Below are 72,089 nucleotides of genomic sequence, written 5' to 3'. Positions count from 1 at the left end.
TTTTATCAGTACGAATCCCCAAACTTCTGACTTTGAATGAAAGGCAGTGGGTAGTATGAGGATTCAGGCATTCTACTAGCCTGTCCCTGTCACCTGGCAGAATGCACTCAGGCAGTACCCTGGTCAGCCCACGGTTCCATGACTGCTAGTCTGCATGCAGGTGCAAAGGACCCCTTTAAAAGACTGACCCAGCCACTTAGGCTCTTTCCCGCTTGCTTTCCTGCTGTTCCCTTGGGGCAGACAGGACTTTTCCTGTCTCCCTCTTCTCTTCTGTCCTCTCTCTGTCTCTGTGTCTCTTTACCTTATTTTCTTAGCTTCCCCATCAATAAAACTTACAATATGAGTCATATCTAAGGTCTCTGTTTTCCCATCTGCCCTCTGTCCATCATTCACCCGCCCTCCCCAGAGAGGGATGGGGACCTTGCTACCTGTGGTCCCAAGCCATTATTCTTTATTCCTAACAGGTAGGAATGAGTTACATTACAGTGTGACCTATGATGGACAGAGACAGAGAAACTGGCTTTGCCCCTAACAGGATCATATGAAATCAATTTGTACCTGCCTCCAAAGTGGTGCCTGCCTCCTCCCCCCCACCCCCACCCCCGCAATAAAACTCAGGTTGACCCCAAAGCTACTGAGTAAGTCACCATCATAATAAAATACAAATAAACATCTTTCAAGTTCTATCTTGAATGGTCCATGGCTACTTTTAAGCTCATTTTCATGGAGGATCAAAATCGGAAACCCAACTCTAAAAATCTCCCTGTCAGGGTCTTCCAGCAAAACACAAACCCAAGGGCGGTTAGAAACCAACATGCAGGAAGATCTGGACAGTATTTAAAAACACACGGAAGATGATCCTATCAGTCTGAGGGGCTGCTTCCATGGTCACAGAATAAACATTTATTTCTAGGGAGCAAATTCAGAGTTTTCATCAACCAAATTTTGCCCAGTATCCACAAAAGCTGGCCCAACTTTCCCAGGCTCACAGGTCACACAAATGAGAAAATATGTGAGCTGAGCCTTCACAGGAAGACACAGCCTTGGGAGGACCAGGTAACTAGAGGTTTGTACAAAGCAGTTACACACACACACACACACACACACACACACACACACACACACACACACACACACACACGAGATTCACATACTGAAATGATGGCTGGGCATATTGGTGCATGTCTATTATTCTAGGCAAGAGGATTATTTATTTTCACCCAAGAGCTCAAAACCAGATTCAGCAACACAAGATACACCCCTTTTCAGAAGGAAAAGTTCAGAGTACCCATGTGTTATTTCTGACACAAGCTTCCATCTTTCTACAACCCAGAGGAAGTTTTTCTCCATCTTAATAGTTCCTGAAATTTAAAATTGTCATAACATTATAGTTAGAGTACTGGCCTTTCATCTTCCTGGATCTCCATTCCAGAATAAAAGCGCAATTAACAATAGCAATAAAGTATTTCCCTGCCTCCCAGGAGAGGGCTCCCCAATCCGGAAAGACACAAACTTCTATTTGCTCTACAAATGTACTAGAAATACTGCGGAGAGAGTGGCATGAAAGCCTTCATTAATAACAGTGACAAAGGGCCGGATATGCAAGCCAATGTGATTGTATAATTTATAAAGGACTCTACGGTAATTTTCATGTATGAATAAGATGTGACCCTTCCCAGCTATTCCCCAGAGCCAGCCCCTGCAAGCACAGCCTACCCCTGGCCTCCTCCAGTATCCAAGAAGGAGACATCGAAGCTTTTTATGTGTCAGGCAGAACCGTCCTGGTTTTCTGTGTCTCTTTACTTCCTGCCTATCCTTGGTACACAAACCTTCCTGCCTGCTTCTTCTTGCCCTCAAAAGAAGGAACAGATGAAGGTAACTAGAGGTTTGTCAGTCCTTGCCAGGCCATGTTAACTGAATTCCCATTGCCCTTTAAAAAGCTGTCTTTAGCTCTGATACCTTATCAGATTTTCATCTGTGACCCAAGAAAGTGAAAACTTGGTGATCATTAACTAAGCTCTTTTGAAAAAAAAAAAAAGGCAGCAATAAACATACGTTTTCTGAAAAAACACTGCAACAAAACAGGGCCATTATTGTGCCGTTCCTTGAAAATATAAAACCAGGCTTTCCTGTAATTGCATGTTTTTAAGGCAAATTTGGAACACGAAGCAGAGAAAACATATGTCCCTTTTGGGTGCTCATGTGGTTGGCAGGGCTTGAAACTTCCTAACTGCCACCACTAGCGAGTCACATTCTACCACTAAGACACTTGAATGACGTGTTTTCCTACAAATAAAAAACAGAGGGAAATGTCTGACTATTTTATATCTAAACTATCGAGGCTATAAGTGATCATCATAAATAAGTCAGTCTGCAACCAAGGATTGGACTTTTAAAGACACCAGCCACTGCCAAGCAATGCATTTGCTGCATTCAAATGCAATTTCGTAGAAAACTACCTGACTCCTTCCCTGGCAGACCCTATTAGAGGGATTTCTAGGAGCCCTGACTCTGCTTGTCCATAGCTGCAGTCTCCCCAAGGCAAGCAGGTTTATGATTAGAGTGGTTTTCCCAGAAGGGCTCATTTGCCTGCTGGTTGCTCATTTGCATTGCAAATGAGTTCTTCTATTGTTAACAGCCCAGCGTCATTTTGCTTCTTGCAGTAAGAGTCTCCTCTGCCAGTGTGGTTTACAGATAATTTCTCTTCTACAACTGGGGAATTGACTAATTAATCGAATAAAGTATCCCTTTGAAAATCTATTTCTTCCTCCTGGGCCTTCCTGCTCCCTGCCTCTGTCTCAGGATAGCTTCCCTTTGGAAAATATAGGATTATGGGGGAGGGGATGGATGGATGGTTGGATGGATGGATGGATGGATGGATGGATGGATGGGATGCATGGATGGATGGATGGAAAGAAGAAAGGCAGGCAGGCCAGTCTGTATCATGAATGGCTGTCCCTACAGTTTCATAAAATAGACATGACCTGTTAGTCCTAAGAGTCATAGAGAGGAAGGATATTCCAGAAAGGCAGGGGGATGGGTCTTGAAGGGAATGAGATTCATGCAATTATGATTATTCCTATAAACTGGATCTGAAGTATATCCCAAAGGCCCAGGTATTAGAGTCTCGGTCCCCAAGCCTATGGCACTCTTGGGAGGTGGTGGGTCATCTAAAGGATAGGGCTTAGTGGGAGGAAGTAAAGACATCAGCTGTCATGAGGTGACTGGGACTCCTCTGCCACATACCCCCTCTACTGTGTACTGTGAAGCCACAGACCCAAAGCAACAGGCAGGGCCAATTTGCTATGGACTGGAACTTCTGGCCACGTGAGCCACAATAAACCTGTCTTCCTTTTAATTTGTTTACCCTGGGCACTTTGTCACAGCAATGGAAAGCTAGTACAATTATGAAAATAATGTTTTTTAAAAAAGAAACCATCATATGAGTGAGTGAAGAAGACAACATATGGTCTGGGAGATTGTGTCAAGGCCTCTCAAAATCACAGGGATATGAGGCCTTTAAAGAAGACTGCCTTGGGGGTTGGAGAGGTGGCTCTGTGGTAAAGAGTATTTGTTGTTCTTACAGAGGACCTGGGTTTGATTCCCAGAACCCACATGGTAGTTCACAAACCTAATACTGGTTCTAGGAGATCCAGCAGGCACATGCATGGTACACAGACATGCATGCCTACAAAGCATTCACACGCAAAATTTAAAAATTAAAAATTTAAAAAAGAGAAAAGACTGTCTTGCTTTAGGAAGGCTGAGATTGGAGGGTCAGGTGTTCAAGACCAGCCTGAGCTATACAGAAACAAGCAAAAACAATTAAAGAAATTAAGCCAAAATCATCATTTTTTTTTAGATCTATTAGGTGTCAGAAGATCAGCAAAGTGACTTCAATGTTAAAATGATTCCTGTAGGCATCCCTTCTGCTACTGTCTAACCGTCTCTGAGTTTCTTGTGTGTCCCATGCTAAGGATTTTAAGTGATTGTGTCAATTGCCAGCATGTCTAGCCTCCAGCTCATGTCACCACTGCAAAGCACACCCAAGATAGTCTACCAGAAGAAGAGACACACACCCAGAAGGCCAAATCGCCCAGTGAGCCCTGTCACACTCATCTTAGATCAGCCAATAGTTTTGCTGTTTCCCAAATACATGAGGCAGCCAATCACAGAGAACAGAGCTCTCTTCCCAACTCAGGTAAACCAGTGTTTCTTGTACCCTTGAGATTTTGTGGTTGTCACACACATACAAACACATACACACGACATTACACATGGAGTGACATTTATGAAATATATTTATCTTAAATATGTGTAAGGCACTGTGCGATTTTGCTTCCATTCAATTCTGTTTTTCCTTTACTTAAATTGGGCTCATTACCTACTAAACTGATGTCATAATCCAGTGGTGGGCCGGGACCTGCAGCTTGGAAGTCACAGAATGCTCTATAAGAAGACCTCATTATGTTAGCAGGTGCGGGACTCAGTTATCATGAAGCTCTCAGCTGTAAATAATGGACACACTGGGCACTTAACAAGTGTGTGAGAAAAACTTACAGCTACAAGCTTCCTGGGTTTGCCTCCATACCCCCTCCCCCACCTCCATGGTCTGATCTTCCCCTTTCAGGAATTGTAAATGCGTCCTTCAGGGAACATTTTATGAGACATTATTCCTAGCTGCAACTAATGGATGAATCTGGCCATGATGGTGGCTGCCCATACCCTGACAGATATGTCCCCAGAAACAAGAATGGCCAGAGTCTGCAAGACTGTCTGAGTGAGGCTCAGAGGAGGCAGGAACCTCACTTATCAGGGGCTAAGGTCTACTCCGCATAGCCTCTCAAAAACCACCTGAGTGAACTGAAGAGAGCTCACGATTCTGGCTTTTACTTTATCTCCAAGGGAAGGACGTTTTTGGATTGTTTCTACCTTTAAAAATCTAGCCCCGTGTGTCACCAATCAAACTGATATCATGCTCTAGATAGGATCCTTACACTGGAGGCCCCAGTGTGGCAGTGTTAGGCTGTGGGACCTTAAAGAGGCGGGGCCTGGTAGAAAGTAAGGCAGTAGAAGCGTGCTCACTGTGATATCAGTTAAAGCATGCTGCCTGCTGCTTCCTCTCTGCCATGGTAGGATGCAACCCACTTGGTCCTCTCCAGACACAGGGAGGGCTCTGGTGCCACAGCAATCATGAGCCTTTATACATTGCACAGTGTCAGGTACTTTGCTATAGCATCATGAGCAGCCTGGGACAGTGGAATACCGTGCTGTGTGTGCTTCAATTGTGTCAAGAATGGTCCCCACCCTAGCAGATCTCTCCACTGACTGTGACAGATATTCCAGTTGCCACCACACTTCTTCCTATTTAGATACTCAGCCTTGCTGAAGAATGACAGTGTCTTCAAAGGACTGAGAGTGAACCATCTAGAAATTTCTTGGGAGCAAGATGGGTGAAGTCCAATATGAAGAAGCCAGCGTAGGGTGGTGGGAACAAGTTTGGGCTCCTTAGAGATGAAAGGAATCTGGTGTTCCTAGTCATAAACCAGGGCCCATTCACACATGGGCAGGTCCTAGCCACAAAACCAGGGCAGGTCCTAGCCACAAAACCAAGCCAGGTCCTCCTGCCTACTTTCTTCCTGGGCTCTTTGCTGCCATCTGTCAATGAAGGCAGGAGTCTGACAATGTCTTCATTTCCTACATCCAAAGCCAATATTCCACCCTATGAACAACTCCGGCTCTTGTCTGTTCTAACATAAAATTAAAATAGCTCCTGCATGCTTGTTTTCCCACAGTGAATTTAAATCCATGCCATTTTTAGGCTGTCTCTCTTGTTTTGCAATGGCATCATCTCACAGCCCCCTGCACTCTCGACTATATGCTCGCTTCCACAAACCCACACTGGGAGTTTCTGGTCCTATCATATTTCTGACATGGAAAAAAGAAAAAAACCCAGTGTGGTCATAAACAATACTTCACAGGGAAGCACAGACAAAATCCAGGCTATTTCATCTTCATCTCTCAGTAATGCTCAGTAATGCTCAAATGATTCTATATTCATGGGGATTCATCTTTCTCTTTAGAAGCCCCCTCTAATTCTTTTGGTGCGAACCCAGGGATCTTATGGAGTTTCTCTTCTTAGCTTTTTAAAGGGCCATCCATGTAGCTTCCATCCTGGAAGATGAGTTGGTTCTAGCCGTCTGCTGTGTGGCATGGTATAGTGGCCAGAACCATATTAAACTGTGCCCTAAAAATTTATCAAATAGGGTAGGCCTCTAGGGGGGATAGCCCCTAACATGCATGGGGCCCTGGGTTTGATCCCCAGCATCTCATAAACTAGGTGTGGTAGTGTGTGCCTATAATGTCAGCACAAAGGATGTGGGGACAGAAGAATCAGAAATTCAAGGTCATCCTGGGCTACACAGGGATTTAGGGGGCAGCCAGAGCTACATGAGACCTTTTCTCAACAACAAACAAATAAAAAACCACAATGGGACTCATGGTAAGTGAATGTTCCTAATCCATACACAGAAGGTTCATGGGGGACTTTTGGGGTTAATGGATGTCTGTTACCCTGACTGTGGGGACAGTTTCACAGACCTGAGCTTATGTTCAAATTCAACAAATTGTGTATGCTAGATGTGTACAGTTAACTATACACAAATCACACCACAATAAAGCTGTTTGGAAGTGGTGGGGGCGGGGGCATGAATGACAGCTGTGTGAGCCAACTGGAGAGATGATCACGGATCTCCAGGAGGCTCACTAAGGCTGGGGGGAGTCTCAGCATGACCCAATAGATACCAGGGGTTTCCCACCAGGTCCAGTTCACACTCCGACTCATCACTCGTGTACAGAGCCAAAGTCCCGTGATGCACTGCCCATGCTGGAAGACACACTCAGTCAGGTATTGCCCACCATGTGGGATTATTTTTGATGGCTGCCATGATGCAGTCAATCAATTTCCTGACCCACTGATCTTCCCCACAGTTTGATGATGCCTGCCCACAAGAAAGCCCCTCTTGATAATATCCGCTATGAAGATGGCAGAAAGAACTAACTCCAGTGCTAACCTCCTTCCCTCTCCCAACTTACCACTCAACACAGGCCCCATTCCTCCTCCTCCTGTGCTGTGGGCTTCAGTCACTTGTGTTGCTTTCTCTGCTTCACACAGTCATAGGAAACTCCTAGACATCCCCCAAGGCCCTTCTCCAATATCACCTTTCCTATGAAGCTTTCTCTAGACATTGTGGCTATTTTCTCCTCATTGGGAACATGTACATGGCTTTTGGATACATGACTTCCTGCCTCCTAAAAACTGACTGGAGAGGCCATCATCTGCGCAGATCTTGCTATTTCTGGGCTGTTTGTTAATTTGCGTTCTGTTGCTGTGATAAGTACCAAAACCAAAAGTAGCTTGGGGAGGAAAGGGTTTCTTTGGCTTATATGTCCCAGTTGCATCCTTTGAAGGGAGTCACGTTAGGAACTTGAAACAGGAATATAGGGGCAGAAACGGAAGCAAAAGTCATGGAGGAGCACTGTTTACTGGCTTGCTCTCCATGGCTTCCTCAGCCTGTTTTCTTATGTAACCCAGGACCACCTGCTTAAGTGTGGCACCACCCTCAGTGGGATGGGCCTTTCCATGTCTATCATAAATTAAGAAAATGTTCCATAGGCTTGCTTACAGGCCAATCTAATGGGGTCATTTTCTCAACTGAAGTTCCTTCTTCCCAGATGGCTCTAATTTATATCAAGTAACAACAAAACAAAACAAAACAAAACAAAAAACAAAAACAAAAACAAAACAAAACAAAAAACCAGAACCAGGCCATGTAACAAAAACACTCTACTTCTCTTTCTTTCCTTCTGTCTTTGCCCAGGGCCAAACCCAAGACATTGTGTTTGCTAGGCAAGTGCTATACCAATGAACCAAAACCCCTCTTTATTTATTAAAACCTCACCATGCTGCCACCTAAGGTTAAAGATGTGCTGGCCAGGTCAAGTCCTGGGACAGAGACAGTTGAATGTGGTTTTCTCCAAGGCAAAGCTCACCTGTCTTCTGCATAAGTGTTTGGTACTTGGGCCAGTGGAATTTATTTAGACTCATACATTATCAGTAGGGCTGTAATTTATCGCAGGAGCTAAGAAAGAAAGGAATGGAGCTGGGCCTTGGAAAGCTGTGGATGGGTGTGGTGGCTTGAAGTATGGCCTCCATAGACTCATGTTTGAATGCTTGGCCCATAAGGAGTATCACTATTAGGAGGTGTGGTTCTTGTTGGATGAAGTGTATTGCTGTGGAGATGGGCTTTGAGGTCTTGTATGCTCAAGCTACACCCAGTGTGACACATAGTTGCTTCTGCTGTCTGTGGATCAAAATATAGAACTCTCAGCTCCCTCTCCAGCACCATGTCTGCCTGCACATTGCTTTGTCTCACCGTGATGATAATGAACTAAACCTCTGAAAATGTAAACCAGACCAAATTAAATGTTTTCCTTGATGAGTTGCCACGGTTATGGTGTCTCTTCACAGCAATAGAAACCCTAAGACAGTGGGCATCTGAAGAAGAGAGAAGAGAGGTATAGAGGAGCCAGCAGGGCCCTGGGTTACCTGGGGATGTTCTAACAGCAAAGGAGTGGGCACCAAGCAGATGCAGAGGGATCTGACTATGGTCCCCAGTTTTCACTGAGTTGCTGGCAGCAGGTGAACTCCTGATATACCTTGGGGATCCAGTCCCAAGCTCGGCTTGAGATTTCCCTGGGGATGAGTGTGCAGTCTGCTCACTGCCTTCTTACCTTTTCAGCCCTCAGACTGTGGGCCAGGTCTGCATGGTGCAGAGGTGTCTTCCTGAGTGTGCTGACTGAGTGGCTGCGCATCCTTTCTCTAGTGAGGCAGGCCCGCAGCAGCCAGTCGGGGGGCTCCACACTCTGAAGTCTGGGTTTCCCTGAAGTTTGGGGCCTTGTGGGAGATGTCTGAGCTTGAAGCATCACAGGCTCCCCCAGGATAGCTGCTGGTTTCAGGATGCTGCATGGATACCAGACAGACATAGTTGCTTTAGGGGACTCCAAAGGACTCAGATTCACCCTACCTGACGTGTGCAACACTCTGAATAGCCTGGACAGCTAGGACTCTCAAATTCAGAAAAGGGTTTTAGGGGTGTGGAAGCAGAGTCCCTACCTTACTTGACCAAGAAGGGAAGCATAAGTTGAACCCCTCTCACCGTGAGAAGAAAGGGAGGAAGGATGGGAGGGAGGGTTGATCCTAATACTAATGTCCTCATAAGTAGTTTCCATTCTGAACAGAAAATATCAAGGAAGCAAGGATGCGTCCAGGCAAAATCTGTGCAAGTGAAGGATTGTAATTAAATAAAGTCAACAAAAAAGCAAATCTGACATTTATATTTCCTGATAATTTTTATTGTAGTACATGGTAATTAGATATAAATGATGGGATGTTTAATAATTCTAATTACAGTCCATTTTGCCACAGTGTCACAGAATCCCCAGTGGTGCCTGGGATAGCTGGTTCACCCTGAGAGGGTTTGCATCTTAAGCAAACAGAGGCAGTGTTGGTTTCTTCAGAAGCAAGGAGCCCTTTAGGTATTTGTCTCTAGAGTGGCACCTGCTAGCTCAGTGCTATAACTACAGTGCAAGGATCTTGCTTGATGGATCTTTTAATAAAAGTGTACTAGAGAGAAAGTTTTCTCTGTGGCAGCCCAACAAGTCAAAAGGAGTTTGCAATTCCATTTCTCCTTGTCTGAAGAGTCAAAAGACTGATCAATTGGTCTATGGACAGGCTTTGCTGAGGACTGTCAGCCATGCTACGGTCTCCACTGGCCCTGCCTTCCAGGTAGCAAGCAGCCTACTGAGCTGAGCTCTGTGTCTACACTGAGTACCTGTGCCATTCATTCTCTACCTGTTCTCATCACCTGCTAACCCCCACAACTCCTTCATCTACCCTGTGCATGCCTAGCCGGAAGAGAGACACAAAGTATATATATATATATATATATATATATATATATATATGTATATATATATATATACTGGTGCAAGAAGGAGCTTAAAGAGCGCTAAGCAATTCAGACAAGGGCTAATCCAAGCCATCACAGGGGTGCATTTGTGAGGCAGCCAGATCAGAGCCAACACAGGCGCCCTGGGCTCGCTAGAATTCTGTCTGCCAAATGTGCTTGCAAGGCTGGGAGACAGCAGCCTGCTTCAGATCATGAGCTGGCATGCCCTGGTTGCCCATGGCAACCCAGCTGCACTGGAGTGCTAGCGTTTGTAAACGTGTGTGGGCTTAAAATTGTATTATTGATTCTGTCTGAAAGACGATAGTCTGATTTGTATATAGCTCAGAATAAATTAATCACTATCCTTTACAGCCAGTGAGTATAAATTTCTTTTTTCTCTATCTCGCCTTTTTAAGTTGAGAGACAGCAAATTGTATCAGCAGATGTGAAATGAAATGTTTCCCATAACAACCACACTAGAGGAGTCAACATCCAGATCACCCGCCTGGAGAGCCGTCCGGCATCACTGAATAAATAACAAATGGACCGGAGTGGGATGGAGCCAGCATCGGGGGCATGCTATTCTAAACAGACTGCAGGGTGTAGTTCGAACTGCAATGAGATGCAGCTGTGGAAAGCGAGAGCTACAGGTCTGCCCTGGACACGCTGGCTTCACACTTGCTGGGGATTTCCCTTTTGTTGCCTTTTACGTGATGTATATCCTTGGGCAGATTGAGGTATCATTGCTCCAGTTCCTCACCTTCTCTCTGCCCACGCCCCTTGCCAGAAATTGTGCGTCCTCCCTGGCTTCCATCTTGCATTGCCCTTGACTTTGGTTCTGTAGCTTGCTCTGACTAATTTGACAAAGTGGCAGAGAGCCGGTTCTGAGACAAGACTTTAAGAGGCTTTGACGGTTGTCCTGCTATGTTTCTGTTATCCTCAGGAGAGGAGCTGCCTAGGGAATCTCTGCACCTTCAAGGGGAATGTGAAGGAGCACACGGTGGACAGCCACCCTCCCCACCAAGTCCAGCCACCAGACCTCGGCTTAGAGAGTTCCCCAGTCTAGACCAGTTTGTTACTCCAGCCAAGCTGCAGATACATGCCCATTGCTGAATGAATACCTGCCGTTGCTGAATGGACACATGCCGTTGCTGAATGGATACATGTCCGTTGTTGAATGGATATGTGTCTATTGCTGAACTGATACATGCCAGTTGCTGAATGCAACCAAGGTTTTATGAATGCTTCTTAAGATGTATCTGACTAAAATTGTCTTCCAACTCTCTAATATCATTGTAATCAGTGATATAGTTAGAATATAGTTTGTCCCCAAAGGCCCACTGTGACCAAAGGTCCCATCTGTAGGGTGGTGGTGATGGGAAGTGTTGTGGAACCTTTGGTCATCAAAAATGTGAGGTAGTTGACAGGTGACCACTTGAGTTCTTCTGACAGCCCTGTGAAAAGGAGCAAGTCTGGCCCTTGCTTGCTTCTCTTGGTTTGAGGTGTAAGGATTGGCTTGGCCCTGTGCACAATCCTAGTATTATCTTCTCGACCATGAAGTGATGAGGCCAAGAAGTGATCTTGGTTGAGCCTGCACCATTGTTGAGCCTAACACTGCTGTGAACTTTTTATGCATTATTAGAATTTCAATTCACATTGAGAGTTCCCTGGATACCATGCCCTGAGACATGGTATCACTGTGGAGCACCGTGAAGGTGAGTCACTGAAAGAGTCTCCAAGAAACTTGCAAGATTCGTAATCCACTTCTTCTATACTTAGGGAAGTCCACCTAAAGATGTGGGGGATATGTGTGAGTTGGGAGAATGGATGGTTTTATCCCCCTCAGAAGGTCCTGCAAACACTGTCTTCTATCCATCTCGGGATGAACATTTGCATAGAATGCCACCACCTTACCCGTTTTCTATCTTTCCCCTTTCCACTTCTCAAAGTGTCTCAAATTAGACATGACTGTATGACTCAACTTTGGCCAATCATATTTGAGTGGACACCTACCAAGTGGCTTTTGGGCAAGATTGCTGTATCTGAGACAAAAGGGAGAAAATATCTCCTCACTAAATTCAGGTGGAGATGCCCCTGCTTCCATCATGCCGCCAGGAAAGCTGCACACACACACCCCAGGCTGACGTTTCTAAATATTTAGGCGTGGTGAGTCAGAAGCTAGTTCTTGTAGCTCCACAAGATTAGGTGATATTTAGGCCATACTCCAATGGTTCATGTCATCTTATTTTGAGAAGTAACATTTGCCTGCTGCTTCAGGTACATCATTGGTGGCCTTATCACTAACTTATTACTATGGTTCCAATAGTCAGAACAAATATTTTTCTTCCACCATGAGAGCATGTACCTCAGAAGACATGGATCGGGTTTTTATTTTATTTTGAAAACAGGAGCTTGTATAAGTCAAACTGGTCACTGACTCAGGATCCTCTTGCCTCTGCCTCTGGACTGTTAGAATTATGGGCATGCACTCCAGGTGCTTAAACACTTTTTTAGAAGCATTTCATCAACACATGGTAAGTGAGGAGGGTGGGCTGGAAGACCGGCTGGTGAATATTCTAGAATTTATTTTTCTGTGAATGTAGGAAAGACTCATGGCAGGGCATGAGACAAGAAAAAAACAACCGAATTTTTGTGGTCAAGAGAAGATTAGAAACTGACAAAGTGCACAGAAGTAAAAGCATCCATGATGGTAATTTGCACCTTGAGCAAGCAGCTTCTGAGGGCCTGGCCCTTGCATCTGTAAAGGGTGCAGGGTAGCCTGCACTTCTTCAGACGGTCTTCTCTTTATCCAATTAATGCTTCTGAAATCACTTTAATTTTGTATTAATCAAAGGCTCTCTTATTTTCAGGACTGACTCCAATTCGTGTGTGTGTGTGTGTGTGTGTGTGTGTGTGTGTGTGTGTGTGTGTGTGTGTGCAATTAAGTTCTCATGGCAGAGGGTCTAATTATGAGGAAGAATTCCATAGCAACAGCCAGCTACACAGAGAGATCTGGAAGCATCTCTGTGCCTGTTGTTCTTGCCAGACTCGGGGGGGGGGGGGGGCGGGGAGGGGCTGGTCACGGTGAATGAGACAAATGTCTCTCCATCTTCCTTGACAACACAAACAGTTGCCTTCCTTGGATAGTCTATTTTTACAGTAAACAGATCCAGTCCTATATCCCAAGCTAAGAGAATCCTAGACAATTTTATCAGAGATTTCCTAAGAAAAACAAAGCAACGTTTCCTTTACCTGTTATCCTGACATGTTTCTAATCTTCCCAAAGCAGAGCATGATCTTCGTCTCCAGCTCATGGTAGCAGGTGGCAAGAATTCCCAGGGACCCCCTTCACTGATTGGACTCGTGCCCACTCAGCCCCTTTTGTAGATGACCAGAGGGATCCTGCCTGAAAAAAAACTGTGTGTTCTCTTGCTGGGAGCAGCCTGTGTCGATCAAGTCTATCCAGGACGGACACTCCGCTGCTCACTGTCTGTGCCAGGGTTTGTAACTGAAGTACTTACAGTCTGTAGGTGCCTCCTTTTTCCACCCCCCCCCCCGCCCCCGTAATCCCTTCACAGGTGTCAGTAATTTATAACCATGTGACATTGTGGGAAGGGAGAAATGTGAGGGAGTGAACCACTCTGGAAATAAACACACTTTGTCACCTTGTTCAAAGTGATCTCAATATGACCATAACACACAAAGTACTATCTTGCCACCAAATCTGAACCTTGGTTATCAACCCCACCCTCCCCCACTTCCCCATCTCATGTAGTGAACTTTGTTCTTGAGGTGGCATTGGATAGAAACTCTAGGATCACCTGAACCCCTTCTTCCTCTCACTAATATATACCAAGTCCACCATTAAGTACTGCTGGCTTTGCCTCTACTGTAAACCCATCCACACCCCACCCCCAGTCCTCTCAGGCTCTCAACACCTCCTCTTATGTGAACTTGGGCATAGCCTCCAATGACTCTCCCTGTTGTATGTCTACTTCCCTTCTACATAGAGAAGACATGATTTTTTGAGTCAGATGTTAGGTGATGTCAATCCTCTAAAACCCTGCCACAATTCTCATGTCTTTGGAAGAAAAATCCAAAGACGTTACTATGGCTTCAGTGGCCCCTTCCTCCTGTCTGGCCCCATCCCCTCCCCTTCTCTCTTCACTTCCAGTAGGGCATACAGGACTTTGCAGTCATTCCTTTTGCCAGGAGTCTCTTTCCCAGACAGTAAGATTGTTCCCTCCTCAGTCACAGCCACCAGTGGCAAACTCAGCCCACCCCAAACACCCTTCCAAGGGAACAGTTGTCCCTTTAGCCCTCTTGACTTTTTTTCCTACTCCAGGGTTCCTCGCTGCAATGCATAGTTACATGGCACGTTATGAATATCCTAGACATATGTATGTTTTTCTATATCTACTTTGATATAACATACAGTTGTTATTTAGTCATCAAGTTTCCCCCTTTAACATAAGTGCTACAAACGTGCATTTATCTCTTTTCATAATGAGTCCCCAGAACCTAGAATTATATATGTATGGCATAGATGAATAAATGAGCGAGCAAGCAAGCGAGCGAGTGAGTGAGCGAGCCTGAGTGAGCAAGTGATGTTTTCTAGTTTGCCAACAGCTTCCAAAGACTTCATCTATGAAACCTTTATAGTAATCCTGAAGTGTTGCAATTCTCACTACAGAGAAAGAAAGAAGCCAGGAAGGGCATGGCTAACTTCAGCTTCAGGAGTCTATATGGTAGGATTATTTCTATCTGGGGATGGGCTGGCTGAGCTCTGCCCTAAATGTGGGCTCCTTTGAACTGTTCCACAGCTGCCCCACCTATGGCCTCCCATAAACTTCTATAGAAAGAGTAGGGATGTGTTAAACTTTTCAATTTAATTTTTAAATATTTTTGAGTTTCATGTATGAGTACTGTATTATTTATATCATTTCCATCCCTCTATCCACTCCCCCCTCAAATTCATGACCTTATTGTTACACACACACACACACACACACACACACACACACACACACACACACACACACACACGCCTGTTTAGTGTTACTCCATTTGGGATTGGATGACCTATCAGGGAGCTCATGGCTGGAGGACACAAATTTCCCTCAGCAGCCACTGGATGCCTATAGCTGTTCACATAGAGACGGGGACATTGTGAAACTCTCCCCACTCTGTCCACATTGCCATGTCAGCTGGTGTTGTCATTATGCAGGTCCTGTTCAGGCAACCATATTGTTGAAATTTCATGGGTATAGCTTTCCCGTCCTTTCTGGAAGACAACATAGCTGCAGCTATCCTAGCCCCCTGGCTCTTACAATCTTTGTGCCCCCTCCTCTGCTCTTTTCCCCCAGACATTTTAATCTTAAGTCTATACACGTGTTCTTACCCAGGATAGAACTCTGATATTAAGGTCAAGTTTGCTGTGGTGAGCTTCTGTAGAAATTTAGCCTGGCTTGTCACAAAAGCTATTTCCCCTGTTTCTCAGAAGAATGGTCTCCTGTCCAAAATCTGTTCTATTCCAGGTAGGAAGATGACCATGGTCTTTACTGACAGTGTGTGTGTGTGTGTGTGTGTGTGTGTGTGTGTGTGTGTGTGTGTGTGTGTGTGTTAGTGCTTTGATTAGCAATACCAATAAACTAGTTTTATATCTCTCCCATTTGTTTAAAGAGCTCCTTAGGGTGAGTTTATAAAAGTGTTATCTTGAACAGACTGCCAGACTGCCGAGCAAAAAGAAAGTAGGTTACAAAGTGGTGAGATCCCATTTATAAGCAACGTTTGACAAATTAGCTAACAGGGGTGGTGACTCTGCTTTCTCCATCCCCATAGAAACCAGTACCACTTTGAAGTTGTCAACTAGAATTTTGTGCTAGTGATATTTTCTAGCTTACTTTTTCACTTAGCAAGATAGAGGGACTGTTTCTGTACCAACATTAACCAAAATGTGCCTATGACTTGCCATTCTGACGTTACTGACTGTATTGGTTACTTTACTGTTGCTGTGACTAAAACACCACAACCAAGGCAACTTACAGAACGGAATAATTTATTCTGACTAATAGTTCCAGAGGGCTAGGGTCCATGATGACTGAGTAAAGGCAGCAGGCAGGCATAGCAGCTAAAGGCTGTCAGCCATACACACAAAGCACAGAGGAAAGAGGACAGAGGAATGGGTCTGGAAATAGCCAGATTTAAATTCTCTAAGTCCACTCCCAAGTGTAGCACTACTTCTAACAGGTCTTAATAATAAAAGTCCAGGTCAGATATAGGTTTAAATGCTGAAAGATCAGAGAGATAAAGGAGCAAACCACAGCCACACCTTACCTCAATTTCCCAGCCTAAAAGAGAATGAGCTCCTGTCTCCTTCCACCTATATTCCTCTCTCCACCCAGCCTTTTAACTTCCTGTCTGTCTGTACAGACCTCCAGATCTCTATGGTTAACTAGTGTCTAGCTCTGCCCTTTGATCTTCAGGCAAGCTTCATTTGTTAGAGTACAAACAAGATACCACCATACCCAAGTGACGTACTTCCTCCAACAAGGCCACATCTCCTACACTTCCCCCAAACAATGCCACTAACTGGGGACCAAGCCCTCAAATATCTTAGTCTATGGGGGACCATTCTTATTTAAACTGCCACGCTAACAGTCCTTGCTTGATGAATGGAAAGCTTTTTGACACTTTTCTTTCTGGTGATTTGATGAATGCAAATGATAAACTTTAGATGTAAAATTTCCATCTATATGAGGAACTCATTAGGAAAATTAATGAAAGTACCATCTGGAACATACTTCCAGATGGTGTCTTAGAAGGATTATCTTCAATAGCCCAGTGTGGAGGAAAATGATACAGATGGAGACAAAGAAAGATGGCTGTGGGGAGGCACAGACACATAGGTGGGGCACGTATAACGGTGGGGTACAGACTGGAGTGATGAATCATGGATCATCAGAAGCTGGAAGAAGCAGGATCTTGAGTGACAAGCTCTAGAAGGACATCCCCATGTGTGGTGGTTTGAATAGGAATGCCCCCCATAGACTCATGTGTTTGAATCCCTGGCCCATAGGGAGCGGCACTGTTAGATGGTGTGCCCTTGTTGGGATAGGTGTGGCCTTGTTGAGGAAGTGTGTCACTGTGGGGGTGGGCTTTGAGGTCTTCTATGTCCAAGCTATGCCCAGTGTGACAAACAGGGGCTTCTGCTGCCTGTGGATCAAGATGTAGAACTCTCAGCTCCTTCTCCAGCACGGTATCTGCCTTCGCACAACCATGATGATAATGGGATAAACCTCTGAAACTGTAAGCCAACCCAAATTCAAACTAAATGTTTTCCTTTATAAGAGTTGCCATGGTCGTGTTGTTTCTCCACAGCAATAGAAACCCTAACTAAGACACCCAGCTAACACCTTCATTTTTACTTCTAGTACCCAGTACTACAAAACTACATTTTTCATTTTGATTTAAACCATTTAGTTCATGGTACTTGGTTATACCCCTAGAAGGCGTACTGCAGCCATCATGAGGTCCCCTCCCCAATACTGTTTGTCTATATGGCATCTATGTCTATATGGCAAATCTTTGCTTGTGTTTTCATGGAGGTGATGGTGATTGCTAAATTCTTATTGGTTTAGAAGACTTTTGCTATAGATGGTGCAAATAGCTCACTGTCTCTTTGTCTCTTAAACATCTTATGGCAGAGATTTTCCTTGTTTTCTTTTCTTTTCTTTTTTTTAGACTCAACACCCTTACATTTATTTTGGCCATTGTGAAGATTTTAAGTTTTAGTTAGACAAATTTAGTTGTCTCTAAGTTTCTGAATTTTATTTGCTTAGAAAAGATTTCCTTAGCCACAGACTTAAAGAAAACAAACAACCAAAAAGAAATTCTTCAAGAAGCTGAATAATTTATTTTTCTTTTCTTTAAAAAACTGACATTTGAACAAAAATGATGGGAGAATGGAGTGGCAAGGGCCAAGAGGAGCAGGACTAGAGACTTAGTGGGGGCAATAGGTATGGGAGCTGCGTCCCACAAAGGAGCTTGCCAGTTCTACAGAGTAGAACTGGTCTTCAGGGTACAGGGAGGCTCAGGCTGGGCCACCACTGGCCCTGCCTTTCCCTGTTGCCACCCGCTAGAGCTAGGACAGTGTAATCACTCCATCCACAGGCCCTGTTCAAGGTATGGAGCCTCTGCTGTTGTTGCCATTCCTGATGGGGCAAGAAGACTGCAGCACTGCCCCAGGGTTCCAGCAGGGAGGCTAGCACTAAGGGCAGGGTGGTGTCGAGCAGCCTGGAGCTTGCACAGATCCTACCCTCAGACACACCACCCAACCACGGGATCACCCTGACTCTGAGCACCAACAAGATACCCAAGATAAAGAATGGTTCCTTTTCTGGAATAAGTCTCCTCCAAAGACCTCCATGGTCCGTGATGCTGCTGGAGGCCATGTTGGTGTCCATGATCCATGTTGCCACCAGCTGTTAGGACAAGGAAGTTTCTTTTGCAGTGATATTGATGACTGCAGACTCATAACTGAGAATGAGAGACACTGAAGACTTCTGTGACAACCCCTCCTCCCACCCCCCCAAAAGAAACAGTCCAGACAAGATGCTAGTGAAGAGAGTCCTTAAAAGTTGTGATAAAGATGCTGAAGTCTAGTTCTTCACAGTTGATAGCTTCTCACCGGGTGGAGAGAGGGCACACTCAGTTACTTCTAAGGGTGGCCACTGGGAGTTTGACCATGCTCCAGTGACTATATGAGCAACACAAATTGGACTTAGTGGGTTTTTTTTCCTTTTCTTTTTCTTTTTGGGGTGTGGCAGGAGATGCAAGTGGGGAGGAATGGGAAGTGAGTGTGATGGGGTGCGTTGTACGAAATTCCTCAATAATTAATAAAAACATATGCTGGGGAAAATTGGCATTATGTCACTATAAACAATAAGTATATTTATCATATATTATTATTCACCTATCTGGAATTTGTTTTTATTGACAAGTAATATATAAATAAATCTTTTCCCTGGAAAGGTTACCTTTCAGGTTATTTATTCAATAAGCCAGTTTCTATACAGCTTTTTATTGGCACCTTTATTAAATATCAAGTTTTTACACACACGCACACACACATATACATATATAATTTGTCTTTTTCTACACAATTTCTTGTTCCATTAGCCTCATCCCTCCTTGCACCTGTAAGACAGTTTTAAATGACTTTTAATACATTTTAGCATTTATGAGGGAGATGCTGTTTTCCATCACATATCCTCTGACCTTTCGAGTTATGTAACCTTTTCAAATGGGTTTTAAAGTTTTTCTCTTTAACTTATGTGCACATACACGCAGCACCTGTGCAATGACTATCATAGGAAATGTGTTGGAACATTGAGGTCGATTCAGGAAGGCTGGCCTGTCTACTCTTCCTGACCAAGATGGCAGTGGGCTCTCAGTGCCAGCTTCGTGAACCTGAGGGAGTTTCAGGAAGCTTGCTCGAGTAGGCTTCATACATTTCCAGAGAAACGTTATTTATCTTATGGGTTTGCACATTTATGTATCTGTAGTGAAAATCAAATAAAAAGGGGAAAGGCATAAGAATCACTTCACTTCACAATGAATTATTGAATAACAGACTCTTCCCACCAACCCAGGAAACAAACAAGCAAATAAAGCAAATCTGGGGGGATGGGGCACCTGCAGTTTAGCTCCATGAGTCTGGAGGAATCTCAGAAGGACACCCAAGAGCCATTTTGATTCCAAAGTTTGTTGAAAATGTAAAAGAAATGGCTTAAAGTCCTCTATCACTCCCCCGTCGCAGTTCCTGCTTGGATGTCTAGAGAGCTGGGAATAGTGTCACTTCCACACTTTCAGGAACAACAGAAACCAGAGACAAGTGTCGAATTTACAGCTGTCATTTTAAGTCACTCAGGAGCTTAATTCCCTTCCTAAGGCAAGCAGAGCTGAGGAGACATGGCAGATGTCTGTGGGGAAAGGAAGATGCTTTTTCCTTGACCTAGGAGAGAGGCTGTAGACTCTGGAAAGAACCCAGCCAAACAATGACTGTGGGCTTCACCCCAAAACTGAGTTCTTTTTCCACCTCAGAATATTGAGATATGTGGTAGTTTGAATAAAAATGGCCCCCATAAGCTCACGGGGAGTGGCACTATTAGGAGGTGTGACCATGTCAGAGTAGGTGTGCCCTTGTTGGAGGAAGTGTGTCACTGGGGTGGGCTTCGAGGTTTCAGATGCTCAAGCCAGGCCCAGTGTCTCTCGCTTCCTGCAGCCTGCTGATCCCGATGTAGAACTCTCAACTATTTCTCCAGTACCATACCTGCCTGCTGCCATGCTTTCGGCCATGGCAATGATGGACTAAACCTCTGCAAAGGAGGCTTCATCCTACCACATTTAGGGTTAGGGTTAGGGTTAGGGTTAGGGTTAGGGTTAGGGTTAGGGTTAGGGTTAGGGTTAGGGTTAGGGTTATAGTGCTGCTCTCTATTCATAGCAGACAAGAATTGGAAACAACCTAGATATCCCTCAACAGAAGACTGGATAAAGAAAATGTACATTTGCACAATGGAATATTATTCAGCTGTTTAAAAAAAGACATCATGAAATTTGCAGTCAAATGGATGAAACTAGAAAAAAGTTATCCTGAATGAGGTATCCCAAACCCAGAAAGACAAATATGATCTGTATTTATATGTGGATTTTAGCTCTTAAGTCAATGATAGTCAATGTACAATCCAGAGAACCAAAGAAGGTAGGTATGGAGTGAGGGACTGGAGGGAACAACAGGTAGATCTGAGTAGGAAAGGGAAATAGAATAGATATTTATGAATAGATTCGGTGGGGTCTAGCATGGGAAGATTGATCAAAGGGAAGAGGGAGGGGATGGAGATAACGGGAGGGAATGTGGGGGGAGAGAGCTAAAATTAAAGGGCATTTGAAGGGTAATATGGAAACCTGATACAGTAGAACACTCCTAAAATGTATACGTATATGGAGGAACTCTACATGAAATTGCCAAATATTGGGGGAGACAGAGTCCCAACTGGCCTTCTAACCAAAAGAAGCTTCCTGTACAGGACTGGGTTACATCTAATTCCCAAGGGGCCCCATGGGAATCCCCAAACAGCCCATAGGACTTATAGCCCATAAGACTATAGGTTGCTCTCCAGAAACTGACAGCAAGGTCCCATTGCTGAAGACAATACCTATACAACTCACTGAACATGGGAATGTTGAACTGGTGCCTACATAGAGCCTTCACCTCTGCTTTCCAGTGTTTTTGTTTTTTCAACAAGGTACTCTGCACACTATCAAAAGAGAAATGCCACTTGTAAATACCAAGCCAGCCACAAACCCTTTATCTACAATGATGCCCTGCTTGCAAGACATGCTAGTGCAATCGTGGCACAAAGCTTTTGGGAGTAACCAATCAGTAACTAAACAGATTCATGGCCCACTCCACAAGTTGGGAACCATACCTAACATTGCTTGGGTGACCAATAACCTGAGATTAGATATCCCAGAGACCTAGGGCAAAACCAAATAATACTGATTCGAGATAAGAAAAGAAAAAGAAAAGAAAAGAAAAGAAAAGAAAAGAAAGGAAAAGAAAAATGTAGTGCTAAAATGACTAATGGCATTCTGCCCTGCTCATAGATCAGTTCCTTGTTCAACCATCGTCAGTGGAGTTTGCTCCTGCAACAGATGGGAACAGATGCCGAGACCACAGACAGACATTACACAGAGAGTGAGACACCTTGGCACACTCATTTCTAAATGGGATGTCTCCATGATTCCATCAGATCCTTCCTCCTCAGAGGTCAGGGAACCCTAAGGTAGAGGAGGCAGAAAGAGTGTACGAGTCAGAAGGGATGGAAGACGCCAGGAGAACAAGGGCTCCTAAATCAACATGAGCAAAGCTCATATGATCTCACAGAGACTGAAACTGAATACACAGGGCTGCACCCGCTCCTCTGTGCTTGTATGATGGCTTTCAGTTTAGTGGCTTTAAGGGACTCCCGAGGGAGAGAACAAATGCGTCTCTGACTCTTGTGCCTTCTCATGGGCTTTTTTCCTTCTGTTGGTTTGTCTGGTCCACCTTTGATGTGACAGTTCTAGTTTTATCTTACTGTATTTTCTTTTGTTAAATCAAAAAAGTGGGTTGGGGATGGCCTAGGAGGAGTCAGGGTGAGGGGAGGGAGAGGGAGAGGGAGAAGGGACTTACATGTGAAACAAGCTTGTTCCTAACTTGAACTAATAAAAAAAAAAATTTAAATCAAAAAAGTGAAAGCGTGAATGTAAACCTAGACACCAGGGTAAAGGTTAACAACAGAACTGACATTTTCTCTGGTTACAGATAACTGTCATTACTTGATTAAAATCTGGTGTGTTTTGGGGGGGGTGCTATTGTATTTCATTTTCTAGGTTTTGTTGTTGTATTGGGTTTGGGAGTTATTTTAGGAAAAAGAACTAAAAGTTGGGTGGATAGGGAGGAGAAGAGGATCTGGAGGATTGTGGGGAGGGGAAGAATATAATTAAATAAATTTAATTTTAAAAATTGAATAGTTAAGGAAGAATTTGAAGAAGATCAAGGAGGGAGGAGTATTGGGGAAGGAATGGAGGATGGAGAATGAAGTGGGGAATGGTATAATTATATAACAATCTAAAAACATTAATTTTGCATGATTTGTTTAAAAAGAAAAAAAAAAACCCTCTGAAAGCCATTTACTCCCTAAAGAATACATGCTGCTAGGCAAGTTCACTGAAGGAGTGCGCCCATCTGAAAGTATGTGCTCGCCTTCCTTTGTTGACATCCTTACCCCAGGTGCCGGTGTTGAGTGGTGAGGCCTTTGTGAGGTGGTTACAAATGGTTTTACTGTGTTTATGAAATAGGCACAAGGGAACAGGGAACCTTTCAGCCACACAACAAGGTGTCATGGGTGAGTTAGAAGCCAAGGCCTCACCCAATCTGAACCAGCTAGTACCTCATCTTATATCCCCTGGGCTGTTTACAAGGCTCAGTGTACAGGGTGGTTGGTTATAGCGGTCTCAACAGCCCAAGACACATAGCAACAGCAAACATCCACTCAGCCTAACTTCTGATGCTGACCCATGCTGACATGCCAGCTCTAAGGCACAAAAACTGTCCCAGTCTCTACCATCCTACACTACAAAAATTGGCTGCATGTAAAAATCAGCAGCATTTTTTTTTCTTCTGGCAACAGAGACTGTGAACACTGGTGAGGGGTTCTGGTGGTTGCCTGTGGCCTCAGGAGCCAATTTCTGGCTGTTCTTTGCACCCAGTGTTGGCAAACCAGAGGGACAATGCCACAAGCGACTGGACATCGCAACACTGAAAAGAATGGTCTGCACACGTCAGTCAAGCTGCCTGAGGGGAGAGAAGCCGGCATTCCTTTTTCTCAAAGAGTCCCATCAGCAGGCATTTGGCAGACCAGCCTGCCTTCCCACATCACCTTGCTGTCAGGGACGAGAAATGGCAGTCACTGGAAACATGTCTCATTAAATTAGTGACCACAGAGTCCAAGAAAGATGGGAATTGGGGCTAAGAGGTTGTAATTGCTTGGTACCCTTTTGACCACTTCAAATGCCAGAGACACCCAAAAAAGCTGGCATTTCCCCTGAGTCTCTCCAGTCTCTCCTCATTTGGTGTCTTAAACTGTACTTTGCCACAGCCTAATGATGTGTGCTGGAGACAATGAAGCCTCCCTGGATTTTCCCCCTACTCATGACTTGGAATTGTTCTTGTCTGCTGAGCCAAAGGGAAGGCAAGAAGGATTTTCCCTGGGCTGGAGAGATGGCTCAGAAGTTAAGCACACTGGCCGCTCTTACAGAGGTCCTGAGTTTGATTCCCAGCAACCACATGGTGGTTTACAACCTTCTATAATGCGATCTGGTGCCCACTTCTAACATGTTAGGCATATATGCAGACAGAACACTGTACACACAGTAAATGCATAAATCTTTTAAAAACAAAAGGATTTTCCCAAGAAAAGAGAATGACTTCATGGATCCTTAAGATAAGCTGTTCCACCATTAAATGACACATCTAACCACCCAGGGGTAAATGCCACCAGCCCTTGATCACTGAGTTAGAAAGGAAGGTGTCCTACAGGGAAGGCTGAGGTGGGAAAAGGACAGTTTTGGGGAGTTCTACAAACAGAAAGGAAGAGGGCTAGAAGGATGAGAAATGTAAGTACCATAAATACATAAATACCTAACTTTGCTTAAATTATATCTAAAGTCCACAGAAACATGTATTTATACCCGATGCAAATATAAAATGAACATAACATTAGCAAAAGGCCAAGGATTGAGGAATTGGGTACATACAGGTAAAAGACCTTCAAATACTTTGAGGGAAATGTTTGGTACAAAATCTGTTTAATTCAAGATGTATACTAGAAAAAACTGGGGCAACCAATAACTAGATAAGCAAATAAACAATAAATTGACAGTGAAGATATAATAAAAAAATAAACATGGGTCAACCTAGAACTCAGTATGTAGACCAGGCTGGCCTTGAACTCACAGATATATCAGCTTCTGCCTCTGGAGTGCTGGGACTAAAGGGCTGCACCAACCATGCCCAGTTTATATTTTGATTTTTACAAGGGGAGTTTTCCCTCCAGAGGAGTGTAAATGAGAACATGGATCTCATGGCATATAGAAATAAGGGGTGCAGGGAGCAGCGACAGCTCTGTGTAATGGACCATATTGGTAAGTGATTGACAATATATACAATGCCCATGTCTTTAATTTTAAACAGAGAAAGAAATCGCTAATAAAACAAATTCTAAACTATCCCAACATCTAAACTGGAGGGAATGGTGAGCTTGTGCTATGTGTGCAGGGGATGGAATTATAGGCAAAAAACAAAGTGGAGAAAATAAAATGTTTTTTTCCCCCCTCAGTAAATAAGGGGATAGGTAAGGAGCTAAAGGCACTGGGAATATAGGGATTAGATGATTTATACATACAATTGGGTGCAGAAATTTAAATTTAGTAATAATAATGTGTGATAAAGGATGAAAACAAAAAGCTGCATGCTTAAAAGGTAGAGAAAAGTAGAAACATTGAAGAGCAAGAAGGGCAAACGGCAATAATGGTACAGAAAATCTCAGATCAAGTGAATCAAGCATCACTATCACTGTGGGGCTAAGTACATTCTAGCATCAAAAGACACAGTTTGCCGCACTAAAAGGCAAGACTCAGGCAGAAATCCTTTCTATATGGGAGCTGAGAGCAAGCTACAAATGAGGGCTGGAGAGGTGTCTCAGTGGTTAGAGCACTGAATACTCTTGCAGAGGACCCAGGCTCCCAGCGACTTCATGGTGGCTCACAACCCCTGTAACTCCAGTCCCAGGAGATCTAGTGCCCTTTTCTGATCTCCGAGGCTACCAAGCACGCACATGGTCACATTCATATATGCAGACAACACACACACACACACACACACACACACACACACACACACACACACACACACACACACACACACACACACACACACACACACACACACACACACACACACACACAATTTACAAAGAAAAAAAAGATAAAAAACCAGACTTGAAGTTAAGGCAGGAGAGAATTGTAGCAGGGACGTGCACTGAGTAGATGTGAAGAAAAAAAAAAAAAAGAAACAGATGAATTGCGATGTTAGTAACAATTCAAATGCAATTCAATCTGAAAGCAAGAACAACCAAGTTTTTAAAAACGACGATGTAATGAGAAAATTAGTCAGCAGAGGCGCTTTGCATAATCCTGCGGTCAAAAATAGAGTAGGGCAGGCTGGAGAGACCGCTCAGCCATTAAGAGCACTGGCTGCTCTTGTAGAGGACCCTGATTCAGTCCCCAGCACTCACAAAACGGCTAACAGTCCTCTATGACTAGTTCCAGTGGACCAAAGCCCTCTTCTGGCTGTCCAGGGTACTGCATGTATAAGGAGCAGTATATACATGCAGGCAAAACACCCATTCACATAAAAACATCTTTTTTTTTTTTAATGTAAAGAAATCCTCCAAAATGCAGGGATTAACAAGACCATGTTTATTGTCTGATGTTTTAGTATTTTTTTTCAGAACCTGACAGTTCAAGAATACAGTTAAGGCAACAATAAGGATTTCAGAACTACATAAATGGATTTTTCTCATATATTCTTGTAAGATGTAATCATACACTGGATTAACAACATACAGTGAATCTTTGGAGAATTCCCCAAAGTGAAGATTGATTTTTTTACAACATTCAAAACAAAAATCAACAATGGAAAGTCATTAAAATATTTTCATTATTGGGAAGCTGAAACTTCTCTGGGGAGGAACTCAGAACTGAAACCAAAAACTATAAAGATAAAAAGAGGGAAACAAGTGACATCAAAACCGATGACACTCAGCTAAAGCTGTATTGGGGCGGAGGGGGGGGAGATTTATAACTTTAATTGGTTTCATTTAAAAACAGAACACAACAGAACATACATATTCATGATACCACAATATACTTGGAGCAATCTCTCCTATTTGTCCTTGATTATTAGATGATGACTGGGATGAGCTGGGCATGTCCATTGCTCTTAGGGTCTCTTCTTGTGACTTCGTTTTCCTTTCCCATTTGTCTCCTCAGGGATGTCACAATGAGAATGGATGAAGCGATCAAGAATTTGTCTGTCTGCCAATAAAGAAAAGCAGAGGTTTCCAACTAAAATAGAAAACAGCTAAAATCCTAGGAGGAAGCAAATATCTGGTAGGAGTATGTTATTCACAAGTGTGTTATGAAAGGATAATTTTCGGGTACTGGGTATGTGTGGAGAGCACGGTGCCCTATTTGTTCAGAGCCAATCAGCACGCTCACCGGAAAGGGCACGGGCTTGTGAAGTAACAGACCCACAGTTCGGTTCTGTGCCAGCAACTATTAGTTAACCTACTTCTTTGTTCCTCCTCTCTGAGTGCAGGTCACCCAACTTACAACGCACTGTGGGAAGGACTATGCACACCATGTGTGATGTTACATGCTAAATTAATGTGTGTCGTTAATTAATTAGCACCCTTATCTGCCTTTACATGCTGCACAGTAATAAACACTGGTGAGGAAAATCATGAGCTGCCCTGAACATTTGGTAGAATTTAAGGCTGTCTTCTTCCTGTCCAATGTTGGGGGCCTTGTTGTCCTTAAGTCATAACTGTCTGCCTTTAGGAAGTCCTTCAATCCCACCTCCAGCTCCTGTGCTATGAAACAGAACCCTGAACACTTGTTAACTCCCTGGTCTGTGAAAGTCTTCATTCCCACTGCCATCCATTATTCATCCTCTTGGTTAGTGTCACAATGCCAGCTGAGGCCAGTGGATCAAGGCTGTGTGTGTGTGTGTGTGTGTGTGTGTGTGTGTGTGTGTGTGTGTGTGTGTACCTGTGTGTGTGTACCTGTGTGTGTGTTATAAGAAAACAATAACTTAAAAAGTTTAAAGTAAATTTAAATTTAAAATTTAAATTAAGAATACTATTAATTTCTCCCACCTTATAAAACTTTTATGCAAAGGAATTAAACAATTGTAACTTCCCTACCTGGTAAAACTTCGTTCATGGGAAAGCCCTGCCCTATTCCCAGACCCTGATGTCTGGGAGAGGCTCACTCCTCCTCCCTTCATTTCCCTCATGTCACTTTCCAATCAAAAGTCGACTATGAGGTCAAGCATCAGCCAGAGAGGAACTACCAAGTTCCCCTTGCATTAGAGATAGAAGACAGAGGTCACTTTGGCCTTGGGTGCTTGCTAGCCCAGTTTGAGTCACAGCCCTACATATTTTTACAAAAACAAATTGCCTTGCCAGCTTACTTTCACTTTGTTATTGTGTCTTTGTGTGATACCCAGGTTAGTCTTTTTCAACAGTGTGTACATGTAGTTTGTGTTCTCTGCAGTTACGTTTGGGTTTATTTGTGAGCTATTCCTGCTCTATCCTATCCCTTCCTTGATCCCAGTACTTTTCAACTCAGGTGTTTCTCTCGTGGAACAAAATACACTGACCTTACATGCAATGTTTGTCAGTTGACTTTTGAACACTGATGAACCATAGTCATTTAGAGTTTATTTCCATCACCTTGGAAGTCCTTCTAGATGCTTCCCAGTCAATACCGTTAACCCCAAGAGAGCCTCTGGTCCCATTTCTTTCACCATGGATGAGATTTGCCTGCTGTGGTCCTTCAAATACACGGAATCACGAAGAAGCTCATCTTTAATGTTTGGGTTTTGTTGTTGATGTTGTTCAGCATCTTTGAGTTTATACATTTTGTTTTGTGTGTCAGGAATGTGCTCCCTTTTATTGCCAAGTTGTTAAACTATCACACTTCATCTATTTTTCCTGGTGATGGAGATGGGGCTATTTCCAGTTCTGGGATATTAAGAATGAAATTGTCACATTTTTGTGCAAGCCCTTTTGAGCCTGAATAACTTCTTTTCTCTCAGGCTGATACCCAGCAGTGGAATTCCTAAGTCATGATGCAGGCATATGTTTACCTTTGTAAGATGCTATCGATGCTTTTCCCAGAGCAATTCCACTATTTGATAGTCCCCTGCCCTGAGGATAATGTACGCTCTGTGTCACCACCAATTGCTGTCCCCTAGTCTGTTCCTTTTCCCGCTTGTCTGTAGTTTTGGAGTTTATACTGAAGTATAGAAGCAACAAAGTGCCCTTTGCATAATGAAGACATGCATAGAGGGTAAATCAGACTGGACACATATTAGCCAGAACAAGATGACCCAGTGTCCATCAAACTTAACGTCAGCCAAGCTGCTCAAAAGCCATTGTGCTTTGACTGTGGTTTGTGATAGCTGATGTTGAATTGCCGGGAGCGATGACACCTTAGATATTAGAGAGACTTGGGATGCTTCAGAGAATCTCTTGTAAAAGTTTGCCAGCATCTTCTAAGTAACTCGTTATGTTGAGAGAATAGCTAACTCCAGTCCCAATCTACCTTTCCCCTTCCCCAAATGAGTAGAGCCTGGGCAAACAAGAATAGCTGATAGCAAACATTCCTCAGTCAGGTTACTTAGCAACCCTTCTTCCTGCAACCTCTTCATCTTACTAACAACCTGCTGTGTTTACACCCCTCTGATTGCCCGAATTATTGTGCCTTATCTGTACCTGCACACACACCCCCCCCCCGCTTGCCCTCCCTATTATTCTGTCTACCTTCAAGGACCCACGTACCAGGCAATAAACTCTCCCTGAGGAATCCCCACCCCAGGTCTTTCCCACTTCACTGCTGTATAAGGTCTCTGAGAAAAATAAAATTTTGCAGCTTGATCAGAAAGCCTGTCTTGCTGTCTTCCTGGTGTCACTTGTCCCTATTCATTCCAGGTCCTTTGAGGTTTCGGGGTTGACATTTGCAGCCCTGCTGGCTGGGGCATTGAATGACAACTTGACCAGATTCAGCCACACCTAGGACCAGTGGGGCATGGCTGTGGATTTGATGGGATGCTTCCAGAGAAGATCGATTCATGGACAGGTAAGAGGAGAGGCTGCCCTCAACGTGGGTGGTATCTTCCAAAGGATGACGTGGATAAAGAAAAGTCTGAAGAGGAAGCAGCCAGCAGGTGCTAGCAAACGCCTCTCCCTGAGCCTGTGTGTTTGTCTTGCTGAGGTTATCCTATGCTGACTTCCTTGTCCTTCCAGCATAGACTCCAAGACTCTCCAGAGAATATCTGGACTTAATGTGGTTCCCAATTGGGGATGCTGATTAGGCACATCCTGGATTGGGCATCTGTCTTATTCTCTATTTTCCTCAGATGCCCATTGTTGGACCACCCAGCCCCTACCCTATATGGCAATCTAATAAATCCCCTTTTATACAAATATTCTACTGTTTCTGTTGTTCCAATTCATGTCTTTATGCTGTTTCTTCTGCTGGAGTAGACCTGTCACTCCTTGATATGAGAACCTCATTGACTTGAGAACCTGTCTCTCATCTACTGTGGACCTAGGGCTAATTGGCACCTCCCAGAGGCTTTTCCTAGAATCAAAGATTTCTTTATGGTGGTAAATGTCACTATACCTATGCCTCTGTCTTCCACACTAGACAGTGAGTTACCTGATAGGATGGACTTATTTTTATTTATCTTTGTATTAAATTAGCATGATAGATACACAATCAATGAAGTTTTCTGAGTGAATACATGCATTTTGTTACAAAATTATTTATGTTTATGGGTGTTCTGCCTGCATGGATGTCTGTGTACCATGTGTATGCAATACCCATAGAGGTCAGAATAGGGTGTCCGATCCCCTGGAGTTATAGATGGTTGTGGGCTGCCAGACGGAGGCTGGGAATTTAACCCAGATCCTTGAAGAGCAGCCAATGTTCTCAACTACTGAGCCTCTTTCCAGCTCCAATCCATGCATTCTGAATTCTGGGCTTGATAGAAACACCTTACAAATTTTATGTTGCTGGAAAAAATAGGGAGTCATAGCTTTAAACGATACTAGAAAACCAGATTTCAGATAATTTTATCACTCAAGTGGGAAGAGAGTGGGCAGATGACAGGGTTTTACCAGCAGATAACATATGCAGGAACTGTCAGCTTCCACATTGTTGGAATCAAACTCAAGGAGTAAAATAATTCTGAACATAGATTGTCCACTAAAGAACACAGTCCAAGATTCTTGAGTTAGAAACAAACTCACTCTGGGTTTAAGCATCCCTATTGAAAATGCTCAAAATGTTCCAGATTTGCTTGGACTTGGGAATATGGGCATCTATATGGTGAGGTCTCTGGGAGATTGGATCCAAGTTTGAACACAAAGTTTGCTTCTGTTTCCTATATGCCTCGCAGACACAAGCCTGGGATAACGGTGTGTAACATTTTCCACATGTCTGTGCTTCAACTATGACAGTTGGTGTGAAGTAAGGTGTAGAATTTTTCACCTGTGGTCCCGTGGGTGCTCACAAGGTTTTGGATTTCACAGTAAAGATGTCTGTACCAAGCAGTGGTGACAGAGACTTCATGGACACAGAGGCCCACTTCAGTATCCTACTCTTCCTTCCTGCTCTGCTTTCTCCTATACCCTTCCTCAGTCTGCCCAGTCGTCACCCCAACTTGATGTTACTTAGGGGGGACGACTAGTGCCCTGGCCCCCACCCTACCATTTCTCTTTATCTCTCTGTGGGTGTCTCTCTGTGTCTGTCTCTCATCTCTCTCCCTCCCTCCTTCCCTACTGTCTTTCTCTTTCCATCAAAATACCACTGCTCTGCTCTCCTAGTCCACAAAAGCTTACTACTTACTTAAGATAATCTAATCCCATGATTTAAGCTGAGCCAACAATAAGTGAGCCTAAGACATCTCAGGTCTCCATTCTGAAATCCGGCTGAGCCCTGCTGTGAAAGTGCTGCTGGGATGGTCACAACTGACAGGCATTCTAACCCATCTTCCCTGATACCAGATGATGACAGGAGGTTTGGTGCATAAAAGCTTTAAAGGACCCTCCTGCGTGCCTGTGGCCCCATAAGAGCTGCACCAATGGGCAAGGGCATTAGAGTTGGGATAGAGTGGCTTCTCCAGCAGCCCAGGGCATTGTAATACAGCCAAAGCTCTGGGCCGTGTGCTTCCTGGTGTCTGCTCCCAGGGCTGCCCTGGAGAACCAAGAAGAAAGGAAAATCTAACTTGTCCCAAGGCACCTGGTTGGTTTACTGGGAGGTCTAGGAGAGGTAATGGACAAATCTTGATGCCTGGAAAGTTTATCTTCCCTGGTAAGAACAGAGGTCAAGTCAACAACGCTTAGCAGAAGACCCTCTCCTCACCCCTGCTGACCACAGCTCACTCCTAGGGAGCAAGGCCAAGCCTCAGATGGCACACATATGGAATGGGAAACCAGATGTCTGGCCCATGTGATGGCTGCATCTGGTATGGCTGGTCCCTGATTCCTGGGCAAATGTCAGCACCTTCTGAAGGAGGCAGAGTTCCTCTTCCTGTGGGTCCAAGGGATGTGGCTCTTAGAGGTAACATGAGTTCAGAGGGTGGTTTTACACAATTCACACCAAAACTGGTGAAGGGAGTGGCCAGCCAGCCTGGCTTTGCTGGTGTACTCCCCTGTGTCTTCAGGGACTTGCATAGCAGGTGTCCAGAAGGCTCTTAGTTCCTCCTGAAGAGACAGCCTGGCCTTCAGGCATCTGTTGAGAGGAATAAGGCTCCCAGGAGAAAACACACTCCCACTTGCATAGGAGGCAAAGCAGCTGCTTAGCCTGTTTCCCTGATGCTCAACATTCAGACACTCATTTCTTCTTGGGGTGTGTGTGTGTGTGTGTGTGTGTGTGTGTGTGTGTGTGTGTGTGTGTGCATTTTCCATCCTTAAAAGCAATTGAAAGGCTAAAGCAATGGCTTAGTGGGTAAAACCACTTACTTTGCAAGCATAATGACCTGAGTTTGAATTCCTATTGTCCACACAAAAAAGCCACCCATGGTTTCAAGTGCCTATAATCCCCGCACTAGGAAGCAAAGAAAAATGGCTCCCAAGGAACAAGATGGTCAGTCAAACAGAGAGCTGCTGATCCGAGAGAGGAAGAGCAAGATGGAAAGTGAGGGAGGAAGACTCCAATGTCCATGGCCTCCTTCGGCTCCCCTGTATGCACACACAGTAGGGCTTCAGTCTTGTTTGGAGTAGGAGATCTCTGCAGCAGAGGGGAGAGTCAGTTTTAGAGTTAACTCTTTGGCAGGGGAGGTGTGGAGGCTGAGACAGATGAAGGGCAGTGAGTAGTGATGAAGGGCCACAGAGGAGTGAGGGAGAGGGGTCCCAATTAAGAGTGAGCAACTGGGAGCCATCTGCAGCACACTGATCACAGAAAAGGGAGGAATTGGTGGCCCCACATTGCCCTGTGCACAACGTTGGGTGTAGGACGTATCTCTTAGGAACATGAAAATATCAGACCTTCTTCCTAAGTTTCTTTTATTTCCTCCTTGACACTAGTGTGTTGTCTAGTGGACAGCACATGTATGGCATAGAAAATCGCTTTATGTGGATGTTCACACCTACACTGGGTTGTGAGCTCGCTCTCTCTCCTCTCTCTCTCTCTCTCTCTCTCTCTCTCTCTCTCACACACACACACACACACACACACACACACACACACACACGCACACACCCCAGGCTTCTGACAGGCAGCTCTGGGAAGGACTGCTTCCTGTTCCCGGACTCCTTTGCTTCCTCGTTGACATTTTACCCTTTCTCAGGTGACCTGACATCCCAGAGCTGGTCCAATAAGCTTGTTACATGGAATAACTCTACCCTGTCCTGAGATGGTACTTGCTCTTTGTGGGTGTGAAATATGAGGATTCTTATATGTAAATAGCCCGTCACTAAAGAAATACAACCAAATGGGAAATAAAGCATAAATGAAATACAACAAAACTGTGAGATTTCCAAAAGGCAACTGGAGGAAGGGGAAGTCATCCCAGTACATGCAGTGCAACCACCCGTGAGGTGAGACCAGACGCATGAGCCATAGAGCAATGTGAACAACAAAGTCTCCAATGTGCCTTTTAGGAAAGTAAATCTCCAGTGGTCAAGGTTTGCATGACACTATGGGACTTTTTTTTTTTTAAGTGATTGTGGTGGTTTGAAACAAAATGGCCTCCACAGGCCTATAGGGTGTGGCACTATTAGGAGATGTGCCCTTGCTGGAGTAGGTGTGGTCTTGTTGAAGGAAGTGTGTCACTGGGGGAAGACTTTGAGGTTTCAGAGGCTCAAGCCAGGCCCAGTATATACAGTTCACTGTCTCTTCCTGCTGTCTGCGGATCAAGATGTAGAACTCTGAGATCCTCCTCCAGCATCATGGCTGCCTGCATGCTGCCATGCTTCCCACCATGGTGATAATAGACTGAACTTCTAAACTTTAAGCCAGTCCCAATTACATGTTTTCTTTTATAAGAGTGTCTGTGGTCATGGTGTCTCTTCACAGCAATAAAACCCTAAGACAGTGGTCTTTGTCTTTTTGTTTGTTCTTTTGGGGAGTTTTGTTTTTGTTTTTATAGTCAATACCATTGGTTAAAATGGGAACAGTGGCCGGGCGTTGGTGGCGCACGCCTTTAATCCTAGCGCTCAGGAGGCAGAGACAGACGGATCTCTGTGAGTTCGAGGCCAGCCTGGTCTCCAGAGCGAGTGCCAGAATAGGCTCCAAAGCTACACAGAGAAACTCTGTCTCAAAAAAAAAAAAAAAAAAAAAAAAAAAGGGAACAGTGTATTAGGAGTGGGAACAGCGTGTTAAGAAAGGCATTCACTATGCTGGAGAATGTATGGAGTAGAATCTTGAGGCCTCTTACCTTTGCTGGAAACACCTTGCAGGTACCTTTGGATTTGGGAAGGAGTAAATGAGTCTAAGATCATCAAGAAGTCCAGGCAGGCTTTCCCGTAGTCACTCGCGTAGGTGGTCTGCTTCTTTGTGCGCTCCTGGTTCCGTATGTAGCTGTGCAGCACGGAAGGCACTGAAGTGACACGGGGACAGCAGCACAAGCTGTCAACAAGCCGAAATGCCCACATCCTTGTTTGAACACACCCCTCACACCCGAGCCCTCATTCTACCAATGATTAGGGGCAGTGCCAAGCTGCTGCTATGGTGATGCTGGAAGTGGGAGGGACGGGAGACATGGCCCGATGAGGCTGAGTGTGATCACCATTTTCGGAAAATCAGTTCTTCAATTTTTTTAATGGTTTTATTTATTTATTATGTATACAATGTTCTGCCTGCATGCAAGAAGAGGGCACCACACCTCATCACAGGAGGGCACCAGATCTCATCACAGATAGTTGTGAGCCATGTGGGTGCTGGGAATTGAACTCAGGTCCTCTGCAAGAGCAGTCAGTGCTCTTAACCTCTGACCCATCTCTCCAGCCCATGACTTCTGCTCTTAACAGTGTGTGTAATGTTTTCCTCTTGCTTAATGATAAACAGACTTTGTAAAAATTTCATTTTCCCCCAGGGCATCGCATGTATCCTCAGAAATGCACATGAACGGACCCATTGCCAGTGACCTAGGAAGCCTTAGGATGAGCACTTTAGAAGAAGGGCGACATTTCCAGCAAGTGTGCTCTGTCCATTCAGACTAGAAGAAGTCAGAGAAGCAGGCAACTCCAGCCACTCATATTTGATATGAACTAATTTAGATTAATGTGGACTCTGAGATTTTTGGAGTTATAATTTTTAATAACAAAAATATGATGTTTTAAAAATGGTCAACTTTTGTAAAAATACAAACACCTTAAATACTGTCCTCAGTCCCAAGCATCCCCTTTTGAGGGACCAAATGTGAGGAACAGACTGGACCACAGATCTCAGCCCTTCCCAAAAGAAGAGCACCGGGATCTGAGAACTGCTTTAACTAAGAAAGACCACCAAGGTTCTACCCCCATGGTTCTCAAGATTCTTCTACCTTGTGGTTTCCTTAGGGTAGAAGATATCTGCTCATTAACCTCCTTGGGAAGAAACAATCAGCAGGTACACACTTAGGAAGGAATCTCCTGACTGTGAGAAGTGCCAGGCATTGGAATATCAGACAGTGAGGACTGCACCTTGGAGTGTGGAGCATTGCCCTGGGTGTATAAGCAGGGACAGTGTTAGCCCTCAGCAAAGGCAGTCACCCCTCATTGAAATTCACACATAACCCAAAGCTCTAGACTGTGAGTCAGTGTTCTCCTTTCTATCATGTAGGTCTGGGGTATTGAACTTAGGTCACTGGGCTTGGCTGCAAGCACCTTTACCTGCTGAGCCATCTCACCAACCCATGGAGTTGTTTTTTTTTTTTTTTTTTTTTTTTTTTTTTAACAAGTGGCTTAGAGGTTGCCCAGCAATGGAATTCTTAAAAACATTCCTATCCAAAGTGATAGGAATCAGAATCATGAAGGAACTCTCACTAGAACAGATTGAGAACTAAATCTGAAAATGCTATGGGTGCGTCATAAGAAAAGCCTAAGTGGTTGACAAGTGACTCCCTCTACTCTGTCATTGTAGGGCATCTCCCTACTCCAACCACTGCTCCACCCAGCAGGAGTTCCATCAACTTAAAGCATAGGCTGGAAGTCTTCTTCGATTCATAGTTCCCTTGCTCTAAGACTGGGAATTACAGCATCATGCACACTCTGCAAGGCCATGATCAAAACAGGCTGCCAGGACCTTCTATGACAGTCTTGGAGTAGGAATGGTGATGTCAAACCATAGCAGCAACTGCTGTTTCTAAAAACAAACAAAAACGAAAAACCCCAAACAAACAAACCACTATGCAAACTTGTTCAGGGCTCAGGCTTTGGTGGACCCAAAGGTGGGAACCCAAGATGGAGAAGCAGTATTGAGAGACGTCAGTCAGGAGCCAGGCAGAGTGGGCCAGAATAAGAAGAGGTGGGAGACATCCAATCACAATGTATGTACAATTTCCAATGGTTCTGCACACTGGATGCCAGAGCAGACCAAAAATCCCAGGTGTAGGGGCTGGAGAGATGGCTCAGTGGTTAAGAGAGCTGGGCTGCTCTTGCAGAGGGCCCAGATTCAGTTTCCAGCACCAACATTTGTGCCTCACAACCATCTGTGACTCCAGTGCCAGGGGATCCGATGTCCTCTTCTGGTCTCCCCGGGTATACATGTGCTACACAGACACACATGCAGGTAAAACACCCAAACACATTTCTTTTAAAAAAAATTCCAGCTCCTACTTCCCTCACTTCCTGAGCTTTGGTCTCTTTGCTAATAGACAATATTAGAGACAGACTCATGCTCCTCCTTGTCAGTTAATAATAAAACTCTTTTCAAAAGTCATAGCCAAAGTGTTGGCTTCTATGTGTCAGACCGAGAGCCCTGGTGGGTGATTATGCATTTGTAATTTCTAAAGGCCTACTTACCTAGACCCTGGGAAGCAACAGGCAGACTTGAGTAGCATCCATATTTGAAACTAAAATCCTGCAGTTCAGGAATCTTAGCTGGAACTTGGTAATGGTGCCGAAATTCAGTGTCCAGAGGTCGGGGAAGTAACTCTTTCCAGTTCATGGCAATGGGAATCCTTTTCATGGTCCTCTTAGCTGGGGTGAGAAGGGAAGACAATGATTACCCCTTGTGAACTGTTTCCAAGTGGCTTGTCACTGCATCTTGCTTTGGCCAGTAGCTTCCAACTCACAGTTAAAAGTGACTCTTCTCGAGTTTAGAGGTATAGTCTGTGTACTCCGTGAGTTCTTCAACCAAGGAACTATTTCCTCTCTCGGACATGGCAGCATATGCCTGACTGGCCACTGTGGTTGTTTTGTTGCTGTTTGTTTTTTTTTTTTTTTTTTTTTTTTTTACTCTTTGCTCTTTTGGGGGGCCTGCCATCCAGCTCCCAAATAAATACATGGATTCTTATTCTTAATTATGAATGCCAAGCCTTAGCTTGGCTTGTTTCTAGCCAGCTTTTCTTAACTTAAATTATCCCATCTAGCTTTTGCCTCTGGGTTGTTACCTTTCTATATGCCTTTCTTTACTTCTTACTCCGTGGCTTCTGTGTAGCTAGGTGGCTGGCCCCTGGAGTCAGTCTTCCTCTCCTCCTTTCAATCCTAGATTTCTCTCTCCCCAGACTTCTCCTCCTATTTATCCTCTCTGCCTGTCAGCCCCTCCTATCCTTTTTCCTGCCTAGCTATTGGCCATTCAGCTCTTTATTAGACCAATCAGGTATTTTAGACAGGCAAAGCAACACAGCTTCACAGAGTTAAACAAATTAGGCATAAAAGACATCTGTGACTCCAGTGCCAGAGGATCCCATGCCCTCTTCTGGTCTCCTCAGGCACACATGTGCTACACAGACACACATGCAGGTAAAACACCCATACACATTAAAAAAAAAAAGTTCCAGCTCCTACTTCCCCTCACCTCTTCGCATCATTAAACAAATGTTCCACAGCATAGGCAAATGTAACACATCTTCAACTAATACTCCACAGCAGACCGGAAGTAGTTTTTGAATGGCTAGACACTCAGCAGGCTGCTGGGAACAAAAACCAGCAGTGACCCTGCTGGGGGCTTCCTAGGCCTTTGTGAGCCAAACCAGAGGAAGAGGTTTGGGGTTTTGTCAGAGTTGCCATGTGAAGCAGGGTACTCAATTCAATCTGAATGCCATAAACAGTGGATACTTTTATTCTTTGTGTGATTATGTGCAAGTATTCGTTATCTGCTGTAGATCACAACTCAGATTTAACTGGACAGTCTGTTGCTTTTACTTGTTGAAACTGGCAGCCCTAGATGGAGTGGAAGATGTCATCCCACTACCAGGAAAGAGTTAAAAGTTTGTCCCTTCCCGAAAGAAGGTTGAGAGGCACCATTGTCATTAGTGGACAATTTAACATTATTATTTCTTCAAAACATTTCCACTAAAATCCTCCATAGTACGGATTCATTCTTCCTCAGTCACATGTATGGATTGTCTGGGTTCATGCTACTTGGCCCCTTCAGGCCTTTCTCAGAGGGAAGGTTGTGTATACAAAGCAACCTCACCAACTCAGAAACTCTCATTCTCTTTAAAGTTCCACGGTCAGCCTCCCTCCTGGATTTCTTTTCTGTTGGTAACTGTGACATCATTACCAATCAGTCATGCTACCCCCATCACCAAAATGCTGGCTCCCGTTAAGATGAACACAATTTCTGGCGCATTCCGGTTCCATGGTATAATGTTGATCACATCTGTTTTACATGCAGAAGGTCCTAGGTTCAAGTCCCAGTGGAACCATGATCAAAAAAAAAAAAAAAAAGTGTTTCTAGGCCAGGTGTGAGTCCAGCCTGGTCTATACAGTGACTTATAGGCTAGCTAGGGTTACTGTGAGATCTCATCTCAAAATCAAAACTAAATAAGGATCTGCAGAAAGGCACAATCTAAAAGTAAATATAGAAGAACATTCAAAATCATTAGCCCCAGAAACACATGAACCAGAAACAAGGAATTAATTTGCTGTCTTCATTCGCTGTTCTAATTCATCAAAGCCAACTTCTCCAAGCCTGAATGTGAGAACAACCACTTTTTAACCCCACCCACCCCTCTTCATTCACTGTAATTCCTCAGTGAACACGACATGGTTTCTCTGCTTCAGAATCTTAAAGTATTAAAGAAACTAAGTGCACTACAGTATCATTATGTGGTGGATTCTGTAAAAGTTGTTATAACAGAAGCACACACATGCACATGAGGGAGGGAGAGAGAGAGAGAGAGAGAGAGAGAGAGAGAGAGAGAGAGAGAGAGAGAGAGAGAGAGAGTTCCAAAGTTTAGAATCAAAGAGGCTTCCAGGACAGAAAAGGAGCCAAAACCTAGACTTAGATGGCAGATCAAAAGGGAAGCGTTGCTGAGGAGGGAAGCGGTGGAGACAGCAGGCTGCATCAGGGGTCTGGCGAATCTGTGGAGCAGGCAGTTGAGTGACCTCTCCATGAGTGTGGGGGTCACTGGGGAGAACAGCAGAGAGGGGGAAAGGACCAGAAGACACAAATCACAGCCACATCGATTGAGGCATTAGCTTTCCTTTTGAGAGCAAAAGAAGTCCCCAAAGAGATTTAAGCCAGGGCTGACATCGACTTGTTCATCAATGAACCTACAGTGACATACCAAGGACGAGAGGTAAGTAAGAGGCCATCCAAAGAGAGATGCTGGCACCGAGAACTGAGTAAGAGGCACGAGGGAGTCTTGAATGGAGTTTGCCTGCACAGGGGAGGGGGTGGGTGGGGGGGGGCACCATGATTGGCCTACTGTGAACAGACTAGAAATGCACACCTTTCATAAAGAACACAGATCTGAATGTTCTTCTATGGCCCTGGTGTCTGTCTACACATAGCACTGTCTACCCACCTGGCTCCAAAACAGTGTTTTTTCACACGTTCTATCATTCAGCAAGTATTTCCTAAACTCCTTCTAGCTACCAAGCCCTCTTCTGGCCATGAGTGAACAAAGGCCCCTGAAGAAGGATCTACAGCCAAATATGTAAGATTAAAACAACAACAACAAAAACCACGATTAGAGGGGCTGGGAAGACGGCTCAGTTGTTAAGAGTTCTTACTGTTCTTGCAGAAGTCTTGATTCCTAGCACCATGTCAAACCACTCACAACCGCCTGTAATGCCAGCTTTGGGATCCAACATCTCTAGCCTCTAAGGACACCAAGGTCTTTAGCAGATGTAGCTCCTGTATCTAAGGACATCAGGCCTTTAGCAGATGTAGCTCCTGTATCTAAGGACATCAGGCCTTTAGCAGATGTAGCTCCTATATCTGGGACCTATAGCCTCCAGCACCATGAACCAAACTATGATTTATAAATTACTCATTGTGTTAGCCAGTCATCCTAACTGTGACCCAATCCCTAATGACAACAATTTGCATGAGAAAAGATTTATTTGGGGCCACAGTTTCAGAGATTTTGGGTTATGGTCAAGCTGGCTCCATTGTTGCTGCGTCTTGGTGGAGAGGACATGGTGGAGCCAAGATTCTCACCCCTAAGCAGCCAGGAAACAGAGAGAGATGAAGAAGGGTACAGACAAGATCTGCCTTTCCCAGGTCCATCCCCATCAACCCTATTTCAATTACCTCTCAAAATAGTGCCACCTGCTGGAGACTGAGCCTTCAACGCATGAGCTGTGCAGATAGGCATATTCAACAATGCTCAGACAGCAGTATTCTGCTACAGCAGAAAACACAGACATCCCCCCTTTTAAGAAAAAGGAACTAGCATAAAACCACTTTATTGTAACGAACTCGTAGATAAAAACATCACACAGATGGATTGGTGTAGCGACTCAAAAACTCACCCTGTCTCAAGACATTTTCATAGCTCACAGTTTATTCTCTGCAAAGCCAAGTCAAAGAGCCTGTGTACTTAGGACTTGGAAGAAGATTCGTGGAAGAATGGATTGGGAAAAGAGGGAGGCTACCAAAAGACTGCACACCAGCCTGAAAGACCTCAAACATTTCCCCCCTGGCAGTCCAGCCTCGTTCTGGGAATCCCAGCAGTCCCATACTTAGCCCTCTAGTTCTACAAATAACCTCGTCAAAAACACACCCAGTCACTCATTTAAAGTATCGGCCAGCTAAAAAGGCATGGCTCTACATGGATAATTCCTCATCACCCATTGGGACTGAGGAGTGTCTGTTTTTCTTTTTTTCTTTTTCACTGTCCCTTCTTTCTTCTCTTCTCATCTTTCCCATTTCCCTTCTTTCTTTTCTCTTTGCTTTGTGCATTGAGACAGGGCCTTATTATGTCAAGCTGACCTTGAATTCCAAGTCCTCTTCCTTTGCTTCCAAAGCATTCACCACAATTCCTGGCTAATGGGAGTCTTTTCAGGCCTCTAGACTCCACTGGGATAGATGTGCATAGCAACATACATTTATTTATTTGCTTGTTTGCATTGTAGTGCTAAGGATCAAAAATGCTACCACTGAGCCATATTCCAGCCACCTACCCTTCTTGCAAAGTACACCTTTCTATAATTGACTTGCCTTGTTTGTAAAAGTTCTTGTGCCACACTAGCTTGGGAGTTCCTGAAAGAGAAAGACTACCTCCATGCCACTTACCACCACTGTGGCAGCACCCAGGCATACACGAAGGGAAAGGAGGAATACTTGCTTACCTTCAGCCACATCCACAAAGTCCCTCTTGGTCTGCGAAACAAACTGATTTGCTATCGCTGCCCGGACTATCTCTTCCTGGGTCGGAAGGGTTACCGAAGGGAGGGGTTTGATTGCTTTGTCTTTAGGGAGTGTCCACTGAAAGGAATCCTGTCAATGCAAGCACGGTTTTAGTAAAAAAAGGCTCACTTCCTGGAGTCTAGAATACACATGTGTGTCTTATTCTTTGGAACCCTTTAATCTGCAACCACACTGCAGCTGCCTATACAGAGAGTATGGTGAGAGGGCCTGGGAGTTACAAACCATAACACAAACGCTGACTTGGCTGCTTTTCTTGCTGTGACGAATACCTGACAAAAGCAACTTGAGGAAGGATGGATTTATTTAGGTCATGGTTTGAAGGTTATAATTCATTGTGGTGGAGAGTGCAAGGTAGCAAGAAAAGGATGTGGAAGGTGTTGCACCCCTTAGTTGGGAAGGTAGAGGCAGACAAATATCCAAGCTCAGCTTCCTCTCCACCCCACCCCTTTTTGTTCAATAGAGGACCAGAACCACCAGGGATGGCAACACTCATATTCAGGGTGTGTCTCTCCTCTGTTAAATCTCTCTGCAAACTCCAAGACACACAGGGTGGGATGTCTCTGAGGCAATTCTAAAGCCAGTCAAGTTAACAATGAAGATTCAACCATCACAGATAGCCTCTGTGTGCTTGCTTTGACCTTTGACAATGACAACAGAAGACTATCAGCTTCGTGTGCTGAGAGCAGAACTCCTGTATGGACAATATGCATGCTAGTCTGGTCCTGGTGACACATTTGTAAGGAGCAGAGATAGTGTCTGCTGTCCCTTTGAGAATCTTAGGGAAAAGCCTTCCTCCCTATAGAGCCATAGCACTGCCGCACGTTGCTGGGGGATTTAAGGAGGGAGACACTCTCCACCTCCAAAGAGAGCCTGGGACTGTGTACATGCTGAAGTTGCCTCCTGTCTCTCCTCCAATCTTCCTCTCTCTTGACTTTGTGTTACAGTTAATCTTCATTGTCAGCTTGATTGGATTCTAAACCATTAAAGAGATGGAAGAGCAGCTTTCTATGTGTCCACGAGGACAGTTACAGAGAGAATTACTGAGGGGTAAGACCCAATCTGAAGGTGATAGTACTACCTCATGGGCCAGGGGCCATAACCACTCCTTCTGTCCTGATGTTCTGCTCAAATACAGCCAGGAAACATGGGCTGGACCATGAAAGGCTAAACCAATTAAGTTACCCTTTTTCCTTAGGTTGGCCCTGCCTGCTGCTTCATAACAGTGACACAAAAGTGTTTCCCAGCTCCCTCAGAAAACAGCATCACCAGCCAGAGAGCTCCGAGGTCCACCACACCAGGCCCGAAGCAGCGCACTCGTACTTACAGCTGATGTGGTGGGAAATGGCTACAGCGGAAGAACTTCGAGGTGTTCCCAGCAGGGTCCAAGGCCAGCACACTCCAACAGTTCTCATTTCTGTCTTGAAACGTCAGTTTCTCCCTTCCTGCTGGGTGGTTGCCACCATCCAAAGGAGGCCAGTTCGCCTCTCCTGCCTTACAAAGGATGCCCTGTCTCCATCTCCCTTCCCCCTCTAGCAAGAAAAGTGCTTTTCAGAATTACATCAAAATTCTGCAAGATAGCTGGGTATTGGTGGCACATGCCTTTAAGCCCAGCACTCAGGAGGCAGAGACAGGTGGATCTCTGTGAGTTCAAGGCCAGCCTGGTCTCCAGAGCGAGTGCCAGGATAGGCTCCAAAGCTACACACAGAGAAACCCTGTCTCGAAAAACAAACAAGCAAAATTCTGCAAGACAGTTGTGTGTGCCTGTGCTTTGCAGTACCCTTTCGTTCCTCTGTGATTTATCTGCTGCAGAGAAGAATTACAAACATAAAGTATGTGTTGAAGATGCCACAGGCTGTACAGGTTCCCTATCTGGATTTTGGTGATTGCATACTCATTGTGTTATTTAGCAACTGTCTATCCCCAGGACATGGACGGAAGGCAGAGTCCTCAGAATAGACTATCAGTGATGTTTGGCAAGACAGAATGAACCACATGATATATGTTGTTTTTCTCTGTGTAATGGTAGCAGCTGTTGAGACTCAGTGATTAATAGTGTCCACAGTCAGGCGCTAATACTCATTGGTTGAAAGCACAAAGGGCAGTCTGACAAACCAGCTCTCACTGACTGAAAGCACATGAATCTGACACACCAGCTCTTGTTGGCTGAGAACACTCAGAGTGCCATGAAAACACCTATTAATGGTCTTTAATAGAGAGCTGGAGAGGTGGCTCAGCAGTTAAGAGCAATGGCTGCTCATCCAGAGGACCCAGGTTCGATTCCCAGAACCCACATGACTGTTTACAAACATTTGTAACTCCAGTTCCCAGGGATCTAATGCCTGCTTTTGGGTTCCATTGGTACCAGACACACCATGGTGCACAGATGTACATACAGGCAAAATATCTATACACACAAAAAACATTTGAAGTCTTTAGTAGTACAATAGATACAGGGAAATTTTATGTCTATATATGGGTATACATTTTCAATAAATATAACAAATTATTTTAATTGTTTAAGATTTATTTATTTAGGCTAGGTAGGGTGGCACACATCTTTAATCTTGGTAGCGCTCAGCAGGCAGAGTCAGGCAGTCTCTGAGTTCAAGGCCAGCCTGGTCTATAGAATGAGTTCCAGGACAGCCAGGGCTACACAGAGAAAGTCTGCTTGGGAGGGAGATGGCACTAGTGGGGGAGATTTTTTTTTTTTATTTCCTGTGCATGAGTGTTTGCCAGTGTGTATATATGTACACATCTGCTACTTCAGAGGCCAGAGAAAGTGTCAGGTCTCCTGGAACTAGAATCATGAATGGTTGTGAGCTGTCATGCGGCTTCTGGAACTGAGTTTGGACCCTCTGCAAGAGCATCAAGTGCTCTTAATGGCTGAGCCAAAGGAAGCCAAGAGGAAACAAATGACATGTGTCATGGTGTATGTTCTTCTGATTCTCAAGTGTACATCTCCAACTCATCTACAAGCTGGACAGGCTTCCAACCAGTGTGCCATCCCACCTCTTCCTGTCCTTTCACTGCCACACAGAATCCTTCCAGCCCATTTTTCAGCATCAGCATCACATGTACAAGTCAGAAATGTGTTCCTCTCTTCTCTCTTAGTCATCACCATCATCCACTCTACTACCATGTCATCTAAAGGATGCCTCTAGATGTTTCCAACCCAGGTGGCAGTCTGGGTAATGAGACTCTTTGTAACAGAGCCTTTTGTGATGAGAGAACAGATGTCGCCAAGAAAACCCAAGGGGAGGATCAGTTACCTTCATCCACTGGGGAAGGGAGGATATAGCTCTTTGGGTTGAGCCTTGAAGAAATGGAGGGGGGCTCCCTTTGGACAGGAGAGGGAATTCTAAGGAGAAGGAAGCAACAACGATAAAGAGCTGGAAGGATTGAGTGTCCAAAACATGATTCTAACCACAAGTACTCTCGTGTTCATACAATACTATGCACAATAACTGAAAGACAGGATCAACCCAAAGACAGATCACTGGATAAATAGATAAATCTGGCACACATATGCAGTGTTATTCAGCTGTAGAAGGTACTGGTGCTGCTATAAGATGGGGAACTCAGAAAGTAGTACTATGTTGAAGAAATCAGACACAAAAACCACACTCTATGTATCTAGAATAGGTAATCCATAGGGCTCAAAAGTGGATGGGGGAGGGGTCAGAGAGAGGGCTGTGGTTAAAAGAACTTGCTGATCTTGCACAGGACCTGGGTTTAATTCCCAGCCCACACATGCAGGCTTGCAACCATCTGTAACTCCACTTTCCAGGACATCTGGTGTTCTCTTTTGACCTCCGCAGGTACCAGGCATGGACATGATACACATACATGAAGGCAAAACACACATACACATAACATAAATTAATCTTTTTTTAAGAGTATATTGGTGGGTGCCAGGGTAAGGGAACAGGGAATGAAGAATGGTGGTTTAATGGGCATGGTGTATCCTTCAGGAATGGAAAAAAAAAATGCTTTACAAGCTAGCCATGGTAGGCGCACAGCAACATGGATTACTAAACATGGCTGAATTGTTCCCATTGTAGTGACTAATTTTGTATTACATGAATATCATTTCAGTTTTTTGTTTTGTTTTGTTTTGTTGTTTTTCCAGACAGGGTTTCTCTGTAGTTTCGGAGCCTGTACCAGAACTCACTTTGTAGATCAGACTGGCCTCCAACTCACAGAGATCTGCCTGCCTCCACCTCCTGAGTGCTGGGATTAAAGGCGTGCACCACCACCTCCTGGCTCATTTTAGTTTTTAAAATCTCTAAACTCTAGGGATTAGAAATAGGGGAACATGAAACTCTAAAGGCAGTGCAAGGAGGAGCGTGACTGTGGCCACTGCAGACAGATGAACTGTCTTTGGAAGGCTCTTACAGGCTCAAGACAGTGTTAAATGAGTAGCTGTTGTCTTACTTGAGCAAGATGAGCCTTATGGGTCCTTAGTCCTCTTGAAGTCCCACTTTTTATCATATTTTCTTTAGAATACTCCTTCCAACAATACTCCTCATTATAAAGTGTCTGGTTCAGAATAGGATCGCTAAGCGAGTAGGTATAGCCTAATCTTCTGACGCTCTTCGGACTACAAAAACAAGAAGTAGAGATTAGAGTAAGGTTGTTGTCTTGGTGTCCTTTCCTGTTACGTGACAAAATCCTCTGACAAAAACCCAGGGGAGGAAGTGTTTCTTCTGCCCTACAGCTCAAGAGCACACTCCACCATGGCAGGAGATCAAGGTGGCAGGGCCTTGAAGCAGCCAACCACATAGCAACCAGCAGTCAGAAATCAGACAGCAAGGGATGCTCAGCTCCCTTCCTCCACAAACATAGTCCAGGATCTCAGCCAGGGAATCGTGCCACCCACAGTGGGCGAACCTTCCCACCTCAATCAGTGCAACCAATATAATCCCCTTACAGGCATTCCCCTAGACCTGTTTCCCAGGTGATGCTAGGTTTTATCACCATGTCAACATTAATCATCGAAGAGACTAAGTGCCACATTCCCCAATGATATGAACGTCAAATTATTGTATGTGTTTTGCAAGTTTTTTTTTTTTTTTTAAGATTTGCTGGCTTAAGACTTGCCAGATATTTGATTTTCAAATTCTCTTAATAAAATCAATTTTCTAAAAGGGAAAGACATATGAATTGGGATATTGTTACCTTTTAAACATTTCTATTAATTTTTTTATACCTATGGGTTTTTTTGCCTGCCTGTACGTGCACATATGGCACCTGAAAAGACCAGCAGAGGGCACAAGATCCCCTAGAACCTGAGTTACAGATGGTTGTGAGCCACCATACAGGTGCTGGGAACTGAAGCCTGGTGCTCTGGAAGAGCAACCAGTGCTATAACTTCTGAGCCATGTCTCCAGCCCTGGATATTCTTCTCCAGTGTGCAAGTCCCCAGTGAAATGTGTATTGCCAACACTGTAACTCAAAGCTCAAAAAGAGGTCACCAAATATTATCAGATATTACCACCAAATGGTGCCATCTCCAAATATCACCCCCTCATGATATTATCATGAGCTATTACCACCAGACACTGTGTGTGCCTAGACATTTACACCAATACCCACTAAGTATTATTATTTTTGGCAGAATACAAAATAAGAATCAACTGAATTCTTTAGATTATGGAATTACAGGAAATGCATGAAAGGGAGAGGAAAGCAAACATTGGGGCAACCCTGGTCAGAAAGCCTTCAAAGAAAGTCTGCTTGTCACTCAGGCTCCAGGATTGCCCAGGGCTTATCTTCTGTGGCAGGTGTTTCTATAGGGTAAAGGATGGCACTGGAGCTTGGGTATCACAGACTTAGTTGAATGCCACACAGGGCCAGCCTGGCTGAATGACGTCTGGATCCCTGTCTCCTAACAGCTCTAAAATGTTCATCAGGCTTTGGCTCGGGAGGCTTCTAAGGAGACAGAAGAGCATGCAGGGTACTTTAAATGGCTCTCCCCGTCAAATTTTTAAAGATAAGCATTTTTGGTTTTCAACTTAAAAAAAAAAAAAAAAAAACCTGGGAAATGTCATTAGCTGGGGAGGAAGAAGAGACTGAGCACAGGAAGCTGCACAAGCTGCTGCTGCTGACGGCTTTAAATATAACTAGGCTTTTCTGGGCCATCATACTTTTCAAGATTACTGCACGAAACTGGTTCATAAGAATCGTGTGCTATGTGACATTTTTCAGGGTTTGTGTTCGTCACTCAGCAAGGTATTTCAACCTTATTTTTAATCCAATCATAGTTTGAAATATTCACTGCAATGTAGCCAATCATTTTGTGTTATAAATCAATGAAGTTGTTTCTGATCCAGAGAGAGAGAGACAGACAGGCAGGCAGGTAGACAAACAGCCTGGCCTCAAACCAGCCATCTTTCTGGGCCTCCTCAGTGCTGGGATCCCAGGCATGAGCCATTTTGTCTGGCTAGCTGACTTTTAAATGAAGTTGTTATTTATTCTCAGAAGTTTAGCATAGTGTTCTATATAATAACATTCTTAACTAGGGAATATCACCTATTTGTTTGTTTTGAGACAGGGTCCCATTATGTAGCCCTGGCCAGCCTGGCACTCACAATGTAGACCAGGCTGGCCTTGAACTCACAGAGATTAAAGGTGTGTGACACCACATCCAGCCCATGTTGTTTTCCCTGATACTCCTCAGTTTATGGAAAACTTACATGCTTTGTTTCATTGTTTGACTATATAGTTAATCATATAAGACATATATTGTTTTATACTTCCCTTGTCTACTTTTAATAATCTTCCCTAAAAATGCATTCCATAATTTTTCAATATTCTTCTTAATACTCCTTAAAATGTATATTAACATTTATGTGAACAATAAGTATAGATAGATTTCATCTTGACATGAAATAATATAGTTATGCATCCTTAGCAATAAAAATGATTGTACCAAGTACACAGATGCCATAAACTGTACAAGCTAAAATTTTGGTTCCAAGATTAAGACAAAAATGTATTTAAAATCTGTGATAGTTGAAAACCTCTCTAAAAAATTCTACCGGGGGCTGAAGTGATAGGAGCACTGGTCACCATGGTTAGCGCACTGGCTGCTCTTGCAGAGGACCTGGGTTCAATTCCCAGCAACAATGTGGCACTTACAACCATCTGTAACTCCGGTCCCAGGCGGATCCAAAGCCCTCTTCTGGCCCCCTCAAGCATCATCAGGCATGCATGTGATACACAGACATATATGCAGGCAAAGCATCCAAACACATAAAATAAATTTAGAAAAATTTCAAATCTGCCCAAAACCATTTGTTGAAATTCCTGTTTCTGGTTTCCAAATCCGTCTTGAGTTAGATTAACATTTTAAAAGTAAAGTCAGAGTGGAAGAACAATAGGTATAATTCAGTCGCTGTTTGATTCTCTGGAACTGTTTATTTCTCAGACTTTGACAACAGGGATTAACTCAGTAAATGGAAGACAGGCCATGTTATTTGCTTTTAATAGAATGGAATGGGTTCCCCCACGAAGGCATCAACAGATCAGTCGTTAACAGTCTCCTTGTGACTTCTGGCATCTAAATGACACCCTGACACTGGATCTCCCTCTCTTACAATATGCTCATTTATAGATGGAGACCTTCCTGGGCACCAGCATCCCTACATTGGAAAAAAGCAAAAGTAGAAGGAGGCTGGAGCCAGGTGTCCTATCACCCTAAAAACAAAACAGGCAGCTGAATGCATAAACTCATTTATCTCATTGACATGTAGTTCCTCTAAAATGACTTTAATTTACTATTAACTTCATATATAATCTAAAAATCATTTCATAAATAATATATTATTATTAACTTCATATTGCTTAAAGCAATTATGTGCTTAAAAGAACTGTGATAACTCAATAATATTTAAAACTTTTCAATTAATATACTCAGTTACAAAGAAGTATAATAGGGTGATCAATAAATTGCTTTCACAACCTACATGTTCTTCCGCTGGAGAACGGATAATGAAAATGTGGTACATATACACTAGGGACTACTAGGCAGCTGTTAAGAAAAATGAAATAATGAACTTTGCAGGTACATGGGTGGAACTAGAAAAGATCATATTGGGTGAGGTAACTGACCCCAAGACAAACATTGCCTGTTTTCTCTCTCTCTCTCTCTCTCTCTCTCTCTGTGGTTCCTAACTCCAGATCTTCATACACAAGTATACGTCTCAGTTGTCATCAGAAAAACATCTGCAAGCAGACAGAGACCATTACAGAAAACCGTCACCTATCAAAATGCAAAGAGCAAGTGACTGTGTGGTACCCCACCCCAGCTGAAGCATCTTCAACACAACCCTGCACCTAAGGGATAACTGTGGCAGAGGGAGTGGAAAGATTGTAAGAGCCAAAGAAACAGCGAGTTTGCGGTGACTTTGTGTCTCACAGAAACGTCAATGAAGCTACAGTCACGAAGTCTCACCAACACGGCTGCCTAAGCAAGAACTGAACGTGGATGACACCAATAGACATGCTAACATGGAAAAGAAATCTTACAGGGCCTCAGCCCTATACAAAGGACTACAGACAGCTAAGGATCACTGAGGATGGGAGAAATAGTCTTCCCCAAGGAAGAGAACACCAATTAGTTATCCAGTGCCAAGTGGTCAGCTATGAAATCATATACATACAAGCAACATTATATGGACTAAGCAGGTTGTATTTTATAATTAGAAAAATATATGTATAGCTTCCCTTTCCGCCGACTCATCACAGACCAGGTGAGTGACCCCCTGCTTTTACCCAACTCCTGTCCTAAGCGCCATTCACCCAGATCCCTCCAGGCTTGTCCCTGCTTGGAACAGACACGCCCAGACAGGGAGGAGCTCCCTGAATCTGGGTACAGGCCACTCTTCCTTCCCTTTCCGCTGACTCATCACAGACCAGGTGAGTGACCCCCTGCTTTTACCCAACTCCTGTCCTAAGCGCCATTCACCCAGATCCCTCCAGGCTTGTCCCTGCTTGAAATAGACACACCCAGGCAGGGAGGAGCTCCCTGAATCTGGGTACAGGCCACTCTTCCGTTCCCGGCGACCCATCCGCCAGGAGGTGAGTGATCCACCGCTCTTACCCAACTCCCTATCAAAGCCACATCCATCCCGATCTCCCCGGGCCTGCTCCTGCTTGGGGTAGACCTGCCCAGGCAGTGAGGAACCCCCAGAGCCTGGAAACACCCCACTCTTACTTCCTGTCCCGCCCACACACACCGGATCCCTATGGAGGCCTAACTCCTTCAGAGTGAGGAGACTACGAGGAGAGGCAAGACCATCCAGAGCTTCAGACATTGAATTCCTGGCCCACACACACTACAGCATAATAAGAGGAGATAGAGAGATCCTACCTGCACTCACTGGAAAAAGATATGGGAAGAAGACAGAATAAGAACTCGCTCAACAACAGAAAGACCAATATGACACCACCAGAATCTAGGGACTCCACTCCAGCAAGACCTGAAAAGCCCAACATAGTGCATGAAGAAGAGATGGACCTCAAAAATTATCTCAGCAAGATGATAGAGACCTTCAAAGAGGAAACAAGAAAATCCCTTAAAGAAATAGAAGAAAAAGCAAGCAAAAAATTACACGAAATGGAGGAAAAGACAAACCAAAAAATTCAAGAAATAAACAAATCTCTTAAAGAAGCTAAAGAAACCCAAGATAAAACAACCAAACAAGTGAAGGAAGCTCTTGAAACAGTTCAAAGCATGAAAGCTGAATTAGACACAATAAAGAAAACACAGAATGAGGCGATGCTGGAAATGGAAAGACTGGAAAAACGATCAAGATCTAAAGACGTGAGTATAACTAATAGAATCCAAGAGACAGAAGAGAGAATCTCGGCTATTGAAGACTCGCTAGAGGATATATATTCATCAACCAAAGAAAACCTCAAGTCCAAAAAATCCCTAACACAAAATATCCAGGAAATATGGGACACCGTGAAAAGACCAAACCTAAGAATAATAGGTGTAGAAGAAGGTGAAGAAACACTGCTCAAAGGTACAGAAAACATATTCAACAAAATCATAGAAGAAAACTTCCCCAACCTACAGAAAGATATGCCTATGAAAGTACAAGAAGCTTATAGGACACCAAACAGACTGGACCACAAAAAGAAGTCCCCCCAACACATAATAATCAAAACTCCAAATCTACAGAATAAAGAGAAAATATTAAGAGCTGCAAAGGAAAAAGGCCAAGTAACATATAAAGGCAAACCAATTAGAATCACACCCGACTTCTCAATGGAAACTCTGAAAGCCAGAAGGTCTTGGATAGATACCCTACAAGCACTAAGGGAGCATGGATGTCAACCCAGACTACTGTACCCAGCAAAACTTTCAATCATTATAGATAGAGAAAACAAGATATTCCATGACAAAAACAGATTTAAACAATACATATCCACAAATCCAGCACTACAGAAGGTTCTGGAAGGAAAACTCCAACCCAAGGAACATAACTACATGCACAAAAACACAGGCAATAGATAATCTAATTTTGCCAAACACAAAAAGAAGCAGGAGGGCAAAATCCACACACAATGACACCACCAACAATAAATCCAAAACAAACAAGAACCAATGAACAATGAACATTAATATCCCTAAATGTCAATGGTCTTAACTTACCCATAAAAAGATATAGGCTAACAGAATGGATATGAAGACAGAATCCATACTTCTGCTGTTTACAAGAAACACACCTCAACTTCAAAGACAGGTGATACCTCAGAGTAAAAGGATGGGAAAAGATTTTCCAATCAAATGGCCTCAAGAAACAAGCCGGTGTAGCAATCCTAATATCTAACAAATTGGACTTTAAACTAAAATCAATCAAAAGAGATGAAGAAGGGCATTTCATACTCATCACAGGAAAAGTCCATCAAGATGAAATCTCAATCCTGAACATCTATGCTCCAAATACGAAGGCACCCACATTTGTGAAAGAAACATTACTAAAGCTCAAACCACACATAAAACCACACACACTTATAGTAGGAGACTTCAACACCCCCCTTACACCACTAGACAGGACCACCAGACAGAAACTTAACAAAGAAACAAAGGATCTGAAAGAAGTTATGACCCAACTGGAGTTAATGGATATCTACAGAGCATTCCATCCACACTCAAAAGAATATACCTTCTTCTCAGCACCACATGGTACCTTCTCTAAAATTGACCACATAGTAGGCAACAAAGCAAACCTCCATAGTTACAAAAGAATTGAAATAACCCCCTGTATCTTATCAGACCACCATGCATTACAGCTAGAATTCAGCAACAATACAAATGGCAGAAAACCTGCAAACTTTTGGAAAATGAATAACACCCATTTGCACCATTCCTGGGTTGAGGAAGAAATAAAAAAACAAATTAAAGACTTCCTAGAATCTAATGAGAATGCAGACACAACATACCCAAACTTATGGGACACTCTGAAAGCAGTGCTAAGAGGGAAGTTCATAGCACTAAGTGCCCACATGAAGAAACTAGAGAAAAGTCACATTAGAGAACTGACAGAACAACTGAAAGCACTAGAGCAAAAAGAAGCAAACTCACCAAGGAGGAGTAGACCCAGGAAATAATCAACCTGAGAGTTGAAATCAATAAAGTAGAAACTAGGAAAACATTACAAAGAATCAAGGAAACAAAGAGTTGGTTCTTTGAGAAGATCAACAAGATAGACAAACCTCTAGCCAAACTAACCAAAAGGCAGAGAGAGCACGCTAATTAACAAAATCAGAAACGAAAAGGGGGATATAACAATGGACACTGTGGAAATCCAGAGAATCTTTAGGTCATACTTTGAAAATCTGTACTCCACAAAATTCGAAAATCTAACGGAAATGGACAGTTTCCTGGATAAATATCACTTACCAAAATTAAACCAAGATCAGACAAACAGTTTAAATTGACCCATAACCCCTAATGAAATAGAAGCAGTCATCAAAAGCCTCCCAACCAAAAAAAGCCCAGGGCCAGATGGCTTCACTGCAGAATTCTACCAGAAATTCAAACAAGAGCTGATACCAGTACTCCTCAAACTGTTCTGCACAATAGAAGCAGATGGGATATTGCCAAACTCTTTCTACAAGGCTACAATCACTTTGATACCCAAGCCACACAAAGATAAGACTAAGAAAGAGAACTACAGACAGATATCCCTCATGAACATCGATGCTAAAATACTCAATAAAATATTGGCTAATCGAATCCAAGAACATATCAGAAAAATCATCCACCACGATCAAGTAGGCTTCATCCCAGGGATGCAAGGATGGTTCAACATACGAAAAACCATCAATGTAATCCACCATATAAACAAACTGAAAAAGAAAAACCACATGATCATCTCACTAGATGCTGAAAAAGCCTTTGACAAAATCCAACATCCCTTCATGATAAAGACCTTGGAGAGAACAGGAATAACAGGAACATATCTAAACATGATAAACGCGATATACACCAAACCAATAGCCAACATCAAACTAAATGGAGAGAAACTCGAAGCGTTTCCTCTAAAATCAGGAACAAGACAAGGCTGTCCACTCTCTCCATACCTCTTCAATATTGTACTTGAAGTTCTAGCTAGAGCATTAAGACAAGAACAGGGGATCAAAGGGATACAAATTGGAAAGGACAAAGTCAAACTTTCACTATTTGCAGATGACATGATAGTCTACATTAGTGACCCGAAAAACTCTACCAGGAAACTCCTACAGCTGATAAACACCTTCAGCAAGGTAGCAGGATACAAAATTAACTCAAAAAAATCTGTAGCCCTACTGTATACAGATGATAAACTCAATGAGAAAGAAATCATGGAAACATCACCTTTCACAATATCCACAAGCAACATAAAATATCTGGGGGTAACACTAACCAAAAAAGTGAAAGACCTGTACAATAAGAACTTTGAGACTTTAAAGAAAGAAATTAAAGAAGATACCAGAAAGTGGAAAGATCTCCCATGCTCTTGGATAGGCAGAATTAACATAGTAAAAATGGCAATCCTACCAAAAGCAATCTACAGATTCAACGCAATCCCATCAAAATCCCAACAGTTTTTCACAGACATTGAAAGAACAATACTCAACTTTATATGGAAAAATAAAAAACCCAGGATAGCCAAAACAACTCTTTACAATAAAAGATCTTCTGGAGGCATCACCATCCCTGACTTCAAGCTCTACTATAGAGCCATAGTTCTGAAAACAGCTTGGTATTGGCACAATAATAGACAGATAGACCAAAGGAATCGAATTGAAGATCCAGATATTAACCCACGCACCTATGAACACCTTATTTTTGACAAAGGTGCTAAATCCATACAATGGAAAAAAGATAGCATCTTCAACAAATGGTGCTGGCACAATTGGATTCGGACATGCAGAAAATTGCAGATTGATCCATACCTGTCACCATGCACGAAACTTAAGTGCAAATGGATCAAAGATCTCTCCATAAATCCAGCCACACTGAATCTTCTAGAAGAGAAAGTGGGAATAACCCTTGAACAAATTGGCACAGGAGAACGATTCCTGAACATCACGCCAGAAGCACAGACACTGAGGTCTGCAATCAATAAATGGGACCTCCTGAAACTGAGAAGCTTCTGTAAGGCAAAGGACACAGTCAGTAAAACAAAACGACAACCCATAGAATGGGAAAAGATCTTTACCAGCCCCACATCTGACAGAGGACTTATTTCCAAAATATACAAGGAGCTCAAGAAGCTAGCCACCAAAACACCATACAATGAAATTAAAAAGTGGGGTGCAGAACTAAACAGAGATTTTTCAACAGAGGAATCTGAAATGGCTGAAAGACACTTAAGAAAGTGCTCAAAATCCTTGGCCATCAGAGAAATGCAACTCAAAACAACTCTGAGATACCACCTCACACCTGTCAAAATGGCTAAAATCAAAAATACCAATGACAACCTTTGCTGGAGAAGATGTGGAGAAGAAGGAACACTCCTCCATTGCTGGTGGGAGTGTGAACTCCTAAGACCACTTTGGAAATCAGTATGACGGTTGCTCAGAAAAATGGGAATCAATCTACCTCAAGATCCAGCCATTCCTCTCTTGGGTATATACCCAAATACTGCATGTCCATACAACAAGGACATATGTTCAACCATGTTCATAGCAGCATTGTTTGTAATAGCCAGAACCTGGAAGCAACCTAGATGCCCCTCAACTGAAGAATGGAAAGAGAAAATGTGGTACATTTATACAATGGAGTACTACTCAGCAGAAAAATGCAATGGAATCTTGAAATTCGCAGGCAAATGGATGGAACTAGAAGAAACCATCCTGAGTGAGGTAACCCAGTCACAAAAAGACAAACATGGTATGTACTCACTCATATATGATTTTTAGACATAGAGCAAAGGATTACCAGCCTATAATCCTCTTCCCCAAAGAAACTAGAAATCATGAATGACTCTAAGGGATAAATGGACCCCAGGAATGGGAAGTGGCATGAACTCCCGAGCTAATTGAGAGCATGAGGGTAGGGGAGAGGGTGCTGCCACAATAAGAGCACAAGAAGAAGAGTAGAGGAGAAGAAATGGAGGAGCAGAGATATTGAGTTGGGGGAAGAATAGAGGAGAGAGAGCAGGATGAGAGATACCATATCAGAGGGAGCCACTATAGGTCCGAGAAGAGATCTGGAACTAGGGAGATCTCCAGAGACCTACAAGGATGACACGATCTGACAGTCCGGGCAGTGGAGGAGAGGATGGCCTAGAAGCCCTTCCCCTAGAATGAGATTGATGACTACTCTCTATGCTATCCTAGAGTCCTCATCCAGTGGCTGATGGAAGCAGAGACAGACATCCACAGAAATACACTGAGCTGAAATCTGGAACCTAGTTGAAGAGAGGGAGGAATGAAGAATGAAGGGGTCTGTACCAGGTTGGAGAAACCCACAGAAACAGTTGGCCTGAAAAAGGGAAAGCATATCGACCCCAGACGCTCTTTGGGAGGCCAGTACGGGACTGATCCAGCCCCCTGATCATGGATGCCAATGGGGAGGCCCCTGCACTCCTGGGAGCCTCCTGAGGTGGACTGGCGTTTTGCCCTGGTGTGTGTGGGGGACTTTGAGAGCCCATCCTACTTGAAGGGATGCGCTCTGTCTCTGGACACATGGGGAGGGGCTTAGGCTCAGCACAGGAAGATTTGGTGGACTTGGTGGAGCCCTGGTTGGGAGCACTACCCTGCCTGGGGAGTGGTGGGTGGATGGGGTGGGGGGTAGGTTGGAGGTGGGGGAGAAGGAATGGGGGTGAGGGGAGGGAGAGGGAGAGGGGAATTACATGTGAAACAAGCCTGTTCCCTAACTTGAATTAATAATAATAATAATAATAATAATAATAATAGAAAAAAGTTTAAAAAAATATATGTATATATACATGCATGCATACATATATAATGACAAATAAATAGGGGCCATGAGTTTGAGAGAGATCAAGGGTGTTACATAGAAAGGGTTCGGGGGAGGAACAGAAAAGGTGAAACAATTTTGTTATATTTTAATTTCATAAAAAAGACAAAGGTGACAACAGGGAGAGCATTTGTGGATGGAGTAAAGTACTTAAGAAGGAAAAAGATAATCCTTGAGAGGTGAGGAATGGAGGATGGATTTGAGGCTAAACTGAGCTATTTAGATAGTTCCAGGCAAGCTTGAGCTACATTGTAAGACTGTTTCAAAAGCCAAGGGGTGGAGAGAGTTAAAAGTGCTTGCTACCCTGTTAAAGACCTGGGTTTGGTTCCCAGCACCCACATGGTGAGTGGCTCACAACTGTCTTTAACTCGAGTTCCACAGGATCTAATGCCCTCTTCTTGCCTCTGTGGGTACTGTATGCATGTGGTACCTATATATACACATAGGCAAAAACTCGTGCATTGAAGTTTTTAAATAAATGAATAAACATGAGAGCTGGGGTTGTAGGGTCAGGTGTAGATTTGCTTGCTAGCATGAGTACGACCCTGGGTTTTATCCCAGCAGCAACAACAACACCAAAGGCATGAAATCAATTATCAAAAAAGAGAACGCTTTTTGGCCAGGCGATGGTAGCACATGCTTTTAACCCAGCACTGAGGAGGTTGAGGCAGCTGGATCTCTATGAATTTGAGGCCAACTTGGTCTACAGAGCCAGTTCCAGAACAGGCTCCAATGCTACACAGAGAAACCCTGTCTCAAAAAAAAAAAAAAAAAAAGAACAAAAGAAAGAAAGAAAGAAAGAAAGAAAGAAAGAAAGAAAGAAAGAAAGAAAACAACAACACAACAACAAACATACAAAAAACAGAAGTCATTTTTCAAGCATCATGTCATATGCAGTTGTGGCCAAGGCAATGAGCTAGAAAAGGACCCCCAATTAATAGTAATGTGCTAGGGCATTTGAAGTACCCACTAAGGACGGTTAAGAGCTTATTTTAAAATATCAATATTTAGATTGGGCTGGAAGTACCATCCTTTGCAGCTATGAAAACTTTAAAATTATGTGAATTTGAAAATCACTTTATACCTCTGATTTTGGCTTTCACCCCAAACGCTCCCTCTTTGGACAACTGTCAGAGCCCGTGGACCTGGCATACCCCTCTGGAGAGGACAGTGGTAACTGCCCCAACTCAGTGGGACATCCAGCAACTCAGATCTTAGGAGCCCTGCAGCCTTGAGCTGCTGTAGCCTACCAAATATTTTATTTGCCTACAAATGAAAATGAGTAACTTCTTTGGACTATTTGCTCTGTCAGTGGCTTGAGAACTCAGAAGACACTCCCTCAGTCTCTGGACAAGATCATCGTACCCTTTGTACCAACAGGTAAACTGAGGCATGGGTGGTGTGATGCAGAGATGACAAGGACTCCACAGAAGCTTGCTCATAATCCGCCTGACTTCTCAGGATCAACTCTAAAGAGCAAATTTTCTCGTTCATGGAATCAGTTTACAGAGTGAGCACATTCCATGTTGGTTCTCCCTGCTGGTCTCATACCCATCAATCATGCAATGAAAGACAGGACTGTCCCTTTCCCTGCTCATTCACTGTGGGGGTTTGAATGAGAAGTGCCCTCCATAAGACCAGGTATTTGGACACTCACTGGCAGTTTGGGGAGGTTATGGGCCCCTTAGGTGGTGCATGCTTGCTGGAAGAGTACATTTCTGTGGATAGGTGGCCTTGTAGCTTAACCCACTTCCAGACTGCTCTCTCTGCTTTGTGTTTGAAGATGGGATCTCTCTGCTTCGACTGGCTGCTGTCACACCTCCCTAACAATCTGGAACCATAAGCCTAAATAAACTCTTACTTCTATAATAGCAACAGAAAAGCAACTGATACATTCCCCCACCACTGAGCTCAGAGGTGGCCAAAAAGCCCACAGCCCTCAACTCACATGAGTCTAGAGAAGAAGCTACAAGCTCCCATTGCAGTCACTGGAAGAATGAAATTACAGAGGACAGCTGTCTGAGCCTCCAGGACAGGATGGGTGATGATGGTGACACATATTCTTCCATGCACACATCCATCAATTCAACAGTCACTGCATGGCCTGCCTGCTATAGTCTATGGGAGGTACTCAAGTCATTTATAATGTCTATTAACACAGGGCTACAGCAACCCACACTGCTCAGTGACAATGAGAGGAACACGTGGGGGATTTTTCTGATTTCCTTATACAAAGTCTGGGAAGGTGGGCTCTCCAGATACCTGGAGGACCGCAGAGTGGACAGTGGACACTAATCTACTAGTGTCTCCAGCTGCTATTGAAAGGACTAGATCCTCACCCAGCCCCCTGCTTTGGCAGCCATGTCCTCTGGCACAGCAAAATGTGCGGAGCTTCCTGACCTTGCCTGTCCTCCCAGTCACTAGGAGGTCAGATAACCTCCACATGGCAAGGAACCAATAAGAAGTTAGCTGGCAGGATCTGGAATGCTTTATGGTAACAATGGCATAACAGTGATGTGCAGAGCATAGCAACCGCCCTGGGAGGGCCTATAGGCCATAGCAACCAGTTAACCAATCAACACAGGGCAGGCTGCCCAAGCCCTGAAGCACACCAATCCTGAGACTGTTGCATATTCCTAGGCACTCCTCTTACACACCCCAATAAATTCCATGCCTGGAGGACCCTTGGGGTCCTTCTCACTCCACCCATTGTGATGAATGAATGGGCAAAGGACCTGAGTTTAAACAGTTAACTCCTTAATAATGAAAGACTTTTTGCTTTTGCATTGGAACCAGTCTCTTGGTGATTTGGGGGTTCAGAATTTGGAAACAACACTATTTCTACTTGTTTTGGATTCTGATTAATAAAAGACAAAGTCAAATTGCAATGGTTCTCTGGACGTGACACAAGCAGACACCTACCGTATTAAATTAGCCATCGCTCCTGTTTTAGGTGTGAATGCTGTCTTCATTGTGGTAGCATAGGAATCCCAGTTGGTGTCACCTGCTAAAAGGACATCAGGGTGATTTGAAATTTGGCAAAGCAGAATATCCTGACCATATGTTGTTTCCATGATTAAAATAAGATCATAAAAGAAAAATCTGTGCAGTAATTATATCTTAGGATCCAATGAACTATGAGGGTCAATTTATGGTCTCGGTAGGAAAGGGAAGGTGGGCTTCACCTTTGGGTTTATGCCAACATTAAAACAGGCCCACTCATAGATGCTATTTTTTATTTATGTGAATGCATGTGTGAATGTATGTCACATGAGCTAGTGGCTGAAGAGGCCAGAAGAGGGCATCAGATGATTCTGAGCTGCCAGATGTAGAACTGAACCAGGGTTCTCTGCAAGAGCTGTCAGTGCTCTTAACTGCTGAGCCGGCTCTCCAGTCCCACATGTGTGCTATTTTAACAACTCTAAGGCTTTTGTTCAAAAGCATGGAGAAAGTTGATTTGAGGTCTACCTTCAGGTGGCTCCTATTACATTTTAGTGGCCAGCTTGCATCCTGTTAGGGAAATACGTCACACACTGGCATCCTGGATGCCTCTCCTTGCTCTTCATCTCATGGCCACTGTCACCCTCCTCCAGTCTTTCTCCCTGCCAGCCTCAGTCCTCCCTATCTTATTCTACATCTGTATGAGGCAGAATAAAAAGAAAATTAAGATGAAACAGGCATAATTTTCCAAAGATACCTCAAACAAGGATGATAAAGACAACAAATGCTTAGGGCCAGAAGTTTACCATATTAGAACCCATCATTCACTCCTAAATCTATACACACAAAACTACTTTAAACAACATAAAAAACTACCTTTCAGTTTCAACCACACCAGAAATTCTTGATGCAAGAAACAAGTAAGCTTGCTTATATATCTTTACTTAATTTTAAATTTTATTTAAATTTCAAGCTTTGCTTAATTGTTAAACTTTGTTGTGAATTATACCTTTGAAATGCTGTAACTTAGAAAAGCCCACAGAGTGTATGTCTGAGCTCACTGTAAAGACAGTGGAGCCGGGAGTTTCCTGGGGAAGACCATATCCAAACTTGGATATGTCTCATTCTTTCTCTGAGTGCCTCTTTTTCTCTTAACCCTGATGCTTAAGGTCCATGTTAGAAATGTCTAACTAATTCCAACTCTTCTTCATACGCTTGCTCACAGAAAATCTTTCTGCAATGAAGCCCAGGATTCGGCTTGAAGGTAACTCCTTGGATGCTGTAGGTAGCAGTACAGAGCTGGGTCTCTGCCTCCCCTGGCATGCGCAGATGGCCATGTAATTAGATGCTGACTTATATATGCATACATGTAATCATAGACATAATGGGTGTGGTTGTTTGAATCAGAACCCCCCCCTCATATATTTGAATGCTTAGTCACGTGTTGGTGGTGTTTGAGATCAGGTGGTGTGGCCTTGTTAGAAGAGGTGTGTCAATGGCTGATGGACTTAGAGGTTTTAAAAGCCCACATCAGGCCCAGTGTCTTCCTCTCCTCTCTCTCTCTCTCCCCTCTCCACTCTCTCTGTGCCTCGTGTTGTGCATCAGATGTGAGCTCTCAGCTACTGCTCCCGGTACCAGGCATGCCCACCTGCTTCCATTGTTCGCTGACATGATGGTCATGGACTCTAACCCTGTGAAATGGCAACCCCCCCCAAATTAAGTGCTTTCTTTAATGAGTCACCTTGGTCATGGTGTCTTGTCACAGCAACAGAAAAGTGACTAAGACAGTGGGACTTGGTTCTCACCATTTTGATCTGCAAAAGTGAATTCATATCTGAAAGGCATCTTTTTCATATATCAGCTACTAGCAGTGCCATACACTGACTTTCCTGGAGCATAATAGCTCACCTTAATCAATAACTGTAAAATTCGATAGCATGGATATTACCAAAATTATCAGTGTATGCACAATCAACAGGGAAGTTAATTTACAAGGTTCAATCCTGGGCTTGAGGACTAAGAAGAGAAGAAGAGCTGCAAAAACCAGCCAACTAGTAAGGAGAAACCCAGCATGTGGTGTCCTGAAAGGTAAAGAAAGTACCTTGAGATGACAGGGGAAACACTACCAAATGACTCCAGAAGGAAACTGAGATCTGCCAGTGGGAATCAGCAGCAGAAGAGTTTATCTACCCAGCTCCCTATGTCAACAGACTAGCTCCCTACATCATCAGAACAGGTCCCTACATCATCATCAGGCCAGTTCCCTACATCATCAGACCAGCTCCCTACATCATCAGACCAACTCCCTACATCATCAAACCAGCTCCCTACATCATCATCAGACCAGTTCCCTACATCATCAGAACAGGTCCCTACATCATCAGACCAACTCCCTACATCATCAGACCAGCTCCCTCCATCATCAGACAGGTTCCCTATGTCAACAAACCAGCTCCCTACATCATCAGACCAGCTCCCTACATCATCAGACCAGTTCCCTACATCATCATCAGACCAGCTCCCTACATCATCATCAGGCCAGTTCCCTACACTATCAGACCAGCTCCCTACATCAGAACAGTTCCCTATATCATTAGACCAATTCCCTACATCATCAGACCAGCTCCCTACATCATCAGACCAGCTCCCTATGTCAACAGGTCAGCTCCCTACATCATCAGACCAGCTCCCTACATCATCATCAGACCAGTTCCCTACACTATCAGACCAGCTCCCTACATCAGAACAGTTCCCTACATCATCAGACCAGTTCCCTACATCATCAGACCAGCTCTCTACATCATCAGACCAGTTCTCTATATCATCAAACCAGTTATCTACATCATCAGACCAGCTCCCTACATCATCAGACAGGTTCCCTATGTCAACAAACCAGCTCCCTACATCATCAGAACAGGTCCCTACATCATCAGACCAGCTCCCTACATCATCAGAACAGGTCCCTATATCATCATCAGACCAGCTCCCTACATCATCAGGCCAGATCCCTATATCATCATCAGACCAGCTCCCTACATCATCAGACCAGTTCCCTACATCATCAGACCAGATCCCTATATCATCAGACCAGCTAAACTCCCTAAACAACAAATTGCCACAAAATTTGTTAAGAATACATGGTATCCCTTATTTGCAATTTTAATGAAGGGTATTTTAGTCAACCATGATCTAAAACTACCAAAGGGACAATTCTAGGAATTAAATTTTAAGTTTAAAGTCACATGCCATTTTGGGTTCAGTGATTAAAAAAAAAATATCATGCCATCCAGCTCCCTCCAGCTGGGGCTATGTACTACTGTGTTGTCCATCATGTCCACACTGCATACAGTGCCTGACCAATAGTAGCCCAGTCCCTTCCTTGTAGTTCACAGTGGCTTGGAGGTAGGCCCAGTACCAAATATGATTTCAGAGTATATTTCCTTCAGATGTGTTCAGTGTAAAATAAAAATTCTGTCATCTGACTCTCTCTCTCTCTCTCTCTCTCTCTCTCTCTCTCTCTCTGTGTGTGTGTTGTGTGTGTGTGTGTGTGTGTGTGTGTGTGTGTGTGTGTGTGTGTGTGTATGCCCATTCATGTAAAGGCAAGATTGCTTTAATCAGACCCAGACATGCCTTGAGAACCCTGCTCCACATGATACCTTCCACTCAATCACATAGACACATATTCCTCTTCAGGGGTCTTTCCTCTACTGAGGATATCTGAGGACTGGCAGCTGGCATCATGGATAGCTGAGTGCCTAACTTGAGAAGGCTCTAGGGACAGGAGCTTCGTGCCTGACTACCCCAGGCCAAGAAGGTCTCCTTCCTGTGCACTTAAGCACAGACCACAGCTTCTGTCTGTGCTCTAATCCCAATGCCCTTGGATGCCCATCTACTTATTTTGACATATCTCCATTTGGTGTTGATGAACTTCATACTGTAATCCCTTTTGTCAGTTTTGTACATGTGTGCTTTGACCTCCATCGACAACATTCCTGAAAATGGTGTTATCAGAGTTAACCCTCTACATTACGTGAGAATCCATGACCCATAATGACAGCATCCTCAAAATGCTTTTATGTCACTGGCTTCTTCTGCATTTTCAGTGGTCAGTGGTATCCCCAATCTTTCTCTGTGGTCCCAAACCATCTCTCCTGTGGTTCTGTTGTCATCCTGGTCAGTTCTTTCTTCTCTAGGTCTAGTTCTTCAGATACCCTGCCGTGGGCTAGCACCTGCTCAGAGCAGGGACAAAGAGCCCCTTTAGGGACTTGGGAAAGCACATGGGCCTATGGAGATGCACAGTCCCAGGAGCACAGATTCAGCAGTGGGCTGACAACCTATGCTCTCCTGACACCCTGAGAAGGATGCTGTTCTTTTGCTCAGATGCATGAGAGGGGCAAAGGCAGTTCCCAGAGGGATTTTATCAAAAGAGGGACATGTGAACCATGGTTTAGTTTGACAGGGGTCTGACAGGGAAACAGGTGTGAAGGGAAGCATTTCTCAGAAGTGAATATGGAGCTAGAGTCTGGAGTGCCGCAAACGGTCCACTGTGAGTGAAGCTGTTTCCTCAGAGAAACAGTCCAGTTGCTGAGACATCCTTTAACTGCCTAGCTCATCAAGCCGTACCCTGGTAACCATGGTGACTTACCCAAGGTGTTCATGGTTGTGTTAATAGTGTTAATCAGGGTGTGGTGGCATAGGCCTTGCAGCCCAGCCTTCAGGAGGCAGAGGCAGCCTATCTCTATTGAGTTTGAAACTATCCTGATCTATCCTAATCTATATAGACAGTTCCAGGCTAGCCAAGGCTACAAAGTGAGAACCTGTCTCCAAATACATACATATAATTAAATAGTAACTAATGTATGTGTTGTGCTAAGCTGTACAAGGTTTTCTGTGTATATTGTTTTGTTTTCACAACAACCTGATAGATGAGGCAGGTATGTTGTGGGTTAGTGCTTTTATACACTGTGAAGATGTATGTCTGCCAAGGCACCTTCTGAATGGCTGAATAAAGAGCTGAATAGCCAATAGCTAGTCAGGAAAAGATAGGCGGGACTTCCAGGCAGAGATAAGAACTCTAGGAAGAATCTGAGGCACTCGAGATTTGTCAGCAAGATGCAGAGCAAGTGGGACATACAGTATGGAGGAGAGGTAACAAGCCACATGACAGAATGTAGATTAATATAAATGGGTTAATTTAAGTTTTAAGAGCTAGTTGGGAAAAAGTTTACCTAATTAATAAGAAGTCTTATTTGGGAGCTGGCAGTCCAGAGAAGGTTTGACTATAAAGCTGCTAACAACATCTAATTATTTTTAACAGTTGATTCCTTTGTTATTTTTATGTGTATGTGGGTGCCTGTGTGAGTTTGTGTGCACCAGGTGCCTGCAGGAGCCACAGAGGCCAGAAGAGGCTGTTGAATCCCCTGGAACTAGAGCTGTAGATGGTTGTGAGCCATCATGTGGGTGCTGAGAACCAAACCCACGTCCTCTTCAAGAGAAGCCAGAGCTCTTAACTGCTGAACCTTTTCTGCAGCCCTGCATCTGACAATTCTCATTCTCACTGTTTTGATGACCAAATGCACCAATTAATAAGTACTTATCAGCTGGAGAGATGGCTCTGAGGTTAAGAGCACTGGCAGTCCAGAGCAACCACATGGTGACTGACAACCATCTACAATGAGATCTGGTGCCCTCTTCTGGCCTGCATGCATACATGCAGACAGAACACTGTATAAGTAATAAGTAAATATATAAATAAAGTAAAATTTTAAAAATGTACTTATCATGTGTTGGATGAGACCCCAAAAGGCATTTCCATGTCTGATATCCTGGAACTTGGATATTGACTGCATTCAGACAAGGAGATCCTTAAGCATGAAATCTCAAATATGAAAATGGGGAAATCACCCCAATTGTCCTTGGGGACTTCAAATGCCATGTAGCCCTGTGACAGACAGTGGGACTTCAGAAGCAGAGACTGAATGACACTTCCGTGGTTATGAATGCTCACAGAACCAGGGGTGGTGGTGAGTGCCAGTATTCCTAGCACTTTGGAGGTAGGCAAGGGAGGATCATGAGTTCAAGGTCAGGCTGGACTAACTAGTTAGTGAGACTCTTCTCAAATAAATAAAAACAAAACAGCTACTGACAGCCAGCAGGAACTGAAGGAGGGAAGGATGGTTCCTGGCCTGGAGATTCCAGAGGCACAAGGCCCCTAGATCGAGAATCTAGATCCGGCTAGTGGGCTTATACATTGATGTCATTTTAAGCCCCCAGTCTGTGGTTTTTCGTAACAACTATGAGCAAAAGAGTACAGTACCCCAGAATTGTTCACTCAGTCACAGGAGTGACCAACAACAGACATCAACTGTCTCCTATTTGGAGACCAAAGATTAAATAGTGAGACATCAGTCCTTTAGGAGGATGGCTTTATTAGTAATGGAAGATGGGGTTGGTGAGTGGCTGTGACAGACTAAAGGGGCAGGGTCAAGGTGACTCAGGAGAAGAATTGAAGAGCTCTGTAATCAAATTAAGGTATCAAGGAAGCTAGATGCTTTCTCCAACAGTCTGGGCCCTTGTCATTACACTCTCAATGTCTGGAAGGTTCCAAGGTGAACAGGAATGTGATTTTGCCCATGCTGATGTAGAGGCCCTTCTGGGACACCCATCAAACCACCTTGTCAACAGTTGGGTAGTTCAGTCTGAATATTTGGAGCTGGGGACGAAGAGTGGAGTCCCTGGTAGTTTGTGCATCACTGGGAGTCCTATGGAGAATGATCACCCAGGTAAGAGGGGGAGTCCTAACCCCACCTATTCCAGACAAGGAGGGTGATTACTGGCAGTGGAGAAACCCTGACAGAATGTTTAGAAAAGGAAATTAAGGAATCCCCTTGGGAATCCTGGGAGCTTTTCCCTCCTCCATCTCTGGACCTTGCTATCCCATGGAAACTGAGAACATTTGACGTTTTTGAGCTGATTTTTTTTCCACTTTCCATTCTTAGTTTATAGAGAACTCGATTGGAATGTAAACACACTCTTCATTGTTCTCTTAGAAGCACAATTCTAAAGAACCCGTACAGCCCTGTAACCAGATAGGCTTGATGGCTGCAGCCAGCCATTATTGCTCAAAGGGATGCAGGAGCTGACGGTGCAATCAGTAATCATGCTACTAGTGTCACAGCCAGTGAGGTTGTCTTTCTGCGAATGCAAAACGCTGAGCTGGTAAACCCCCGCTGCCTCTGCAAGCAAGAACCACAGAGCAAAGCTCTCCATCTGTCACCTGGCAGAGCGCCTTTGAAACAGGCCCAACTAGCTTGCAGCCCTGTCTGCAGCGAGAGCAGCCCTGTCCCGCTGACCCTGCCTTCTCCCCCCCCAACACACACACACCCGCCAGCCCTCTGGACACCTCCCCCTCTGGCCCACTGTATGTGCTGTTTGCTAGCTGGGTTCCTTCTCTCCCTCCACCTTCCCTGGTTCTGTTCACTTGTCTTCGTCCTGTTATCCCTGGAAGGACACTACCTGTGAACTTTATCCGTTATCGTGTCCCCTCAGGGTTATTCCTGAAGTCTTTAAAGGACGCCCCAGAGTTTGGGGCATGGCAGGGAGTATGAAGGACCGGACAGGAGGGAGGTCATGGGCTCCCCGTCATCCTGACTCACTTGTGCCTCCTCTAAGATCGAGGCAACACCCCTAGAGATGGATGCCCTTGGGCAGAAAGTACCCTGCCTCAGACACCCACACACACATCGCACACACGGCACGGCACGCCCCGCCCCGCAGACCCACAGAGTGGGCAGTCTTACTTGACTGGAGATTGGAGTCACATTGAATGGGGCTCGGAGCCTCGTCCTTACACTCGGCCATCTTGTCCCAAAAAGGCCGTCCGCCCTGACAAGGCAGAAATACTCCACTCTGCGCCCCACCCTCTTAGCTGTGCCTTTGTGATGCGTTGCTATGGAGACACCGGTAAGCCTTCTCTTCAGCTGAGTCTCTGCCTCTAGGGCCCATGGGGTAGGTGATTCCCGCGGATCCCTGGCTTTCACAGACTTCTAACAATACTTTCCACGCCATTGTTTTGTGTATTGGCAAACAGGAGTAAAGTGAAGAATAGCATCAGACCTGCCTGGTGTCCTGGTGCACATGTGTCAACCCAGAACTCAGGAGGCTAAGGCAAGGAGGCCAGACCCAAAAAGAGACGCTTTGTCTCAAATTATTAAATACTCCAAATATTAAAAACCCTAGAGCAGACTACCAGACTCCCATTGTGTCCATTCGTAATTTTAGTTTAAGCAAATAAAACATAGGCAAGGTGGGCAAGGAAACTTTCGGGACACAGGGAATGATGTTCAGAGAGGTTCTCTAACAAGTCAGTGCTAGGTCAACCTAGATCAGCCTAGGCCAGGAAACACTGGGCACCAGCTAATAATGAAGAAAAGCTTATTTCACCTTAAGGGTTTTTTTTTTTTTTTTTTTTTTTTTTTTTTTGAGGGAGGAATCCAAGTCCAAACGTGCATCCAGGCATGGTGGCACAGTCCTGCAATCCTATCACTTGGGAAGTAGAGGCAGCAGGACCAAAAGTTCAAAATCATTCTCTATTACATAGTGTGTCCAACAGCAGCCTGGGTTACAGGAGACCCTGTTTGTTAAAAAAATATAAAAAAACATTCAAACTGCATTCCTGGTACCAATCTTATGATGCAGTGAGAGTCAATCTGTTATGGTAAACTGGCCTACACCCCCCCCCATGTATGTATGCTAGAGTCTGTCTTTTTAATTTTTTCCCATTTGTGACCACTTTGTGCCTGAGAAATTTTTATGCAAGCCACATATATATGGTATATAAAACAGATATACAGGTCAAACATTTATTGATAGCCACAAAGAACTTTATTTTAAAACAATTCATTGCTGTGCATATGATTTTACCATCTATGTAAGATGAAAGCAAATTTTCATACTAATGAGATGGGTATGCTTGTTCGTTTTACATAAAGAATTAAATCTTGCTGAATATTAGAGTCCGTGGGATCATCTTCAGCACTTCTCAGAGTCAAATAGTACTTTTTTATAATCACCAATACTGGTAGATTATTTTGCGTAAATACCTAGTATAAAGTGGCAGAAGTGTGCTTAGGTCCGTTTCAAAAACAGAAGTTCTGTCCCAACCCCAAGTGAAAACTCATTTAACAATTTTTTATGAAACTTGAGTCAGCAAAGCAAATAGCACTTTTAAAAATTGGAGCATTCCTGACTGAGGCTTAGAGGAAAATAGTAAAACTTTCCTCGGTAGACTGAGTGGGGACATGGAAAGCATTTGCGGAAAATGTCCATCACAGCATTCTTCCCAGATATTAAGATCTACACCTGTCTCCATCATCCAGCTGGATCCCATAAGCCCTGACTCCCTGTTTATCTCCATGTAATAACCTAGTCTCCTTGCTCAGCTATATGCAATAACCACAATTCTCTGTTCAATAAACACACTGAGCTTCCAGGCTGCTGAGGCTACATGTTTGAGTTAACATTGAGTATTGCACACGCCGGAAACTTTAGTGTGGTCAGATTTTTTTTTCCTGTTTGTGTTCAGCTCTCTCATTCACTTTTGGGACCCCTCACAACACAGGAAGCTGTGGGTTAGTCTTGGGTGAAGAAGGTATTTTGTATTCATATTCTTGGCAACTGCCCAGTTGTTGGCCATATAGGAGGTGCTTAGTAGCTACTGAACAGCTCCAGAAAAGAAGACAGCTACCTTTCACTCTTGGGAAGAGGGCACAGGAAACACAATGGAGATTTCTGGAAACTTGGTTAGAAGGTGATTGGGAGTCTGGCCTTCCACCCCAGCATTCAGAGAGCAGAGGCAGGTGGAGCTCTGAGAATTTGAGATAAACCTAGTCTACATAATGAGTTCAAGCCCAGCTAGGGCTGGATAATGAGATCCTGTTTTTAAAAAAGGAAATAAAAATAATAATTTACAACTCTTATTTACCCTAAAAAGAATTATTCTGACGTTAGATAGATCTTAGAGGAAACTAAGGCTTCACAAAGTGGGAGTTTATCAAGTAATTGATTAGGCATCAAATATAACAAACTTGTCTGCAAGCAACATTTTAATGATTTATTTTTATCATTTTAAGTGTGTGTGTGTGTGTGTGTGTGTGTGTGTGTGTGTGTGTGTGTGTGTGTGTGTGTGATGTGGGCAGGTACCTGAGGAGGCCAAAAGGAGGCATTAGATCCCTTGGAGCTGCAGTTATAGGCAACTATGAATCACCAGATGTAGGTCCTGGGGGGTCCGGATGTGGGTGCTGGCAATTGGACTTGGGTCCTCTACAAGAGCCACAAGCCATCATCTTTAAAATAAAGAGATAATCCAGAATTAGCTGGCGGCGGCGCCTCATGCACACAGTGTAGGGAATGTATCACATTTTCATGCAATGAACAGCAGAAGACGTTAGGAGGCACAGACTTCTGTCAATGTTATTTAAAAAGGAATGAGTCTAAATTAGGGTTTAGTAGTGGCATCTAAATTAAGAAAGTGACACCCAATAACAGATTAGCTGTCTGGAAATGGTAGGGCTAATTAGCATAGCATAATTTAAGATAAATATATTTTTAAAGCAGAGCAATGAGCATATAAAATTTTCAAAGTGAACTCTTATTAATATCTTAGATTTGTCTCATCTTAGGCAAGCTAGAATGTGGGGTGTGCACTGACTACAAATCCAGAAGACATCTTTGCCACTTTCCCTCTGGGGGCCCTCGGGGTAAACCAGATGCCTCTGTGGGCTCCAGTTCCCTTGTCTGTAAACACTGGGCTTACAAAGTGGATAACCCTGGCAACAGTTTATCAGTGTTAACACACACAAGCGAAGGCATTTCTCTCTTTCCTCATTCCTACTCTGTCTCCATTCTTATTGTAGTTTTTCATCTCTACTCAACATATAGAGTTTGGTCTGGGTCTATGTTACTGTGAGTGGCATGACCATATTCCTGACTTTGAATTTTGTTTGCCTGAGGCAAGCCTATAAACGATTAAGCCAATGTCTGGTTTCTTTTGTTATGTATTTTCCATTCTTCTTTCTCCTCTCAACGAACACTGCTTGTATATTGAGTGTAAACTGTGTAATGACATTGGAAGTGGTACCCAAGATATGACAGGGTGCTCAAAGAGATGCCCACATCTCAAGGATGCATGGAGCCAGCCAGGTAAAAGGGCGGTGGGACAACACCTGGAGAAAAAATGGAGTACAGAGACGGTGAAGAATTTCTTGGTGCTGTGCTGTGAAGAGCAAAGGGGGGAGAGTGTGGGCACAGACCTGCAGCAACAGGGCTGATGGGTAACCCTGCAAGCCCATCAGAGGAGCTCCAGGTTACCTGAGAGTGGCAGAGGCTCACCAAATGGCTTGTACAGTGGAGTGAAGGCACAAAGCCAGGACTTTAAACCCCGACCTTTTTACTAGAAGGAGAACTCAGAACTGTCAGTCAGGAAGTAACATCTGGGTCACTAATATGGCTAGATAGTTTTGCATAGAACAACTGAGATTTGGATGCAGTGGGTTAAAAGTTAATTGGTTGTCAAAGTCCATGTGACTGCCCTGGGTCTGACCAGCCAACTTGGACTGTGTTGGTGTCCAAGAGCCATACTGCAGCCAGAGCCATACAGATCTGAGTGGCACATACTACTACCCAGTGCCATGGTGATGCCTGGGTCCATGGCCTCACTGCATCCAGGGTTTCTTGATGTCCTTGGCTCCTGTTACCATTAAGTGCCATGCTGATTCCACTGGTCTGGGCTGTCACCTGGGGTGGTATTGGTGTCCAGGGGTCATGCTGCCACTGGGGCCATGCCGATCTGGGTGGCCTTTGCTGACACCTGGGGCCATGGTGACAGCCAGACCTGGGCTGCTGCCTAGGACCATGTCTGGGTCCATGGACCTATGGCAGTCGAGGTCTGTGCT

General features: G+C 44.0%; 1 protein-coding gene and 1 non-coding gene across 6 annotated transcripts; one reads left to right on the top strand and one right to left on the bottom strand.

Moving 5' to 3' along the window:
* Positions 1 to 26,070: 26,070 nt before the first annotated feature.
* Positions 26,071 to 68,057, bottom strand: Tex26 (testis expressed 26). Of its 5 annotated transcripts, none has more exons than XM_027413732.2 (7): positions 67,938 to 68,057; positions 60,121 to 60,202; positions 46,149 to 46,314; positions 41,636 to 41,783; positions 36,911 to 37,087; positions 34,345 to 34,506; positions 26,071 to 26,711 (listed from the first exon to the last, which is right to left on the bottom strand). In XM_027413732.2, exons 1-7 carry the CDS (start codon positions 67,996 to 67,998, stop codon positions 26,617 to 26,619), a joined length of 891 nt encoding a protein of 296 aa, XP_027269533.1. In that variant the 5' UTR covers positions 67,999 to 68,057; the 3' UTR covers positions 26,071 to 26,616. The 5 variants fall into 5 exon arrangements, with proteins under 5 accessions (XP_027269533.1, XP_027269531.1, XP_035299073.1 ...); XM_027413730.2 differs by having other exon boundaries at positions 60,121 to 60,205; positions 67,938 to 68,049; XM_035443182.1 differs by lacking the exon at positions 67,938 to 68,057 and adding an exon at positions 67,654 to 67,669 and having other exon boundaries at positions 60,121 to 60,205.
* Positions 38,688 to 38,760, top strand: Trnav-uac. Its single transcript has one exon. It is a non-coding gene; the product is annotated as a tRNA-Val (tRNA).
* Positions 68,058 to 72,089: the final 4,032 nt, after the last annotated feature.

The sequence above is a fragment of the Cricetulus griseus genome, chromosome 4 (genome assembly GCF_003668045.3).
Source record: "Cricetulus griseus strain 17A/GY chromosome 4, alternate assembly CriGri-PICRH-1.0, whole genome shotgun sequence".
Classification (NCBI taxonomy): domain Eukaryota; kingdom Metazoa; phylum Chordata; class Mammalia; order Rodentia; family Cricetidae; genus Cricetulus; species Cricetulus griseus.
Note: the sequence above shows the minus strand (reverse complement) of the source record. Positions and strands in the feature narration are given on the sequence as shown.

What these genes read in the sequence shown, in the direction of transcription:
- Tex26 (XM_027413730.2), bottom strand. Translation starts at nt 67,998, where the DNA reads ATGGCCGAGTGTAAGGACGAGGCTCCGAGCCCCATTCAATGTGACTCC. An exon ending in ATAAGGCTCATCTTGCTCAA is followed by an intron (nt 41,784 to 46,148) that starts GTAAGACAACAG and finishes TTGCATTGACAG; the next exon opens with GATTCCTTTCAGTGGACACT. An exon ending in CTTTGTGGATGTGGCTGAAG is followed by an intron (nt 37,088 to 41,635) that starts GTAAGCAAGTAT and finishes TTCTCACCCCAG; the next exon opens with CTAAGAGGACCATGAAAAGG.